Below are 69,585 nucleotides of genomic sequence, written 5' to 3'. Positions count from 1 at the left end.
GAATCCTCTGCCTCCTGGGTTCAAGCGATTCTCCTACCTCAGCCTCCTGAATAGCTGGGATTACAGGCACCCGCCACCATGCTTGGCTAATTTTTGTATTTTTAGTATAGAGGGGGTTTCACCATGTTGGTCAGGCTGGTCTGGAACTTTACCTTGTGATCTGCCCGTCTCAGCCTCCCGAAGTGTTGGGATTACAGGTGTGAGCCACTGCCTCCGGCCTAATTTTTATATTTTTATTACAGACGGGGTTTCACCATATTGGCCAAGCTGGTCTCGAACTCCTGACCTCAGGTGATCCACCTGTCTTGGCCTCCCGAAGTGCTAGGATTACAAGCATGAGCCACTGCATCCAGCCCAGATAAATACTATTATCCTCATTTTACAGATAGGCAAAAAAAAAAAAAAAAAAAAAAAGTGCAGAGAGATTCAGTAACTTGCCCTTGTTGATAGAGGCAGGATTAAAATCTGGGCAGCCTAGCTCTGACACCATGCTCATATCCAGTGAGCTACACAATCTCCCAGAACACTGGCACGTGACTGACACATGTGCCTGATGCTTTCCAGGTACTGGGATGCAGACCAGGACACAGATTTTACAGTTGTGACCTCACTGCCTGTGGGGAGAGACACATAAATAGCAATGTCCCAACAATGAGCTATCACTGTTATTTTAAGTGTTGCAAGCTTCATATCCTAATAGTATCTAGAAAGGGACCATTCTACTCTGGAGGGGTCAGGGAGAGCTTGAAATGATACCAATACTGAGGTCTAAAGAGTGACAAGGAAGGCCAGGCACAGTGTCTCACACCTGTAATCCCAGCACTTTGGGAGGCTGAGGCAGATGGATCACCTGTGGTCAGGAGTTCAAGACAGCCTGGCCAACATGGCTAAAACTGGTCTCTACTAAAAATACAAAAATTAGCTGGGCGTAGTGGCGTACACCTGTAGTCCCAGCTACTCAGGTGGCTGAGCCAGGAGAATCACTGGAACCTGGAAGGCAGAGATTGCAGTAAGCCGAGATTGTGCCATTGCACTCCAGCCTGGGCATTAGAGTGAGACTTCGTCTCAAAAAAAAAGAGTGGCGCCGGGCGCGGTGGCTCAAGCCTGTAATCCCAGCACTTTGGGAGGCTGAGGCGGGTCGATCACGAGGTCGAGAGATCGAGACCATCCTGGTCAACATGGTGAAACCCCATCTCTACTAAAAGTGCAAAAAATTAGCTGGGCATGGTGGCACGTGCCTGTAATCCCAGCTACTCAGGAGGCTGAGGCAGGAGAATTGCCTGAACCCAGGAGGCGGAGGTTGCGGTGAGCCGAGATCGCGCCATTGCACTCCAGCCTGGGTAACAAGGGCGAAACTCCGTCTCAAAAAAAAAAAAAAAAAAAAAAGAGTGGCAAGAAGTAGGCCAGGCAAAGCAGTGGGGGCGGGGTGTGCAGCAGAAAGGGGTGCAGGTGAGAGGGAGCAAGGCCCCAGATTAGGTAAGTGCTCTGCCCAGTCACCAGGGCAACAGTGACAGGGCATGATAAGGACCCTGCCCTGGCCTCCAAGGATTTGGTCACTCTCTCTGTGACCCTGCACCACCTCCTTACCAGCGATCATTGAGGAATACTCAAAGCTCTCTCTCTTTTTTTTATTTTGAGACGGAGTCTTGCTGTGTTGCCCTGGCTGGAGATGGCATGATCTCGGCTCACTGCAACCTCTGCCTCCTGGGTTCAAGCAATTCTCCTGCCTTAGCCTCGTGAGTAGCTGGGATTACAGGCACCCGGCATCATGCCTGGCTAAATTTTGTATTTTTGTGGAGATGGGGTTTCACCATGTTGGCCAGGCTGGTCTTGAACTCCTAACCTCAGGTGATCTGCCCGCCCTTTGCCTCCCAAATTGCTGGGATTACAGGGGTAGGACATCACGCCTGGCCTCACAGCTCTCTTTGAGGTGGCAGCAGGACAAATCTGTGGATGTGTCCAGGAGATGTTTGCTACCAGGTGGCCCAGAAGGAAGTTAATCACTATACTGCCTGATTTGCAGGAGTCATGATGATTCAGGGGAAAAGGCAGTTGGCTGCATTCTGGAAGGGAATTCAGCCGGCTGGGCTATCCAGGGGTAGAGATGCTAATCAGAGACCGGCTGGGGCAGTGCTGTTTTTGAAAGTAAGGCCCTGGCAGTTTTTGCAGAAAGAACAGCTCTGGCTGAGGGCTTGTTTTGGACATTCCTGGCTTTCCTGAATGAGTTAAAAGGCGAATGTGGGGTTTTTTGAAATGTTCTTCAGCCTTAGACACCTGATGAAACTTCCTGACAAGATGGGCAATTTCTGGACCCTGCTGGCAGCAGCAGGACTATCGCTATGAATGGCTGGGCAGCTCTCATGCGTCAGGCACTGCTCAGAACAAATGGGGCTCATACTGACTAGCTGAGCAAAGACAGCAGCACCAATAGCAGGGCAGGGGAAGCAGCGGTCTTCTACCTTCCTGGCAAAGCTGGCTTTTCCTTCCTGTGGGCAACGTTAAAAAGTTCTTGTCGGCCAGGTGAGGTGGCTCAAGCCTGTAATCCCAGCACTTTGGGAGGCCGAGGAGGGTGGATCATGAGGTCAAGAGATCGAGACCATCCTGGTCAACATGGTGAAACCCCGTCTCTACTAAAAATAAAGAAAATTAGCTGGGCATGGTGGTGGGTGCCTGTAATCCCAGCTACTCAGGAGGCCGAGGCAGGAGAACTGCCTGAACCCAGGAGGCGGAGGTTGCGGTGAGCCGAGATCGCACCATTGCACTCCAGCCTGGGTAACAAGAGTGAACCTCTGTCTCAAAAAAAAGTTCTTGTCCTGTGGCCCAGATGCTCTGCCACTGGCAATTACCCAAGGCCTCCCACCAGTGCATAGGAAGCCCTTGTTGATAGAGGCAGGATTAAAACCTGGGCAGCCTGGTTTTACAAGGGTACTTACTGCAATGTGGCTTGAAATGGTTAAAAAAAACAAAAACAAAAACAAAAAAAAAACTGCAAACACGGCCAGGTGTGGTGGCTCACACCTGTAATCCCACTATTTTGGGAGGCTGAGGCAGACAGATCACTTAAAGTCAGGAGTTCGAGACCAGCCTGGCCAACATGGTGAAACCCCGTCTCTACTAAAAATACAAAAATTAGCTGAGCATGGTGGTGGGTGCCTGTAATCCCAGCTACTCAGGAGGCTGAGGCAGGAGAATAGGTTGAACCTGGGAGGCGAAGGTTGCAGGTAGCCGAGATTGTGCCACTGCACTCCAGCCTGGGCGACAAGAGTAAAACTCTATCTCAAAACAAAACAAAACAAAACCAAAAACCTGCTAACATCCCAAACATATCCTGATGGAACTGGCTAAATCCAGGGTGGATGTCTTTACCACAGACCGCTGTGCAGTCATGAAGACATGTCCCATAAGCAGCGGCCTGTGAGAGTCCCCAGCAGGTAAAATAACACAAAATGTTTATCATATTATTCCATTAAAAAAAAAAAGACAAAAATCAGCTACATTTCCACACACTAACAATGAACAATCTGAAAAGGAAATTTAAAAAACATGTTTATAATGGCATCGAAAAGAATAAAATAGACGCTGGGTGGTGGCTCACACCTGTAATTCCAGCACTTTGGGAGGCCAACAGTGGGCGGATTAGGTCAGGAGTTTGAAACCAGCCCAGCCAACATGGTGAAACCCCATCTCTACTAAAAATACAAAAAATTAGCCCGATGTGGTTGCAGGCGCCTGTAATTCCAGCTACTCCTGAGGCTGAGACAGGAGAATTGCTTGAAGCCAGGAGGTGGAGGTTGCAGTGAGCCAAGATCGTGCCATTGCACTCCCAGCCTGGGTGACAAGAGTAAAACTCCATCTCAAAAAAGTAAAATAAAATACTTAGGAATTAACCAAGGTGGTGAGACTGTCCAGTGAAAATTACAAAGCATTGCTAAAAGAAATTAAAGAAGACATAAATAAATGGAAACCTATGTCATGATCACAGATTGAAAGACTTTAATTTTTTTTTTTTTTTTTTTTTTTTTTTTTTTTTTTTTGTAGAGATGGGAGTCTCCCTATGTTGCCCAGGCTGGTCTTGGATATCTGGGCTCAGGCAATCCTTCACTTTGGCCTTACAAAGTGGTACGATTACAAGCATGAACCACTGTGCCTGTCCTGGAAGACCTAATATTGTTAAAAGGTTTATGTGTCCCAAAGTGATTGACAGATTCAGTGCAATCCCTGTCAAAATCTCAATGCCACTTTTGCAAAAATAGAAAATTCTGTTCTAAAATTCATATGGAATCTCAAGGGACCCTGAATAGCCGAAACAATCTAGAAAAAGAGGAACTAAGCTGGAGGCCTCATACTTCCTTATTTCATTTCTTTTTTTTTTTTTTATTTTTCGAGATGTAGTCTCACTCTGTTACCCAGGCTGGAGTGCAATGGCTCGATCTCAGCTCACTGCAACCTCCAACTCCCAGGTTAAAGCGATTCTCAGGCCGGGCGCGGTGGCTCACGCCTGTAATCCCAGCACTTTGGGAGGCCGAGGCGGGTGGATCACGAGGTCGAGAGATCGAGACCATCCTGGTCAACATGGTGAAACCCCGTCTCTACTAAAAATACAAAAAATTAGCTGGGCATGGTGGCACGTGCCTGTAATCCCAGCTACTCAGGAGGCGGAGGCAGGAGAATTGCCTGAACCCAGGAGGCGGAAGTTGCGGTGAGCCGAGATCGCGCCATTGCACTCCAGCCTGGGTAACAAGAGCGAAACTCCGTCTTAAAAAAAAAAAAAAAAAAAAAGCGATTCTCCTGCCTCAGCCTCTCGAGCTGGGATTACAGACACCTGCCACCGCGCCTGGCTAATTTTTGTATTTTTAATAGAGACAGGGCTTCACCATGTTGGCCTGGCTGGTCTCAAACTCCTGACTTCATGGGATCTACCCGCCTCAGCCTCCCAAAGTGCTGGGATTACAGGCATGAGCCACTGCGCCCACCAAGAATGGTCTTAATATTTATTATTATTATTATTATTTTAGAGATGGGGTTTCACTATGCTGGCCAGGCTGGTTTTGAACTCTTGACCTCAGGTCATCTACCGGCCTCGGCCTCCCAAAGTGCTAGGATTATAGGCGTGAGCCACCACGCCCGGTAAGAACAGTCTTTTCAACAAACGGTGGTGCAAAAGAATGAAGTTGGAGCCTTACTTAATACCGTATATTGTATAAAAATTAACTCAAAATGGGTCAAAGACCCAAATGTAAAACCTAAAACTACAGGGCAATAGCTTGACGCCACTGGATTTGGCAATAGTTTCTTTACTATGACACCAAAGGCACAGGCAACAACAACAAAAATAGACAAATTGGACTTCATGAGCATTAAAAAACTCCGTGCATCCGAAGACAGTGTCGGTAGCGTAAAAAGGCAATTCACAGATGGTAGAAAATATTTACAAATCATATACCTGAAAAGGGATTAAGATCCATTTTAAGATCACGCCTATAATTCCAGCACTTTGGGAGGTGGGCTTGGTGGTAGGCACCCATAATCCCAGTTACTCAGGAGGCTGAGGCAGGAGAATCACTCGAGTCCAGGAGGTAGAGGTTGCAGTGAGCCAAGATCTCGCTACTGCACTTCAGCCTAGGCAACAGAGTGAGACTCTGTCTCAAATTTAAAAAAAAAATTAAAAAAAGATAGATACTGTATGATTCCACTGATATAAACTACTTAGAGCTGTCAAAATCCAAGAGACAGAAAGTAGAGTGGTGTTTACTAGGGCCTGGGGGAAAGGGAAATAGGGAGTGTTTAATGGGTTCAAAGTTTCGGTTTTGCATAATGAAAAAAGTTACAGGGATGGTTGCACACCATTAGCAATGTATTTAATACCCCTGACCTATATACTTAAAAATGGTTAAGATGTAATTTCATGTTATGTATATTTTGCCATAATAAAATAATTGAAGGAAAAAAAGAAAATATCACTGCAAGCTTTGAAAAAACCATCTGAGTCCACACAGGACATTGTTAACAAAGGTTATCTCTGGGAAGGAGCATACAGAGGACTTTCACTTTTTAAACTTTTTAGAGTATAAAGTTTTGCAATGCTTGAATTTTATAATGATGAGCATGTACTGCTTTTGATTTGAGATCTTTCTTCATCTTGGGCAGCTGTTGCCCAGGCAAGAATGCAGTGGTGGTATCACAGCTCACTGCGGCCTCGACCTCCTGGGCTTAGGTGATCCTCCTGTCTCAGCCTCTCCACTAGCTGGAACCACAGGGGTGTGAGTGCCACCATGCCCAGGTAATTTATTTTCTTTCCTCTTTCTTTCTTTTCTTCCTTCCTCTCTCTCTTCTTCCCTCCCACCTTCCCTCCCTCCCTCCCTCCCTCCCTCCCTCCTTCCTTCCTTTCTTCCCTCCCTCCCTCTCTCCCTTCCTCCTTCCTTTCTTCTTTTTTTTTTTGAGGCAGTTTTGCTCTCTCCCCAGGCTGGAGTGCAATGGCGAATCTCGGCTCAATGCAACTTCTGCCTCCTGGGTTCAAGACATTCTCCTGCCTCGGCCTCCCCAGTAGCTGGGATTATAGCTGCCTGCCACCAAGCCTAGCTAATTTTTGTGCTTTTAGTAGAGATGGGGTTTCACCAAGTTGGCCAAGCTGGTCTGGAACTCCTGATCTCAAGAGATCCTCCCACTTCAGCATCCCAAATTTGCTGGGATTACAGGCATGAGTCACCGTGCCTAACCACAGCTTATTTTTTCTTAAAGATTTTTTGTAGAGATAGGATCTCCCTGTTTCCCAAGCTGGTCTCAAACTCCTAGGCTCAAGTGATGCTCCTCTGCTCCCCAAAGTGTTGGGATTACAGGCATGAGCCACTGCTTATAGTGTTTTCTTCTTTTTAATGTAAATGTTTATTACTGTAATCTTCCCTCTTATTACTGTGTTAGCTGTACCCCATATGTTGGGGTATGGTGTGTTATCATTGTCATTTGTCTCAAGATATTTCTGAGTTTCCCCCCTGCCCTTTTTTTTTTTTTTGAGACAGGGTCTTGCTCTGTCACCCAAGTTAGAGTGCAATGGCACAATCTCAGCACATTGCAACCTCTGCCTCCTGGTTCACGAGATTCTCCTGCCTCAGCCTCCCGAGTAGCTGGGATTACAGGCACCCACCACCATGCCCAGTTAACTTTTTATTTTTAATAGAGATGGGATTTCACCATGTTGGGCAGGCTGGTCTTGAACTCCTGACCTCAGGTGATCTACCCACACTGGCCTCCCAAAATGCTTGGATTACAGGCATGAGCCACCGCACCCGGCCAATTTTTAAAACCAGAGAAGTGGTGATTAAAAAGGGAAGAATGTCTTGGCTAGGTGTAGTGACTCACACCTGTAATCCCAGCACTCTGAGAGGCTGAGGCAGGTAGATCACCTGAGGTTGAGAGTTCAAGACCAGCCTGGCCAACATGGTGAAACCCCGTCTATTTAAAATACAAAAAATTAGGCCAGGCATGCTGGTTTATCCCTGTAATTGCAGCATTTTGGAAGGCCAATGTGGGAGGATCATCTGAGGTTGAGAGTTCAAGACCAGCTTGCCCAACATGATGAAACCTTATCTCTACTAAAAATACAAAATTAGCCAGGCATGGTGGTGCATGCCTGTAATCTCAGCTCTTTGGGAGGCTGAGACAGGAGAATTGCTTGAACCTGAGAAGTGGAGGTTGTGGTGAGCTGAGATCATGCCATTGCACTCTAGCCTGGACAACAAGAACAAAACTCCAACTAAAAAAAAAAAAAAAAAAATTAGCGGAGCACTGTGGCATGCACCTGTAGTCCCAGCTATTCGGGAGGCTGAGGCAGGAGAATTGCTTGAACTCAGGAGTCGGAGGTTTCACTGAGCCGAGATTGCACCACTGCACTCCAGCCTGGGTGACCAAGGGAGACTCCATCTCAAAATACATAAATACATACTTTTTAAAAAATACAAAAATTAGCTGGGTGTGGCGGCACACACCTGTAATCCCAGCTACTTGGGAGGCTGAGACAGTAGAACTTCTTGAACCCGGGAGGCGGAGGTTGCAGTGAGCTGAGATTGTGCCACTGCACTCTAGCCTGGGAGACAGAGCAAGACTACATCTCAAAAAAAAAAAAAATAAACAAATAAAAAGAGAAGAATGTTTTGATGACATGGTGGTTAAGAGTTTAGGCTCAGGATCCAAATTGTCTGGATTTGAAATCAGCTCCGTCGTTTACTACCCATGTAACTCTGAGCATGATGTTGTCTCTTTATGCCTCAGTCTCCTCACCTGTGAAATGGGACATAACTCATGAGATTGTTGTGATGATTTTTTTTTTTTTTTTGAGACAGAGTTTCGCTCTTGTTACCCAGGCTGGAGTGCAATGGCGCGATCTCGGCTCACCGCAACCTCCGCCTCCTGGGCTCAGGCAATTCTCCTGTCTCAGCCTCCTAAGTAGCTGGGATTACAGGCATGCGCCACCACGCCCAGCTAGTTTTTTTGTATTTTTAGTAGAGACGGGGTTTCACCATGTTGACCAGGATGGCCTCGATCTTTCGACCTCGTGATCCACCCGCCTTGGCCTCCCAAAGTGCTGGGATTATAGGCTTGAGCCACCGCGCCCGGCTGTTGTGATGATTTTAAAAGTTCATATGCAGAAAACCTTAAATCGATGGCAGGGTGTGTATCAGGTAGGTGTTCAGTAACATGTTAGCTGTGATGATGGCGAGAAGGAGGAAGGGGGGTAACAGTGGCAACAGTACAGTCTGGGGGTGAAGCCACAAGCACATATGGTCGAGCTCCCTGTCCTCAAGGAGCCCAGGGACTCCTGATCCCTGCTTTAAGACTTACTCCCTGGAAGGGTAAGTGCCAGTAGGATTCGGTTGTCCATTTGTTTGCTCATTTATTTAACAGTTGCTCTCTGGTCCCTGTAATGTGCCAGGCCCTCGGTTGGGGGCACCTATAACCTCACTGTGACTTTATATCTTCATCTGTGAAGTGAGGATGGTGATGGTACCATGGGGAGGATGTAATTGGCATCTGATGAGATCTTAGAAGCACAGTTGGCCTGGGGCGTGGCTCCCATAGGGAGGTCAACACAGAAGCTGTTGTAATTGTTTAGATAAAAAGAATTGGGGCTGGATGCAGTGGCTCACACCTTGTAATCTTAGGACTTTTGGAGGCCAAGGCAAGTGGATTACCTCAGGTCAGGAATTCGAGATCAGCCTGGCCAACATAGTGAAACCCTGTCTCTATTAAATACAAAAATCAGCCAGGCGTGGTGGCACACACCTATAATCCCAGCTACTTAGGAGGCTGAGGCTGGAGAATGGCTTGAACCTAGGAGGTAGAGGTTGCAGTGAGCTAAGATGGTGCCACTGCACTACAGCCTGGGTGACAGAGTCAGACCCTGCCTCAAAAAAAAAAAAAAAAAAAAAAAAAAAAAAAAAAAAAAAAAAAATCAGGAGCATTGATCCCTGGGCAGAATAGTCAACACTACTCTGCTTTGGGGCTGCATCACTGGAGTGCTAAAGCGTAGTTTTATTTCTCCCCTGCTTCGAACAAAACCTCAGGACTGTTGTTCACGCTTGTATTCCCAGTGTCTGCAAGAGTGACTGGCACAGAGTGGGCACTCAGTTTTTGTTAAAGCAAACAAGTACTATTCTAAGTACTTTACAAATATCCATTCGTGACTCATAAGAACTCTGTGAGGCCAGGCGCCATGGCCCACACCTGTAATCCCAGCACGTTAGGAGGCTGAGGTGGGTGGATCATGAGGTCAGAAGTTCAGGACCAGCCTGGCCATGATGGTGAAACCCTGTCTCACCAAAAAATACAAAAATTAGCCAGGCACGGTGGTAGGTGCCTGTAATCCCAGCTACTCGGGAGGCTGAGGTAGGAGAATGGCTTGAATCCTGGTGGTGAAGGTTGCAGCGAGCCGAGATCATGCCACTGCATTCCAACCTAGGTGATACAGTGAGACTCTGTCTCAAAACAAAAACAAAAACTAAAACTAAAACTAAAACTAAAAACAAATCCAAACCCCTGTGAAATAGGTAATACAAGCATTCCCAGTTTAGAGATCAGAAAACAGAGGCATGAAACAGTTAAGTACTCAATTTTCAAGGTCACACAGCCAAGAAGTGGCAGAGCTAGAATTTGAATCCTGGGTGGTTTGTTGAAAGAAAAAAGGAAAGGAAAGGTGAGGTACAAGGTCTCAGGTTTCTAGGTCTGAATGGCAGAATCAGAGATCAGGACCCTGAGTAAGCATCAACCCCAGTCCCACTCCTCCATGGTTCCACAAGTAGAACTGAGGTCTGGGAGGGTAGGACCCCAAGGCCAAACAGAAAAATAAAATCGAGGGGTTTCAGTTCCTAGCCCTGTGATCCCAGGCAGTTAGGAGTTTGGCATGTCTGGGAACCCCTTGACAGTGTTAAATTCCCTACTGTGGCTGGAAAGAGTTGTAATGGGTAGACAAGGCAGGTCACAAAACACGATGTGATATTCTGAGCCAACATTTGGGCTGGGCACGGTGGCTCGCGCCTGTAATCCTAGCACTTTGGGAGGCCAAGGTGAGCGGATCGCCTGAAGTTAGGAGTTTGAGACCAGCCTGGCCAACATGGTGAAACCCTGTCTCTACTGAAAATACAAAAATTAGGCAGGTACGGTGGCACGTGACTTCAATCCCAGCTACTCGGGAGGCTGAGGCAGGAGAATCGCTTGAACCCGGGAGGCAGAGGTTGCAGTGAGCCTCACATCATTGCACTCCAGCCTGGGCGACAGAGCAAGACTCCGTCTCAAAAAGAAAAAAAGTCAACATTTGATTAGCATGGCCAGCTGCCAAGTAATCCACGAGCCTTTTATATACATTACTCCTTGTGACAGTATGGCCACTAAACCCACTTTTGGGCTGTAAAAACGGAGGCTCAGAGATTCCAAGCAACTGGCTCCAGGTCCCAGAGTTAAGAGCTGGAGGAGGCTGGGACGCACAGTCTGTTCAGATCTGCAGTCCCCCCTGTTCCCCCTGTCTCCCACTACCCCCACTGCCTCACCACTAAATGCTCCCACTGATACTTTCGCATTGAAAAAAATTGTTGTTGTGGGGTGTGTTGGTGGAGGGGGGGGGAATGAAGAGAAGGAAGTTGGTTAATGGGTACAGAAATACAGTTAGATAGAAGAAATAAATTCACCAGGCGTGGTGGCTCATGCCTGTAATCCCAACACTTTGGGAGGCTGAGGCAGGTAGATCACTTGAGCTCGGGAGTTCAAGAACCGCCTGGGCAACGTGGCGAAACCCTGTCTCTACCCAAAATACAAAAAATGAGCCAGGTGTGGTGGCATGTGCTTGTAGTCCCAGCTACTTGGGAGCCTAAGGCAGGAGAATCACTTGAGCCTGGGAGGTAGAGGCTGCAGTGAGTTGAGATCATGCCATTGCACTCCAGCCTGGGTGATGGAAGTGAAACCCTGTCACAAAAAAAAAAAAAAAAAAGCAAAAGAAATAAGTTCTAGTATTCAATAGTAGAGTAGAGCAATATAGTCAACAATTATTTATTGTACGTCTCAAAATAGCTAAAAGAATTGTAATATTCTCAATGCGAAGAAATGATAAATGTTTGAGGTGATGGATTTCTTAATTATCCCGATTTGATAAGTACACAGTGTATACGTGTATCAAAACATACCTGCTGTGATATATCAATAAAAAACAAAACAAAACAATAGCCGTTGCCAGCAGTAACGCCAGGGACTATGACTAAGAACTCAGAAAACAAGCAGAGCTCAGCAAAGGCTAAAGGGCTGTGTTGTGTGCAGGTACCTAAGAGGACAGGGAGGTTAGTCGGCAACACCTTTTCCGGGTAAACACAGCCCTGATCACTGGGTGAAAGGTGTGGGACTCCTGCCAGATTGTGTAAGCCCCACGCCAGCCTGCTGACTCCTGGCCTGCTGGGTGGGGGCTCTGAGAAGGTGCAGAAGACCAAGTCCAGGTTTGGGGGGGGTCTGCTTTGAGGTACCTACACACAGTCAGGCTGCCCAAGAAAGGCTTCAGAAATGCTTCCCTCCACTCCCATCAGGACCAGCTGGCCCAAGGGACACTTCCCAGGAATGGGACTTCTGCTTGCCCTTTGGGAAGCTCTTCAGTCCCCCTTTGTGGCTTTGGTTGACCCTGCACAGAAAGAATTCAACTGTACTCCATTTCCTGGGTGGCTCTGTGCCATGCAATGTTCCCTCATGAGATATGGAACTGTGCAGAGGTGTCATTATCTCCATTTTACAGGTGAGGACGCTGAAGGTGAAAGGGTGAAAGAGGTTCATGACTTGCTTGAAGGATAGGGCCAAGGTGTGGCAGGGCTGTGATTTGAACCCAGGTCACTATAGGTGGGAGAAAGTTCCCGGGAACTGTGTGCACATAAAGTATTTTGAAACCTAGGTGGCAGGTGGAGAAGGGAATGGTGAGGGGGGCTAAATTCCTGAATTCTAGGGGGCGACAAAGGCCACGTGGGAGCTGATCCCTGGAGTAATCACATCATTCTCCAACACCTTCCATGGCTCCCCATTACTTTCAGGATAAAGGACAACATTCTTTTTTTTTTTTTTTTTTTTGAGATGGAGTTTCACTCTTGTTGCCCAGGCTGGAGTGCAATGACACAATCTCAGCTCACTGCAACCTCTGCCTCCCAGGTTCAAGTGATTCTCCTGCCTCAGCCTCCCCAGGTGCCTGCCACCAAGCCTGGCTATTGGTTTTTTTTTTTTTTTTTTTTTCCTTTTCCCAGTAGAGACAGGGTTTTACCATGTTGGACAGGCTGATCTCAAACTCCTGACCCAGGTGATCTGCCCGGCTTGGCCTCCCAAAGTGCTGGGATTACAGACATGAGCCACCGCATCCAGCGTTTTTTTGTTTGTTTGTTTGTTTTTGTTTTTGTTTTTAAAGAGATGGGGATCTCACTCACTTTGTTGCCCAGGTTGGAATATAGCCTCAAACTCCTGGGCTCAAGCGATCCTCCTGCCTCAGCCTCCTAGAGTGTTGGGATTATAGGCTCGAGCCCCCTCACCTGGCCTTACCACCTTCATATGGACTATAAGCCCCTCTAGTGGGATTGGGCCTGTTTTCATTTCCAGCTTTGCTTATGCCTCTGCGGATCATGGGATCCTCTGTCTTCTGCTGCAGGCTGACTCGGACTGTCCCACCCTCTGCTCCCCTCTCTCCTCGCTGCTTCTATCCACTTGTCAGCCTTGGGCTTACAAGTCACTTCCTCAGGGAAGCCTGCCCTGACCACCTACCCCAGGCAGATCTTCTCTGTGTTCCCACTGCTCCCTGAACCCCAGCTCCCACAACCCTAACTAGGTGTATCACAATAGTCATCATTTGGGCCACATCTGTGTGCCCCTCATTGTAGCCCCAGTCCCAGAGCAGATGGTCAGATAAACACCTGTGAATAAAAAATGAATGAATGAAGTAAGTGAATGAAGTGGCTCAGCAGACCTTGGAAGGCTGGGGCAGGAGGCAGACAAAGGGCGAGACTGGGGAGGTTGATGGGCTGACCTGCCGGTTGTGGGAACAATAACACCAGGCTAGGGCCAGTTCTCAGAGGCCAGGAACACAGGCTGGAGAGTTTGGACCTTGCCCTGGCAGCAATATGGAGTCCCAGGCTGAAGGCCCACTGGAACTGGATTCAAAAGGGAAGGCTAGCCTCCAAGCTGAAAGGGGGTGGCTCTGGAGAAAGCCACCAAGGGGGTCTCTGTACACAATATAAACGGAGCCAAGATACTATCTTGCTTCGATCTGGGAATCTGGCCTGATGTTGCAGTGTTGGCTCAAGTACAGGGCCTGGACCGTCACACACAACCCACACACCAAATCTGACCAAGAATATCAGGAAGCAGGGGCTGTTCCGAGCCTCACTGAACAAATGGGGAAACTGAGGCCCAGGGAGATGGAGTGCCTGACCCAGGCCACACAGGGACTCTTCAGCCCCTAACGACAACTAGGTATTGCAGCTTGCTCAGAAATGTAGGCCATCTACATCTGCACTGCCCAATAGTCACTGGCCATGTATGGCTACTTGAATTTAAAATTCGAATTAAATGAAATTTAGCATTCAGTTTCTCAGTCACACCAGGCACATTTCAAGTGCTCAGCAGCCACAGGCAACTACTGGTTATCAAATTGGAGAGTGCAGATATGCTATATTTCTCTCACTGCAGAAAGTTCTTTGGACAGTGCTGGTTTAGCTCATGGAGGTGGATAGGTCCTCCGTCTGATTCTCAATCTAGAATTCTTTCCACTGAAGTAGATTGACTCCTCTCTCTTAGCTGGGGCTTCATAAGAGGCTTCTATGGGGCAAAAAGATACCATAAACAAAGTCTAGAGTCTGGGCAAGGTGGCTTACACCTGTAATCCCAGCACTTTGGGAGGCTGAGGTGGGAGGATCATTGGAGGCCAGGAGTTCGAGACCAGCCTGGGCAACATAATGAGACACTATCTCTACAAAAAATAAAAAATTAGCTAAGTGTGGTAGCATACACTGTGGTCACAGCTACTCAGGAGGCTGAGGCAGGTAGATTGCTTGAGCACAGAAGTTCAAGGTTACAGTGAGCTATGATTGCACTACTGGACTCCAGCCTGGGTGACAGAGTAAGACCCTGTCTCTAAAAAATAAAATAATAAGGCCGGGCGCGGGGGCTCAAGCCTGTAATCCCAGCACTTTGGGAGGCTGAGGCGGGTGGATCACGAGGTCGAGATCGAGACCATCCTGGTCAACATGGTGAAACCCCATCTCTACTAAAGATACAAAAAAATTAGCTGGGCATGGTGGCACGTGCCTGTAATCCCAGCTACTCAGGAGGCTGAGGCAGGAGAATTGCTTGAACCCAGGAGGCGGAGGTTGCGGTGAGCCGAGATCGCGCCATTGCACTCCAGCCAGGGTAACAAGAGCGAAACTCTGTCTCAAAATAATAATAATAATAATAATAATAATAATAAAATAAACAAAGACTAAAGATAATTAAGTGGTAGCAACCAGGCATGGTGGCTTATGTCTGTAATCCTAGCACTTCAGGAGGCCGAAGCGGGTGGATCACTTAAGGCCAGGAGTTAGAGACCAGCCTGGCCAACATGATGAAACCCCATCTCTACTAAAATTACAAAAACTAGCCAGGAGTGGTGACGGGTGCTACTCGGGAGGCTGAAGCAGGAGAATTGCTTGAACCTAGGAGGCAGAGGCTGCAGTGAGATCATAGCACTGCACTCCAGCCTGGGTAAGAGAAAAACTCTATCTAAAAAAAAAAAAAAGATAATTAAGTGGAAGCAATACTTTAACATATATGAGGTTGATGTCTACACTATGTAACAAGCCACTACAAATAAATAACAAAAAGATTATTCCCTCAATTTAAAAATAGGCAAAAGATGTGGACAGGCAATTTATAGAAGAAATTCAAATCACCAAAAAATATGAAAACACGATCATGAAAGAAATGCAAGCATTGTAGGATAGATTTTTTTCCCCTCATTTGGTCAAACAGATTGGTGAAGATGGAGAAAGTGTGGGAATGGCTGCTTTCTTATACTGTTGGTGGGAATGTAAATGTGTGTAATCTTTTTGGAGGGCAGTTTGTCCACATCTCTCAACAGTAAATATGCAAATACTCTTGACTCAGTAATCCTTGGACCGGAACCTAGGGCCACCTGACTCCAGATCTCGTGTTCTGAACCATGACTTCCCTGTGAGTGATGGTCAGGCTTGGGTTGAAAAGGGCAGAGTCGGCTGATCAATGGGGAGACTTGTGGATTTGACCGTGGGAGGCTTAATCAGGACAGACTGCTGTGGGCGAGTTCTCTGTGGCCTTTATCTTCTCGTGTGACTGGCTCAGATATTAGCAAGGAGCCCAGCACAAATCAATATGCCCTTGGTCAGCCGCTTCAGTGGCTTGCCTGCCATTCCAGTTCTGTAAATAATTGGAGGCCAGTCACCGGTGAATCAGCACTGACCGCCCTTGGCAAGCAGGACTGAGGAGACGGCTTGACATGGCATGGCTGTGAAGCAGCGTGAAGCAGGCCCTATGTTGGGTGTCAGGTGCCCAGGAGAGCAGGCCAGCTGGTGGCTGCCCTAGAGGTGACTTGGGCAAGTGGTATTCCCTCTCCTACCTCAGTTTCTCCTTTCTTTCTCCCTTCTTTCCCTTTTTCCCTCCTGCCCTCCCTCCCTTTCTTCCAATGAGAACTAAATATGCCCCAGCTATGGTGCATACAGAAGACAGAAGGCTAAGCCCTCATTTTCTCTGCATACAGATTTGTGGTAATATGAGCACACAGAGCAGGGAGTGGGCAGTGTACCTGATGGAGGGATACGGTGGGAGGGGACGCTGGAGCTAAAGATAGACATTGAGTAGGTGTCACTAGGTGGGCAGTGGGGTAAGCCCAGGACCTTTGGGCATCAGGGCTGCAGGAGCCCAAAAGAGGCAGGCAGGGAGGGGCTGAGCAGTTGCTTCCAGACAGTCCTGAATGTCAGGCTAAAAACCTTGGATTTTATCCAGAGAATGACAAAGAAAGGCTTTTGTTTACAATATAACTGTTATAATTATATATTGTTAAATTACAAAACTAATTCACTTTATAAAAACCAAACAATACCCAAGAATATCCTTTTTTTTTTTTCTTTTTTTTGAGACAGAGTCTTGTTCTACAGCCCAGGCTGGAGTGCAGTGGCATGATCTTGGCTCACTGCAACCTCTGCCTCCTGGGTTCAAGCCATTCTGCCTCAGCCTCCCAGGTACCTGGGATTACGATTGTTCACCACCACGCCCTGCTAATTTTTGTATTTTTAGTAGAGATGTGGTTTCACCATGTTGGCCAAGCTGGTTTTGAACTGATGACCTCAAGTGATCCGCCCACTTTGGCCTCCCAAAGTGCTGGGATTATAGGCGGGAGCCACCAAGCCTAGCTTGTATGTATTTATTTATTTTTTAGTAGTGGTTTCACTATGTTGGCCAGGCTGTTCAAACTCCTGACCTCAAGTGATCCCCCTGCCTTGGCCTCCCAAAGTGCTGGGATTACAGGTGTGAGCTACCATGCATTCCTTTGACCACCAATTTTGGGGCATCAATTACCTGGCAGGCCCAGAACTGGACATGGGGACTCTACAGGAGAGGCATCTGACCCTGTGAAGCTCACAATCTAAAGGGAGACAGAGCTAAGTAAACAGTAAGTATCACAAGCTTTGTCCAGGGCCAGATAAGGATAAGGATTCTCTAGGGCCCTCCCTTCTTCTCCAGGTGTGATTGTATTCTGGAGGCTGCAGTCACACGAAATTCTTTTATTTCTCTCTACTTCCCCACACCTAAGCTGGTGCTTAGACTCCCTTACCTCCAGACTCCAAGAACCATGGGACATTCAATCAAAATCAAAATAATCAAAATCAAAATAACTAGGGATATTCAAAAGGCTGTACCTCCTTCCTGGGCTCTTTGGCCTTGACCATGACTTTGCATAATTATTACCATTGTTCAGCAAGTGCTGTTAGTGCTTCCCTTTCTCTTGCTATCACTCTGTCTCCACCCTGGTTACCCTGGTCAGTCTCCCACTGGGATAGCTGCAGTTGCCTCCTCACTGTCTGCCTGCTCCTGTTCTTGACCCCTTCCAATCAATCCATTCTCAGCACCCAGAAGGAGGGTTTAAAAATGTTAATTTGGGCCAGGCTAGGTGGCTTATGCCTGTAATCCTAGCACTTTGGGAGGCTACGGCGGGCGGATCATGAGGTCAGGAGTTCAAGACCAGCCTGGCCAACATGGTGAAACCCCATCTCTACTACAAATACAAAAATGAGCTGGGCATGGTGGCAGGTTCCTGTAATCCCAGCTACTCGGGAGGCAGAGGCAGGAGAACTGCTTGACCCATGACCCATGACCCTGAAGGCAGAGGTTGCGGTGAGCTGAGATTGCACCACTGCACTCCAGCCTGAGCAAGACTCCATCTCAAAAAAAAAAAGTTAATTTGGCCAGGCGTTTGGTGGTGGCTCATGCATGTAATCCCAACACTTTGAGAGGCTGAGGTGAGTGGATCATCTGAGGTCAGGAGTTTGAGAATGGTGAAACCCTGTCTCTACTAAATACAAAAAATTAGCCAGGCATGGTGGTGCATGCCTGTAATCTCAGCTTCTTGGGAGGCTGAGGTAGGAGAATGGCTTGAACCCGGGAGGCGGAGGTTGCAGTGAGCCAAAATGGCGTAACTGCACTCTAGCCTGGGCAACAAGATGGAAACTGTCTCAAAAAAAAAAAAAAAAAAAAAAAAACCATTAATTTGCATCTTGTCATTCTTCTGCCTGTTCACATGCTCCAATGGTGTCCCCTGGGGCTTATAATAAACTCTAAATACCTGCTACAGGTTGCAATAAGCTGAGATTGCACCACTGCACTCCAGCCTGGGCAATAGAGACTTGGTCTCAAAACAAAACAAAGCAAAACAAAACATACCTCCTAGGCCCCATGTGTGCAGGCCCCTGTCTGCCCCACCACTCTCTGTCTCCTCTACTGACTTTATTCCAGTCACACAGAGTCCTCTAAACACACCAGCTCATGCCTCTGTCACCAGAGATTCCTGTACCTGGGTTTGCCTTATTACTTAGGTCTTGGCTAAGATAACACCTCATAGGAGTCTTCCTTGACCATCCCACCTGAATCGGGACTCCTAACCCAATCATTCTCTGATCTTTCCCTGGGTTTCCTTCTCCAGACCACGTGTCTAAAATTACCTTATTTGGTACTGGGTTCCTTATGCATCTGGTCAGGGCCTTGGGGAGGTAGGACAGGCCATGCTTGGGAATTTAGGGGGCTGGGGAAGTGTGGAGCTCCCTGCTCCTTTCATGGACACAGCTTCTTGAAGTCCTCACAACATTCTGGAAACGTGGAAATTCTGATTCCCATTTTACAGGTGAAGAAACTGGCAGAGATGGGAGTTTACAGTATTCTTCAAGATTCCTTCCTATGCATACAAAAGTACACCCAAAGTTTGTGTAGCACCGGTGGTCAATGGGAAAGCAGCTGGATTTTGAACTCAGATCTGTTCCAAGTGGTCCTAGCCATACCATACCGAACCGCTTTCCAATTTAGCGACCTGAACCAAGGCCACCACGTAGCAGAGCCAGAATTTTAACTTAGGCTTGTCCCACCTGAATCTAGCATGCTGTCCTGGCACCATACTTTCTCCCTTCCCCAGGCACCATCAGGGAAATGAGGGAAGGGAAATTCCTGGGTTCCCAAGCCACACGCTAGAGAGAGATAAATACCCCACCCCAGCTAAGCCTGGCAGTCAGGCCCACCCTGCTTCCCGTTGGGTAACCCAGGGTTACTGAGGGTCATAGCTGAGGAGTTAGCCAGGCACTAGGATGTCCTTGGCTGGCTCTCCACTCCGAAGTCCCCTCCTGGGGTCAGGTGCCATAGGCTCTGCCCTTTCAGAACAGGCCCAGCCAGGATTAGTGAGGGAAGCACACCTCGCTGTGTGCACTCTCAGCGTGTGCTTCAGGGGCAAGACCCCAGGTGAGTATTTTAAATCCTCTAGGCGTCAACTTCCCTATTTGCCAAAGGGAAGACATAGTCACACTGGAAGCTGCTCTTAACCCTTTTCTTTAATCTGGTTCATTCTGTGATCTAAATTATGGGACAAGCTGGAGAGAAGAATGGATCGCCACTCATCTTACAGTTAGGAAGCAGGAAGAAATCAGAGTCCTCGGTCACCATATGTCCAGACCTAACTCATCCCTAAGTCCAGTCAAACCTGTCTCTCAAATGCCTCAGACTTATCCTCCTGCTGAGGTTACACTGTCATCATCTCCTGCCTGCATCACCAAAACAGATTCTTCATCCACCCATTTCCCTGTGTGTCCCCTTCACACTGCCTGCAGCCAGAGCAAGCTTCTTAGGACAAAAAGCAAATCTGGCTTTGCCTGGTGGCTCATGCCTTCAGGAAGCCAAGGTGGGTGGATCACCTGAGGTCAGGAGTTTGAGACCAGCCTGGCCAACATGGTGAAAACCTGTCTCTACAAAAATTAGCCAGGTATGGTGGGGGGCACCTGTAATCCCAGCTACTTGGGAGGCTGAGGCAGGAGAACTGGTTGTCTTAGGACAAAAAGCAAATCTGGGCTTTGCCTGGTGGCTCATGCCTTCAAGAAGCCGAGGTGGGTGGATCACCTGAGGTCAGGAGTTTGAGACCAGCCTGGCCAGCATGGTGAAACCCCACTTCTACTAAAAATACAAAATTAGCCAGCTGGGTGTGGTGGTGAGCATCTGTAATCCCAGCTACTCAGGAGGCTGAGGCAAGAGAATTGCTTGAACCCAGGAGGCAGAAGTTGCAATGAGCTGACATTGCACCATTGCACTCCAGCCTGGGCAAAAAGAGTGAAAATTCGGCTTAAAAAAAAAACAAAAACGCAAATCTGACCAGGTCATTCTCTATCTCGACGCATGTCCGCGGTTTCCTCCTTTCAGTCTACAAGACTCTGGGAGATCTGGCCTTTCCAGCCCTATCTCTTGCCCCTCTCTCAAACTGCCACAGTACAGCCAAGCATAGCTGCCGGAAACTTTCTGCGAGCACCAGGCTCTCCAGCCACAAGGCCTCTGGCAGCTCCCTCTGCCTGGACTCTGGCGACTCAGGGCATGCATCCTGTGGATGGCTTGGGTCCCTTTATTCGAGAAGCCTTCTGAGTCTGCGCCCCAACCCGTGTCAGGTGCCTCCGCTGAGCTCCCCTGGTTCCCTGTATGTCCTCTGTTACAACTCTTACCCATAGATTTGTCGCTGCCTGTGTCCCTGTCTGCCCACCTGGTCTTGAGCTTGGAGCATTTGGAAAGGGCAAACCCACCAGGTTCCTTACTAAGTCCCAGCCTGGCTCAGCGGAGACTGCCCTTCAATATCTGCGGACTCGATGAATGAACCACAATATGACGAGGGGCCTGGGAGGTACGAGGCTTTGGAGGTGGGCTCTGCGCTCAGAACAGCTAACGTAGTCAGTGAGACCAGCCACGCCGGGCAAGGAATTAAAGGACAACAGAAGGCTTAGATAACAGCTTGGAACGTTACAAGCTGGGTCACAAGGCTGCGTGATGGACTGCGCCAGAGCCACCTCCTCGGCGAAGCCTTCCAGACGCTTCTCTGCTCAGTGCTGAGGGACACTAGAGATTCCGGGAGAGCTAGCGGACCCGCCAGGGGCTCTCTCTGGGCGCCAGCTTTCTGAGAAAGGAGACTCGCTACCTTCCGGGCCTGCTTTAGGGTTCTACGAGCTCAAGTCTGGCGGGACCCTGGAAGGCCGTTACAGCCACAAATTGTTTCCCCTCGTCATTGTTTCTTCTTTTCTTCTGCTCGCGCTCTCCCGGCCCCGCCAACCCCGCGACCTCCCACTGCCTTCCCAGGGCCCCTCTCCCTTCCCTCAGCTCCGCCCTGCCCAAGGAGGCGGGCCCGGCCGCGCGGCGCGCCAATCCGAGAGCCCCAAGCCGCTCTGCCTCCCGCGAGTCCCGCCCCACGCCACCACCCGCCAATCGTGCCGCGCGCCCGCTTCGCCGCGCAGCCCAATCGCGGGCGGGCTGAGCTGCCGGCGCCCCGCCTCTGCCGCGCTCGGCGGCGGCTCGGCTGGCTGCCGCTCCGGGCCCAGGCATTCTCCGGGCTCAGGCTGCAGCGTTGGGGGCGCAGGGGGCGGCGCTGCTGCTCGCGGGGTACTGGGTGAGGCGGGCGCCAACGGCCGGGCCGAAGGGCGCCTCAGCTTCGCCGGGGCCCGCAGCGCGGGTCCTAGGACCAAGGAGGAGGCGGCGCCCCCTCTGCCGGGGGCCGACCCGGTGCCTGCCCGGAGGAGGCCCGCGTCCGGACGTTCCAGGCCCGCAGCGACCCAGACGCGCCTCCCAGAGAGGCCCCAAGCTCCCGGCCACCCCCTGGGGGTGCCCCGCCTTCCCGGGCCTCACCTGCCCTGGCCTCCCAGCACCCAGGTGCGGGGGCGTGAGCGGCGAGGGCGCCTCCCCCGGCAGCCAGCGGGGCGGGGGCGGGGCCGCCCTCCGCCCTCCGCCCTCTGCCTTACCGGCCCGCCCGGCAGCCGCTCTCAGTCTCACCGGTCCGCCCGTCGCGCCCAGCCGCGCGGCGTGAGCTCCCCGGGGATCGCGGCTCGGGATGCTGCCCGCCAGCGCGGACGCTCGCCCGCAGCCCGGCACCCCCGCCTCTGCCTCTGCCTCCTGGGCCATGCCCCGCTGTTTACATGCCGGTGAGGTCCCCGGCCGCTCCGAACCCCTCCGAGCCCCGGCTCCCCGAGGGTGAAGTCCGCCGGCCCGCGAACTGGACTGGGGCCCGGGACTCCGATCTCCGCCGCCTCCGCCACCATCTGGGCGGGATCCGGCTCTGGTGTTTTGAGGAGGGGGTGTGGTGTACGGAAAGAAATCCCATCCCTCCTCACCTTTTTTGGCCCTTGGGGCTTCAGACTCAGGGAACTCGCTCATGGCTTTCTTGATGAAGAAGAAGAAATTCAAATTCCAAACCACTTTCACCCTGGAGGAGCTGACTGCGGTCCCCTTCGTGAACGGGGTCCTTTTCTGCAAGGTCCGGCTGCTGGATGGAGGAGATTTTGTCAGCTTGTCGTCACGGTAGGAGCTGGGGCGGTCGCGCCTGCAAGGGGGGTTGCGGCGGGGGTGATGAGCGAGATCTAGCAAGTGTGGAAGGGCCCTTTGTGGCCGGGGTGGGGAGGGTCCGGGAGATTATGTGTGCCTGGGGCAAGTTGCACAAGACAGGACTGGGCCTGAGGAAGTTGGCAGGGTGCCAGGCAGCCGCCAGCCCCAGATACCTGGGGGTCTAGTCTTTCAGCTCCCTCTTGGGGCCCTTCGTGCCGCTTGCCATAGGCCCATTCTGCAGATTTGCAGGTAGAGCCTGTCAGGGATTCGCACCCTATGTGGGTGTGCACGGGAGGGGTGTTCCAGGCCACCTTGCACCCGAACTGGCCTGTCATATGATTTAGAGTCCAGGCCAGCCACGGGTTCCTCGGCACCCCCAGGCGCCTGGGTAGGCCCGATGGCTGGCATTCCCTGGTCTGGCTGGAGGGAGGTGGCTGGATTTTGGCCTACCCAGCCCCCTCCGAGTGACTGTCCTCCTGTGGCTGGAGCTGCGCTGCTTTGCATTGCAAATGACCTTGTCTAGGAGGCCGCTGCCTTCTCTGAAAGAGGCTCCGTTGAGTTTGGTTTTGTGTTGTTCGTCCCCATCCTGGCAGTTCCAGCTGCCCAGCTTATTGCTGAATGCAACTGAGTTCCCAGGCTGTCCTTTGCTGACTGGGCCCACCTGGGGTCACATCGTCCTGGCTCATCTCAGAAGAGCCTTGGAGTCCTACAGATGGGGGTGTGATTCTTGACTATTACTTTCTGGGCCTTCTCTTCTGGAAAGTGGGCCTAATACAGGTGGAGAAGCTTCAGCAGCTAGAACTTTGGGCAGGCCGGACGCCATGGCTTATGCCTATAATCCCAGCACTTTGGGAGGCCGACGTGGAAGACTCACTTGAGGCCAGGAGTTCAAGACCAGCCTGGACAACATAGGGAGATTCCCGTCTCTTTTTTTTTTTTCTTTTTTGGGAGGACACAGTTTTACTCTGTTGTCCAGGTTGTACTGCAGTGACGCCATCTTGGCTCACTGCAACCTCCACCTCCCAGGTTCAAGCACTTCTCATGTCTCAGCCTTTGGAGTAGCTGGGACGACAGACAGCCACCACCATACCCAGCTAATTTTTGTGTTTTTATTTTTGTTTTATTTTATTTTATTTTTTGAGATGGAGTCTCACGTTGTTGTCCAGGCTGGAGTACAGTGGCACGATCTTAGCTCACTGCAACCTCCACTTCCTGGGTTCAAGCGATCCTCCTGCCTCAGCCTCCCAAGGAGCTGAGATTACAGGTGCATGCCACCACAACTGGCTAATTTGTTTGTGTTTTTAATAGAGATGGTGTTTCAGCATGTTGGCCAAGCTGGCCTTGAACTTCTGACCTCAAATGATCCACCCACCTCAGCCTTCCAAAGTGCTGGGTTGACAAGTGTGAGCCACTGTGCCCAGCCTGTGTCTCTATTTTTTCAAAATTAAAATAAAATAAAATACAATACAGGCAGGGCCTGGCCCAGTGCCTGGGAAATGCTGCTTCCCTACCTGGTCTGCTCTTTGCTCCTTGGGCCTCCTTGTGGGCCCTGTTAGCCAGAGCTGCCTCACTGTTCTGAGCCCATTGTGTGTGTTATAGGTGGAGAAACTGAGGCCCAGAAAGAGGAAGTCAGTGGCTTGCCAGGGACCTCGAAGGCGTCCGTTGTTAACTGAACTTGGCCAGTTTGGGGACCTATTGGATGAATCCAGAGGTCAGATGCTTTGCTGGGAGGAAGGGAAGGGAGGGGAACTGCGCAGCCTAAGTCAGGTTTAGGAATCTCCGTTGTGGACCGGGTGGGGTGCCTTTTCTGAGCATTGGCTCCCTGTTCTGCTGGGAGCTGCTTATCTGAGGAATTTGGACAAGGGCTGCCCCTTGTGGTGGAGGTGGCTGCCCTCCTTGGTTGCCTGGGTAGCCTGTGATCCTGAGGCCACCCACACAGCGGCCTGAGGTTTCAGAGAGAAGGCTGTGCTCAGAGCTAGGCCCTGGGATTGGCTATTTACTCACTGGCTGAGAGACATCGGGCAAGTTACCTAACCTCTCTGATTGCAAGAACCAGCAATGACTGGTGCTGTACTCCCTGTTTTACTAGCACCTGTCACTTTACCCCTGGACTGTGTCATGGAGCAGGAGTAGAAGAGGGGGCCGAATAGGATTATTATCCCCATTTTACAGAGGTGGAAACAGGCTCCGAGGGAATGATTTGCCTGAGTTGATTCAGTGGAGCCTGAATTCAAACTTGGATTGTGCTTTTAACCACTACCCTTTTGTGCCTCTGAACTTTTCTCTTCTGTAAAATGGGGGACGTCATGCGCACCTCTAGAGTAGAGATAATCTGTGTGTTATGTCTGGCCCAGGCCAACTGTTGCAGCAGTTATGGTTTCTGTGGGTAGAGGGGCCCAGGCCTGGCCCCAGCCCTTTCCAGGTCTTGAGGGCACCAGATCCAGTTGGCAGGGGACCTATATGTGAGCTGGGAGTGGGGACAGGGTCTTGGATCCCATTGAGGAATATAAATCTTGAGCTCCAGGCTGAGGCTTTGCATGGTCTCCAGGCCCTGGAGCCACTGTCACCCTATCTGTTGGCCTTTCCATTGCCCTAAACCTGCTTCCCCGTCAGGGAAAGTCTGGAAAGTTCCAGGTCTTAGTCCACAGGGTCTGGAACTCTGTTTTTCCTTCGTTCCTCCTGGCAAGGGCCTTCAAATTTCCTGAATTCAGCTGAGCCCAAAGCCTTTCCCAGCACTGTGTGCCTGCAACCTGAGTGGGGCTGAGGAGGGAGGAACTGACATTGGGCCCCTGCAAAGCTGGGCAGGTATAGCCACCTATTTGCTGTTGGGCAGTTAGTGGCCGCCAGGCACCTGTTTGCTGCTGGGCAAGTGTGGTTGGAGACAGGAGACAGTGACATTGGAACCTGAGGCCACTTTCGAGCTGCTTTGGCTTTTGCGGTGTTTTTACCCAGTAGATGGGGGTTCCTGGGTTCCTACTCCCTCACGCCTACCCCACCCACCCTGCCTCTGCAGCCTGGGAACCCTGCTTCACAGTCTGCCCCTCTAGATAACAAAGGCCCCATTGTTTCCAAGTTGGGGTAGGGTCTGGGGGAACTGGACCTGGTTAGATCCTGGCCCCAGACCCAGTAGCATATTTCCCCTGCCTCCAGGAACCTCGGAGATGGCCCAGAGACCTGGTGGTGGCAGCATGGGCAGTGTCAGTGAAGCAAGCCCAAGGCCCCACCCCTGCAGCACCAGCCCTCCTGGCTGGAATGGTTCCCTGTGTGCTGGGTGCCTTGGCACCAGCTGGGTACACAGCTCTCCTGACCCAATTTGAGCAGGTAGAGCAGGTGGTGCATCGGGCTGTTGCTCAGCCTCATCCTGAGGCCTCCTTGAGAGCAGCGATCATCCTGCTGCTGTGCTCTGAGTGTGTGCACTCTGTGCCAGCCACGGTGCCAAGTCTTTTGCAAATGGTATTTCCATGAATCTTCTCAGCCACATGGAGAGGCACCGAAGCCAGAGAGGTGAAGCCACATGCCAGGGTAGTAAATGGTGGTAAATTTACCCAGGTGGTAAATGACAATTGGGAAATTAATGTTTTGTCCTTCTATAAACAGCCCTTGATTGTACACATTCTGTATGCTCGGGGCTTGTCTAGCCCTTCAAATACATGATCATTTGAGGCCCTGCAGCCACCTACCCCATGGGCCAATGGCATTACCCCACTTACAGTTGAGGAAGCTGGGGTCAGGACAGCTGAAGTGACTGAGTCTGTGCTGCTTAGCTAGGAGATGGGATTTGAATTTGCGCAGGTTCAGCTCTAAGGCCCTGTCTTGCCTTGATGGGAGCAGCTGCAGACCAATATGGCAGCCCCAGACCTCTGAGAAAGATTTCTTTCCATGGATTGGGTAGTGCAGGAAAGTCCAGAGCTGGGTAGTTAGGAGGCACCATGCTAGGTTTCGTGAGCCCTGAGGAAAAGGGTCTCCAGGATCATAAGGTTGGAGTGGGGCTGAAGTCACTGCTGTAGATTTGGGGCCAGGCCTGGACTGGCACTGGGGCATGGTGAGCATCTGCCAAGGTCCTTGCCTGGAGGCCTTCCAGGCTTACGTATCCACATGGCATCTGGGAGGCTTTCCCAGGGGTCCCAGGAGGGAGGCAGAGGTCCCAGCCAAGTCTGGTGAGTTGGGGAGCTACCACCCTGTCCAAGGCAACCCTTGGGCAGGAAGAATCCCAAACACCCAAGAGGTCTGTGCTCGCAGTTGCCACCAGTCCTGTGGCCTGCCCCTTGCACGTGGCTGGTGTCGCCAGGGAAGGGGAGTACAGGAGGTGCTGACTTAACCTCATAGCAAGTCTTTTCTGGAGGAGATGAGGGCAGAGAGCATTTTCTCAGCCAATAAATGGGGAAACTGAGGTCTGGGGCAGATAAGTGACTTGCTAGGGCCACTTCACAGGAGGAGCTGATGGCATAGCTGAGTGGATTTGGGTCTGGCCCTGACCTCTGTCCCTTGTGTCTTTGTAACTCTCTTTGTATGAAGGAGGCAGGCTGGGCCAGAAGTGGGAAGGGGTCTTTCTGGGGTCCCCTTGTGCTCTATACTTGGGTGCCAGACTATCCAAGAAGCAGACAGCTGTGACTTGGAGGCCCTTCCTCTGGCCTTTCTTCTTTGGTAGGCTTGAATCCTCAGTGGGCTTTTGATTTGGGCAGCCTTTGGTGGGCTGTGGCTGCTCACCACAAAGGTGTTGCCTGCTTTTCATGGCACGGCTGGGTTGGTGGCCTGGAGGCACAAGTGGGGTTCTTTGAGTGTGAAGAAGGCCTTGGCCAGGTTGGTGCTGCAGCTGGAGGCCCCACGCCAGGCCCAGTCCCTGAGGAGGCCTGCCTGGCCAGGTCTTTGCTCACACTCCACACACATGTGGCCAGAGCCTCCACACTCTCCCCCCACCCCAGTCCCTCGCCCGCCCTTCTGGGAAAAGGCTGTGGAATGCTGCTTGAATCTACCGCTGGGGGAGGCCTGCTTGTAGGCACAGTGCGAAGCTCTAGGAGGGCAGGGTGGAGGTGGACATAGAATTCTGTCCCTCGGGGCTGAGTGGAGCAGGGCCATGGAGGCTTGGTGGGATTCTTAGATTGGCAGAGCACCCGCTTTCATTCACAGAGCAAGCACTCTGGAGGCAGAGCACACTGGGGAGGGACAGGAGGCTGGTGGCACGTGCGCCTGTTCCACTTTCCCCGAACACCTGCTTTGTCCTGGGCTTCTGGAGGTGATTATGATTAGATAACCCCGTTTCCGTGGAGCTCCCAGCTAGGTGGGGGCAGTGAGCCTGGTGGGCATTGTGGAAGCTTCAGAGCTAGGCAAATCTAGGGTGCGCCCTTCTGCGTCCCATTGGACACCAGTAGGCCAGCTGGGGAGGCATTTCTGTCCAGATGTCTGTCCATTTATTTGACAGATGTGGATCGAGCACTTACCTCAGGCTGGGCATGGTCTTTGTCCTCTTGGGGCACATCACTGAGATAGGGAGAGCTTCATGGAAGAAGTGACTCTTCCTGGGAGCCTTGAAGGCTGAGAGGAATTAGATAGGGAGGAGGTTGGGACAAGCCTTTGGCATAGAGGCTCCTGTCCAGCATTTACTTGTTCCTGGGGTCAGGCAAGGAGCTGGGGTACAGGGAGGGTGGAGGAGGGGATGGAGTAAGTTAAGGTAATGGGTGGCCGTGCTGGTGTGTTCCTGGCCTCAGGAGTCCTGCCCAGGGGCAGCAGAGCCGTGTGGCATGGTTGCCAGGTAGAAAAGGTAGAGGGGCCTGACCTGCACCCAGAGAGGGACAATGGGAGCTGGCTGGCCAGTATTGCTGGCCTGGTGGTATCAGTCAGAGGAGTAGGCAGATTGGAGAGAGGGCTGGCAGGCAGAGTGGGCAGGTGGGCTTCCTCAACTGCAGGGCTGGCATCATGCCCAGTACTTAGTAAGTGCCAGGAGATGGATGGGGGCACAGTGGCCAAACGTAGCCAGGGTTTGTCGACCCCTGCAGTGCACCAGTGGTTTGTGATTGCATGGAAATCTAGACTTCCTATTTGTTTTAAGTTGGAAGAACTGGCGACAGTGGTGCATGGCAGCTCAAGGGCTTTGCAGCTGCCTTTTGGTGTGGGCTGTCCACTCGAGTTCGCCTGACCCCTTGGCTTGCCTTGGACTCCTGAAGTGTGCTGCCTTAGGCCAGCTTGGGCCCGTGGGTGCTGGCAGAAGGCCTTCCATGTACAGGCTGGGGCACAAGGAGGCAGAGTGGCCTGTGGAGAGAAGGCCTGCTGGCAGAAGTGGGCAGGGCTGGGTGGCCTCAGACGCCAGCCCAGGCAGCGAGGTTGTGGCACCAGGCCATCTGCTGGTTCCCGTGAGGTCAGACTATGCTGCTGGTGGCTGTGGGGAAGCCTGAAGCTGCCCTGCCTGTGCCTGGCCTTGATGTCTGCTCCTTGAATCTAGCCTTTGCTGCCAGCTGGCCACACTGTTGGCAGGTGCCACTTTGGCAGCCCCTGCTGCCTACCCGCCAGACTGGCAGCAGCCCTGACCCGAGATGATCTGGCTCCGTGAAGCCAGGCTATTCCCTGAGGCCTGTTCTTCGCTTCTTGCTCCGTTCTGGGAGTTGCTCTGGCCAGGGGCTCTTAGCAGCAACTACATCATGTGCCTGAGGGCCCTGCTTGTCCAGGCATGGCTGGGGGGCCCTGAGTGCCTTTGAACCCTGCATGTTCAGTACTGTATCTGGGAGTCCTGACTTGCGTTTGAGACGCCCTGCTTGTGCCCTGGGATGGCTGCTGGCATGTCTGCTAAGGTGTCAGGAGCCGAGGTACTCCACGTGTGGCATCTGGTGACTGGTATGCAGTGACCCTGCCATCACTCGCTTGCTGCTGGGGACAGGCAGTAATATTTGCAGCACAACCAGTTTAGATGTTACCAGGGAGCCCCAGGAAAGTTTAAGCAGGGTAGAGACACCAGATTTGATTAGAAAGAGACCCGGAACTAATGTAGGGTGGGGAGAGGGTGTTGCTCTTTATTATCCACCTCCTCGGCAAGTGCTTTGGATTGTGGGGACACCATACCTGCCCCAGGCCTCCAGATATGACCTGGGACCTGTTAGCCATCCGCTATGAGATCAGACTGCTCTCTGTGGCTCAGTAAGGCCTGAAGTCGCCCAACCTGTGGCTGGCTTCTGTGTCTGCATAGGGCTGTGGTTGCAAACCCTGGATCTTTGCTCTGAGCCTCTTTTGGCACCCAGGGCTTGGAAGAACTCTCACATGCAGGCCTAAAGCTGCCTGCACCCCACTGCCTGGCCCTCTCTCCCTCTAGCCAGCTGGTTTCAGTGGCTGGGAGAAAGCGGTCTAACAGAGGCCTTTCTGCCTGCTTGTTCTGCCTTGCTGCCTCCCTGCCTCCAGGCCTGCGGGAGACGTTCTCATCCTGCTTCTGTGACCTTGGGCAAGGGACTTGGCCTCCAAGCCTCAGTGACCGTCCCTAAGAAGCAGGGCTGCCAGTGCCTGGCTCCTGGTGCTCTTGGAGTATGCGGCGAGATAATGTCTGTCAAACATCCAGCGCCGCTCCTGACATACGGTGCACACACCGCATGTGCCACAGTCTGTCCTCCTGTGCCCAGGCTGAGGTGTGGCAGGGCCAGTGCCCCTGCATGGACTGATGAAGTGCTGCTGGGAGAGGGCACTTTCCACTTGGGGCAGAGGTGGGAGCGGGTGAGGAGCACACCAGGTGTCTGAGTTCAGGGTCCCCAGTGGGGTCTGTGTTCTCTTGTCCCTTATTGGCTTGAACTTGCCCCACAGGGGGATGCTTGGCTGTGAACCAGTACGAGTTGGAGCATTCCTGCTGGGTGGGCCCAGGCTGGGCTGGGGTGCTTTTGCTTGGGCTCTGGGACCCACTCTGGCAGGCAGAAGGCAGCTTGCCACAGAGGCAGAGGGCACTGGCTATCAGGCTGCAGGTGGGCAGGGGTGCGGGTGAGAGAGACAGCAGCCCCTAGGTAAATGGGAAGCCCCTGCCACTCCTGGCCTCAGGCCTTAGGCTGGTCTCCCTTCGGCTGCCACTGCTCCTTGCCCTTCTGGTTTCTGTGCCTTTGTTCCTGCAGTTGCCTCTTCCTCAAGTTCCCTTCCCCCACTTCTCTGCTTGTTGAATTTCTTCTCAGTCTAAGAGCCACCTCCTCCAGGATGCCTTCCTTGGCCTCTTTTGGCCTCGTATGTTCTCTGTAGGCCCTCATTTCAGGGCGCTGCAGTCTCTGTCCACATCTCTAGCTCATTCCCCAGACTGTAGGCCCTTCACGGGCAAGAGTAGTCCTTCTTACATCATTACATCTTGGTCTTGGGGCTTCCTGCTGTGGGTTGGCACTGCCCTGGTGCTGGAGCTTTTCTCTCCTGGCTTTTGTCCCCTGGCTCTGAACCAGTGTGAGTGCTGGTGCGGGACCTCATTGTGGCTGCTGCCAGCTGCTGGACCCGCCCCCCACCCCATTCCCTTTTCAGGCCCGAGGTGTCAGTCTGTGTCAGGAGCAGCCCTCACTCGCATACCGGACAGCTGGGTGCCTCCACGGGCTCAGAGGCTGCAATTGAGAAGCAGCTGGAGGCATCGATGGTGTGGGTGGGGTGGGCCCCTCTGCACGGGGTAGGGATGCTCATAGCAGGCAGAGTGGGAAGGAGGAGGGGTCTGGGGCCTGACTCCAAGCATGGCAATTGGACCTTGTCAGTTGCTTGATTGCCCTGTGACTGTGGCTAAAGGCCTTGTCCTTTCAGCCTCAGCCTCGTCCTCAATCAAGCAGGGCTGCTCACACGGGAGCAGGAGGGCTACCTATACAGCACAGGGCCAGGCACCTGGCAGCTAAGGACAAACCAGCCCTGCCCAGAGAGGAGGTGGCTATCTAGTGCTCAGGGAGGGCGGAAGTCTGGGTGTGAGGCACTCTTACCTCTCACCACTTCCTCTCCAAGCAGACTCTGCAGATGTGGGGCAGCATACCTGTGGCTCCCTGCTCCCCCTAGGATTCCCCCAGACAATTCCCTGGGTACCTTCTGGGTGTGGGGCTCAGGCTGGGCCCTGGAGATATGGCCCCCACCCCTGCAGGGCCCTCCAGTGAGGGGAGGTGCGCAAATCCCATCAGTGCTATGGCCATGGGCCCTGAGGAGGAGATGCTGGGCTCGGTTCTGGGGCATGAGTAGAATTAGCAGGTGGCGGTGGGAGAAGAGCAGCCTGGGATGGAGGCATGGCAAGAGTGAGCTCGCTGAGCAGGAAAGGGGCCGCCGACCTGAGAGGGAGCTTGCAGTTAGTAGGAGTCAAGGGGAGGGGTTTGGACTGTACCTGGAGGGGTGAGAGCCATGGAAGGATGTGAATCAGAGTCACATTTGTAGTTAAGAACCACAAAGGGCAGCCATGGGGTTGATTGCTTGGGGCTGCAGGTTGCAGAAGGGCAGGTGACCGTCAGCTGAGAAGGGCAGCTTTCCACCTCTGCCATCACGGAATTACTCCAAACAAAACCCAAGGCATACCGTCAAGTGCTGAGGATGAACAAGCTGCTGCCACTCACAGCAGGAACCAGTCTCACAAACAACTTTGAGCAAAGAAAGCCGGAGACAAGAGTGTATGATGTGGCCAAGCGCAGTGGTTCATGCCTGTAATCCCAGCACTTTGGGAGGCTGAGGCGGGCAGATCATTTGAGGTCAGGAGTTCAAGACCAGGCTGACCAACATGGTGAAATCCTGTCTCTACTAAAACTACCAAAAAAAAAAAAAAAAAAAAAAAGCTGGCTGTGGTGGCACATGCCTATAATCCCAGCTACTCAGAAAGCTGAGGAGGCCGGAGAATCACTTGAACTCAGGAGGCAGAGATCGCACCACTGCACTCCGGCTTAGAGGGGGAAAAAGAAAGGATATGATGCCATTTATACAAAGTTTAAAAACCTTTCTAATACAAGTCAGGGCAGTGCTGTCTTTGTTGAGGGCAGTCATGTCTGGAAGGAACTTCCGGGGGCTTGTAATCTGCTTCTCGGGAGCTGGTTTCGTGGGTATGTTCTCTCAGAGAATCTGCGAGTTCTGCACATCTCTGTGCCAGAAACAAGCCTCGAGATGCCCTACACTTTTGGGTGGTGCTGGGTGGATGTCTGAGACAAAAACGAGGCACCTTTTTGGGTATCTGGAAGCCTGAAGGAAGTCCTCAGGTGTTTCCTGGGTCTTTCTGGTGACGCAGCATGAACGGTTCTGGCCTGATAAGCATCACTCTTGTTTATAAGGCAGTAACTCATCCTGGCAGCTGCAAACAGACTTCTCTGGCTGGAGATTTTCTTCCTGCCTCTTGCAAACCCCAGCAGGGGCTGCTGGGCTGTGGGGCTTGGCAGTTCAGGGGGAGGGCAGGCTCCCGAGGCTGCCAAAGGACTAGATCTCTATGAATTTTGCTTTCCTCATCTGTGAAATGGGTTAATAAGCTCCTTGATTCTTGGATGAAATGGGCTAATGCCTGTTATGTGTCCATGATAGCCCCTGGCATGGAGTACAGACTCAGCAAAGCCTGGCAGCCCGGTGAGAGCAGAAAGGAAGGGTTCCTATTTCTCCCTCTGTCCCTGTAATTGTTTCTCTTTTCTTTTGTTGTGGTTCACTTATTCAGCAAACATTTGTAATTAGAATCAGGCCACTGCCTTGGCCAAGACAACTGTCCCTGCCTGGGGCCCAGAGCCAGGGAGACTATTAGGCTTGTTCACCTCTCAGAGGAGTGCTGAGCATAGTGGGATGAGGGGAAATTGCCACTCCACCTGCTCTCCCCTGAACCCTGCCTTTGTGAAGGGGTGTTTGACTGACTGTGCTTTCCCCAAATGCCAGGAGAAAGTCTGACGTTGGGGTGTAGCAGCCCCTAAGGGTTTTTTTTTAATGTTGGCCACACCCATCTTGGATACAGGCAAGACTGAGATTAGGCTCTTGGGATGTGTCCCCAGTGTCCAGTGCAGGCCTGATGTTTAGTAAGTGCTCAGTAAATGCATGTGGAGTCTGAATGATAGAGGCAAAGATTGGTCCAGGATTGCTCTGTGAGTCTTCAGGGAATCAGATGTCTGGGGAGGAGGTAGAGACCAGTGAGTCAGGCCCTCACACTCCAGTCTGATGCTTAGCCCGTGGTAGTTGGAATCTTGGGGAACCAATGAAGATGGCTGGAAAAACAGGTCTGAGTCTGTGCAGGGCTGGGAGGAAAAGTGACTTTGGCGGAGCAGTTCATGATTATCTCCTGGTCACCTCAGAAGTCCAGGAAGCCTTAGGGCATACTGTATGGATCAGTAGGAACAGCTGGGTAGCAGAGTCAGCAATGGCAGTGACCCCTGGCCCCTTGGACTCTGCAGAGAATGAGGCCCTTTCCTTCCATGAAGGTGGCATAAGAAGGCTTAGGGGCAGCCCTTACGGGAGCAGGGGTGTGAAGGGCGCTTATTTAGTCATTAGTTACTTACTGACTTACCATGTGCCCAGTGCCATCCTTGGGACAGGGGAAGCAGCAGTGAGGGAAACAGAGGCCCTTCCTCCAGGACCTCCGCATTCTGGGAGGTTCCCACAGGAACCTAAGACCCAGGCCTAGAAGAGGAAGATGCAGTGTGTAGGGGGTACCCTTGGGATGGGCTGGGATGCAGGGTAGGGGTAGAGAGGACAGAGGCAGCCTGTGACTTGAGTCTAGTCATTTGAGGAGTCAATCCCTGGGGATAGGGATCCATTCATCCTCTCGCCTTCCTCCTTGGGTGAATCAACCACCACCCAGGCATGAGTCAGCCAGGACTGGCTCAGGCATGACCAGGCCACCCGCTGGTCCCCTTCCCTGGATGTCCCAACCAGGGTGTCCCAGCCAGGTTTAAGATGTAAGGAAGCCAGGTGTGGTGGCTCACGCCTGTAATCTCAGCTGCTCGGGAGGCTGAGGCAGGAGGATCACAGGAGCCCAGGAAACATAGACCCCCCTACCTCAAAAAAAAAAAAAAAAAAAAAAAGACTTGGGAAATATACTGATCCATGGTCCTAGGGCGGAGAAAAGGATCGGGGACTAGGTCAGGGGCTTTGCATGCCCAGCTTCCTGCTGGACCATCTGCCTCTGAGGGGAACTCAAGGTGCCTCTTAGTGTTACTTCTGGAGGTCTGGTCCCTGCTTCCATTCAGCATGGGTGTCCACTGTGTCAGGTCCTATAGCAACTCTGTAAGACAGGCACAGAGCCACAATTGAGTCCAGAGAGGTCATGTGCAGTGGGTGCCAGAGCCTGGCCTTGAGCCCCAGTCTCTGCTTCTCCATGCCTTGCAGGCAAGCCTGCTGGGAGCCTGGCCAGCCTTGAAGCTCTGTGTTTTCTGTGGGCAAGGGTCCTGGGTTGGTTGGCGGGGAGGCTGCTAGCACAGCCCAGCCTGACACCCACTGTGTGTTCTTGCTTTGAACTGCTGGGGTCTTGGGCCCAACCCTGGCATGGGAGCCCAGCTTGCAGCTCTGGAGTCAGACAGTGGTGGCTTTAGATCACAGCCCTCTCCTGGTCAGGAGACCTTGGGCAGGTGCTTTCCCTCCTCTGGGCCTGTGTTTCCTTGGCTGCGATGGGGTAATGGGCTGATAGCACCTGTCTCCTAAGGCTGGGCTGTGGATTCTTGAGGTCAGGGAGAGTGCTTGGCTCAGTGCCTGACATGCAGAAGTGTTCAGGAAATGGGGGGCTCATTTTAACACCCCCTTGCAGGGCCTGCTGGGGGGCATTTTTCTACTTCTCCCTCCTGGATTGCCCTGACTTGGTCCCCGACACCTGCAGGTCTTGACGGATTTGGCTCAGAGCCACACCCCACTGGCCCCAAACTTTGACCCAGTGACCCTCCCTACCTTGGCATTGGCCTGGTCTCAAAGCCTCTTCCCTGGGATTGAGACTCGAGGTGAAGGGTCAGCCCACATAGCACAGGGTCCAGGGTCGCTAGCTAGCGTGACAGATGCTCATGCCACAGTCTCATGAGAATGGCTGCACTGCCCTGGCAGATTCCCCAGGGATTCTGTAAGATGAGAAGGTGGGGTGGGTTCCTGAAGGGGGGCCTGGGAGTACAGACCACCCCTTACCTCCTGTGTGACCTGCAGCAAGTGCCTGGCCTCCCTGAGTGTCTGTTTCCTGATCTGTGAAGTAGATGCAGGAAGGTGATGCTTGAGAATCACTTGGCACACAGGAGGGTGCCTGGGAAACAGGAACCAGGCTGGGCCATACTGGGTGCCAGGGGCATCTTTGCCCAGGTATGTGGGATTCTTGGTTAAAGCCAGTAGTTTACTTTGGGTTCCTTCAATGGCCTGTTACCTCTTGGGCTGTAAGAGCAAGAGAGAGTGATCATTTGCATCACTTGAGAACGGCATTCACAGGGCATTTGCCTGGGCAGTAGCTCAAGCCATCTGCACAACCTGACTCTGGGTACAGAGGGCAGAGCAGGGTAGCCACTTGCCTGTGCTTGTAAAACAGGGATGCCTGCATGTGCCTGCTTCAGCTGGGTTTTTTTTGAGATGGAGTTTTGCTATGTTGCCTAGGCTGGTCTTGAACTCCCAGGCTCAAGCAGTCCTCCAGCCTCAGCCTCTGGAGTAGCTGAGATTACAGGTGCACACCACCATACCCAGCTTGTGCAGGGTTTTTTGAAGATCAGTCTCAAGATTGCTGCTTGACTGGTGAGTGGCAGGATTCAGACCTAGATGTGTCTGACTCCAGAATCCTTTCACCCAACCCTGACACTTGCCCAGCAAGCCTGAGTGACCTGACTTCCCTCTACCCTGCTCCCGTACCCTGCCCCTTTTCCATCTTGGAGTTTCTGAAGCCCCAGTGGGCTGTCCACTCTGTGCTTGTTTGGATCACTTGTGATGGCAGCCCACCCACCAATCCCCGGGCCATCACTAATAGGGCTGATTTGAGTGCTCCAGTGGCTTGGCTTCTAGAAACTTCTTGCTGCCTCTTTGCAGGAGGAGGCGCTGGCTGTGCTAGGACTGTGAGCTGCTCCCCCTGAATCCCTGGCAGAAGCCAGACGCTGCTGTGCTGCCACGTTGGCTCTTTAGTCCCTGTTCGGATGCCTTGGCTGGTCCCCGGGGCAGGCCCCTCCCAGGCGGCTCTATCCTCTTCTCTTCAGGGAAGCACAAGGCAGATGTTGTCGATTTAAATTGTTTCCTTATTAGACTCTCGTTTTCTGGCCTGGGCTGGGTTTCATCAGCCGGGAACTCTGATTGCATCACTTTGTCGCTCACTCCTCCAGGAACGAGGCCAATGGCTGGGAGAGCGAGAGCGGGCAGGGTGGGAGTGAGTATGGCTGAGGGAAGGGCAGGCGGATGGCAGGGGAGGGACATAAGTGATAGTTTTAAGTGATGGGGCCCTGCTCTGGGGGACCAGCACTCTCAGGAACCCTGAAGCACAGCTGGAACCTGGGGTTGCACATGCCTATCACAGCGCTACTGTCTCTTAGCTGGGTGCCCAGCTCCCTGCATCAGAATCACCTGGGAGCTTGTTGAAAATGTCCTTTTAAGGCCTGCAGCAGTGGCTCTCAACTGGGGTTGATTTGGCGATCTCTGGAGACATTTTTGGTTGTCACACTTGGGGCTGTGCTACTGGCAGGATGCTGCTAAACATCCCACCGTGCACAGGACAGCCCTTCACAAAGAGAAACCGTGTCCCACGGAGTATGTGGTTCTGGCAGGGCTCACTGGGAATCGTCATTTGTCATGAGCCAGTGGATATTTTTATCCAAGAAGCCTGTCCTGCTGGACCTTGCCCCTGTCTCTTTGCTCGTGAGTTTGAGCACCTGCCCCGCCAGAGCTTCGTGTTGGGCACCCAGTGGAGGTAAGACATGTGTCTCTGAGTACTCGAACTGGGAAGGCGAAGTATTGAGAGTGGGGATCACACTGGAGCCCTATCACAGGCAGGACTGCCGCACTGATAACCAGATTCCCTTTTCCTGACTTCTGCTCCTGTGAGGGTTGCCAGCCAGGCATGCACCTTTGCTCCGACTCTGAGGAGAAGCCCTGATGGGCCCATTTGACCCCGGTTTGTAGGGAACCTGTGGGCCTGGCAGCCTGAGGCCAGGAGGTGGCGCCCATGGCACTATGGCACTAACCTCCTGTCACCCTGGTGATGGAGACCTGGGGTTGCCAAGGCTCTCGGATCTTCTTGTTGCACCTACTGGGCAGTGATGCTGGACCAAGCTGGGGCCAGGTGCTGGGGATGTGGCAGTGAACTGATCTCAGGACCACAGTGGCAGGAATTATCTGCATCTTCCCTCTGTTGAGCAGTGGAGAGAGGTGCTGTGGGACCACAGTCACCCCAACAGCCCTGGGTGATGGGCAGGTCATCCTTTTACAGATGAGGAAGTTGAGGCTCGCTGAGATGGGTTCTCTGAGTCACTTGGCAGCTTCTTCTCCTCACCAGCCTCATCCACTCCCTGGCCTCCCAGGCAGTCTCTTCCTGGGAGCTACCTCCCTCCTCTGGGTCTTCCCTGTGCTGTTCCCCCTGCCTGGGACCTCCTTGTCCCCAGATCTTCATCCAGCTGACCTCTGCCTGAGCTCCCAGCTCTTACGTTGCTGTCCAGGGAGGCTTCTCGCCCTCCTGCCTCCAGAATAGGTCAGGGCCTGCTCTGTTCACCACTCTCGTAGCCCCTTCGACTTCCTGGGAGTCTGGTGGTGACTGCAGTCATTTCCTGTGTAATGGCTGTCTCCCCGTCTCAACCAGGAGGTTGCTCACGTTGTGTCCCGCACCCCCAGCCAGCACTGTAGTCAGTCCTCATGGATGCGTTGTGGAGGTCCTGGTCTGATTTGGGACACAGGTCCCTGTGTCTCCCCACACCACCCGGCATGGCTTCCTGGGGTGGGTCAGAGGGTGGTCAGGTCACTGGGCAGCCTTCCCAGGGCCAGGAGAGCTCCTGGGGAGTTCTGCCGGACCAAGGACACCAGCCTACTGGGGTGCTCTGCTGTTTTAGGACAGCCCAGAAATAGCCAAATTCCACTGCTGAGATGGCCACAGTGGCTGTGGTGGGTGCAGGGCTTGTCCCGCCTCACTGAGATTTACACATTTAATTGTATATCTTCGAGCTAAAAATGAAACCCAGTCTCTGTAATTACCTGTTCCTGGCAGCGGGGAGCTGGGGAAGCACGCCCTGCAACCCCAGGCCCAGGAGGGCCAGTCATCACTGTTTCTTCCCAGGCAGGCGGCCAGCCCTGCCAGCAGGTCTCACGTACTGCATGGGGTAATTCCACTTGGTGCCTTGGGGGAGCCCAGGGTTTGAACCACGTAGCTGGGGGTTCACATCGCTTTTGCTTATAAGCAGCCTTCCTAACCCATGCCCTTTTCTCATTTTCAATTTAAATTTCAATTATGGAAAAAATTTTAAAAAATTAAAAAAAGAAACAAAAAAACAAAAATAAAAGGAAACAAAAAAAAAGAAAAAAGAAAAAACAAAACAACAAAATAAAGACACACAGAAAAAGAAACAAAAGGTGAGGGGGAAGAAGAAAAAAGAAAAAAAATTTCGATTATAGAAATAATTCTTGGACAGAAATGAAGGCAGTGGCTCTGATAACCCCTCTATCCCACCTTTGGTCAGACCTGCTCTGAGCTCCCTGCCTGCCTTCTGGCTATTGTCCCCTCACACAAGTGTGAATAAGCTGCTTGGCCAGGGAGCCTGAAGTCCAGGGTTCTGGGTTAAAACAGTCTCCTCCTCTGGGCCTTAGTTCTATCATTTTAAAATTTCAGTTCTCTAGCCTAGACCTGGGCCACATTAGGGTAAGTTGGGGATGGGGGGCACTGAGCAGGGTGCACGGTCCTATGATTTTCTTTCTTTTTTTATAAAAGTAGGGTCTTGTTGTGTTGAGCAGGCTGGTCTCCAACCCCCGTCCTCAAGGGAGTCTCCTGTCTTAGCCTCCCAAACTGCTGGGATTATAGGCATGAGTCACCATGCCTGGCCTGTTTTCTTAATAAACATCTTATTTATAATTTTTCTTCGTAGCTGCTTGTTTTAGTTTTTTTTCACACTTTTTACTTTGTGAGACGGGCGGCTGGTTTTGCCTCTGGTCACTGGAGATTTGTGTTGGGTACTGCTGTGCACAGCACCCAGCAACCCAGGCCTGGCCCTCTCAGCACTTGCAGACCATGGAGGTCACAGCCGGCTCTGGTGGCACTCAGCTCTTGGGAGCCTGGGCCCTCCCTCAGGCATCACAGTGCTTGGGTGGGGTCATTCTACAGTGCGGCATTTCCATCCCAGGCCACATTGCAGTCTCCAGGACTGCCAGGGGAGTGTGTTCCCTTCAGTCAGGTGTCCTTTAAGAAATACGACAGCCGGGCGCGGTGGCTCAAGCCTGTAATCCCAGCACTTTGGGAGGCCGAGGCGAGTGGATCACACGGTCAAGAGATCGAGACCATCCTGGTCAACATGGTGAGACTCCGTCTCTACTAAAAATACAAAAAATTAGCTGGGCATGGCGGCGCGTGCCTGTAATCCCAGCTACTCAGGAGGCTGAGGCAGGAGAATTGCCTGAACCCAGGAGGCGGAGGTTGCGGTGAGCCAAGATCATGCCATCGCACTCCAGCCTGGGGAACAAGAGTGAAACTCCGTCTCAAAAAAAAGAAATACAACAGATAATTCCTGCTCAAAAAGAAGAACAAAGGGGGCACCATGCTCCCCATCCTCATCCTTTCTGTCCTTTTTTACTACCCCAGTCTCCAGACCCTTCAGTGGCCAGAGGTGGCCTTTATTTGCAATTTGATGTGGACACCTCCCATTTTCTCTGTGTTTGTGGGCATTTACATATGTCACTTTAAAAAAGGCCAGGCGTGGTGGCTCACACCTGTAATCCCAGCACTTTGGGAGGCCGAGGCCAGCAGATCAGAGTGTGGTGGTGCATGCCTGTAATCCCAGCTACTCAGGAAGCTGAGGCAGGAGAATCACTTGAACCTAGGAGGCAGAGGTTGCAGTGAAGCCATTGCACTCCAGCCTGGGCAACAATGCAAGAATCTGTCTCCAAAAAATTAGTTAATTAAATTAAAATGGGGTTACATAGATCCCCTTCTGCATGTTACCTTCCTGCGGGTCTGATGGGCCATCTCTCCCTGCCGGGGAGCACAGCTTGCCTGTCCTCCCCTCCTTCCCTTCTGGCGTTGCCCACCGGGTGCCATCAAAGCAGTCCTCAGTTCTCATTTTTGCCCAACTGCTGCTGCTGTGACCAGTGGACGCCGTGGGGACTGCCCTGCCATACAGTTCCTCTGTAGGCTTGGGATCAAGGCTGACTCTCCAGTCTCCCTGTCCCATGCCTGCCCCCCCATCTCGGCCCTAGCCATACTGGCCCCCGGCTCCTCCTTACACACGGCAGGCGCATTCCCACCTCAGGGGCTTCGCACTTGCTGTTCCTCGTGCCCGGATTGCTCTTCCCCCGGTATCTGTGGCCACTCGCTTCAGTCTTAGCTTAGATGTCACCTTCCCATGAAGACCTTCTCTGGCCCTCATTCCCTGGTGCCTCCATTGCCGGGGCACTGTCTGCCTCCTTCTCGGTTCCTTTTCTCTGATGCACTCCAGGCTAGCCAGCACACATTTGCCTGGTTTTGTCTGTCTCCTACCCACTGCCCGAGTATAAGCCCCTTGAAGGCAGGGATTTCTGTCTTCTCTGTTTATTGCTTGTGTCCCCAGAGCCTTTGGCAGTGCCTAGCACCTGGTGGGGGCTTAATAAAAGGTTTCTGAGTGAATCAAGGCTCCGAGATGTCCTCAATCCTGACCTGGCCAGCTCCCAACCTGGGGCTCATAGCTGCCTGCCTGACATCTTCATTCCCGCCTCTCGTCATGAGCACCCCTCACCCAACCCCTGGTCTGAGCCTGCGTTCATCTCCTGCCATGATCCCTGCCCCATGCATGGGACTTCGTGACACCTCTCTGGGGGTGCCCAGCTGCTTCCCGCTAGAGGTGCTCCAGGGCTGAGACGAAGGTAGTGTGGGCCCTGAGGCAGCTGTAGAGCTGTGTCCCAGCTGTGACACAGGCTGGGGGTCGAGACCAGTTCTGCTGTGACTTTGAGTGAGTTACGCAGCATTTCTGAGCCTCACTTCCTTAATCTGTAAAGTGGGCTGTGGTAGCAGTCACCTTTCAGTGTTGAAGAGTTCCGGGCTGCACACAGTAGGCCCAGGAGGTGGCCACTTCAGCTGTGTTTTTTTTTTAACCCTTGCTGTGACCTCTGGCCATGGGCCAGGGCAAGGCTGCTCTCCTCTTCCCATGGGAGTGGTGGCTGCTAATAAGTGATTGTTCAGAGCTCTGTAGAAACCAGAGGGAGACCCAGTGCTGATCCTTTGAGCCCTTCCTGTGGAGAGAGGGAACCTGCCTGTTACCTGAGCCTAGGAGGGCTCCACGTGACTTTCTCTGGCTTGGCCCTGGAACCACAATGGGCTTTAGGCTTCCTGGCTGGCGTTCCCACAGCACTCTCAGAAGGGAAGGGAGAAAGCCCACAATTCATTATCAGCTTTTGTTCCCAGACACTAATCCCAATTCCATTGGGTGTTTCAACATGCCCAGGGTACCGAGCTGCCTCCCCAGGCCTCCAGCAGCTGCTTCCAACTGTAGGTGAAGTGCAGGGACCCATGGCTGCTCCCCAGAAAGCTTGGGCCTCCTCTGGCTGTCTGGGAAGTGTCTCTGCTCTCTTTGCCCTTCCGCTCCCCTCTGTGGCTCTTTTCAGCCTCTGCCTAAGCCACAGTCCACGGTGGCAAGACAGAGCTCTTGTCAGAATCAAATGCAGAGTCGTCTCACACCCTTGAGGACTGGCGGGACCTGCCCTTCTCCTTCACCCATCTCATCCCCTCTGACCTCCCCCCAGCTTCTCTTCAGCCACCGGCCTCTGCACTGATTTTCCACATGCCAAGTGTGTTTCTGCCTCAGCATCTGCACTTGCTGCTCTCTCACCTGGAGGGCCCTTCCCCCATCTTTGCTTGGTTGCAGTCCCCACTTCCCTCTGAGCCTTGCTCAGATGTCACTGCCCTAAGGGCCATCCCTAACCCCACACCTGAATTAGCCCCAGCTCATCTCTACCTACATTCCCCACTCTCCTTCCCTTCCCTGTGGTGTTCTCCATTTTTCTTTCTTTCTTTCTTTCTTTCTTTTTTTTGTGAGACAGAGTCTCACTCTGTCGCCAGGCGCCAGGCTGGAATGCAGTGGCACAATCTTGGCTCACTGCAACCTCCACCTTCCCGGTTCAAGCAGTTCTCCTGCCTCAGCCTCCTGAGTAGCTGGGACTACAGCTGAGGCAGCTGTAGAGCCATGTCCCAGCTGTGACACAGGCTGTGGACACAGATGGGGCTGGGGTGTGGCAGCCCAGCTAATTTTTATATTTTTAGTAGAGATGGGGTTTCACTATGTTGGCCAGGATGGTCTTGATCTCTTGACCTCGTGATCTGCCCGCCTCGGCCTCCCAAAGTGCTGGGATTACAGGCGTGAGCCACTGAACCCAGCCCTTCTCCATTTTTCTATTTATCTGACCTACCTCAAGTTTTTTTTTTTTTTTTTTTTTTTTGAGATATAATTAAAAATAACATTTCAAATTATATACTTGAGATATATCTCAATTTGAGATATTTTTTATTGAGATATTCACATACCACACAACACACCCATTTGAAGTGAACAATTAAGCGGTTTTTAGTATATTTGCAGTTGCACAACCATCACCACAACCAAATTTAGAACATTTTCTTCACCCAGAAGGAAATCCCATACCCATTAGCAGTTACTCCTTTTTCCTCCAAGTCCCTATGTTCGTCTGTTCTCATACTGCTATAAAGAAATACCCAAGACTGGGTAATTTCCAAAGGAAAGAGGTTTAGTTGACTCACAGTTCCACATGGCTGCGGAGGCCTCAGGAAACTTACAATCATGGTGGAAGGCGAAGGGGGAGCAAGGACCTTCTTCACATGGTGGCAGGAGACAGAAGCAGCAGCAAAGGGGGAAGAGTCCCTTATAAAACCATCAGATCTCATGAGAACTCACTCACTATCATGAGAACAGCATGGGGGAACCACCCCCATGATCCAGTCATCTCCCACCAGGTCCCTCCCTTGACACGTGGGGATTACAATTTGAGATGAGATTTGGGAGAGGACACAGAGCCAGACCGTATCATCCCCCATCCCCTGACAACCACCAGTCTAGTTCCTGTCACTATGGATTTGCCTTTTCTGGACATTTCATATAAATGAAATCATAAACTCTATAGTTTTTTTCTGGCTAGCTGCTTTGATTTAGCTTCATGTTTTCAAGGTTAATCCCTGGTTAGCATGTGTAAGTGTATCATTTCTCTTTGTTGCTGAATGATACGCCATTGTATGCATAAAACACATTTTATTTGTCCATTTACCAGTTGATGGACATTTGGGTTGCTTTCGTTTTCTGGTTATGAATAATTCTGTGATGTACATTTGTGTAAAGGTTTTTGTGTGGACACATTTCATTTCTCCAGGGTGTATACCTCGTAGTGGAATTGCTGAATCATATCATAACTCTGTGTTTCACCTTTTTAGGAATTGCCATACTGTTTTCCAAAGGGGCTGCATCATTTTACATTCCTACCCCAGTGTATGAGGGTTCCAGGGGTTCCAGTTTCTCTACGTCTTCGCCTTTGATTCTAGCCATCCTAGTGGGTGTAAAGTAGTATCTCATTTTAGTTTTGATTTTTCACTCCCTGATAGATAATCATGGAGCATCTTCTTGTGTGCTTGTTGATCATTTATGTATCTTCTTTGGTTAAATGTCTATTTAGATATTTTGCCCATTTTTAATTGGATTATTTGTCTTTTTATTGAGTTGTAGGTGCTTGTTGTATATTATAAATACAAGCCCCTCATCACATATATGATTTCCAAGTATTTTTTCTTATTTTATGGTTTGCATTTTCACTTTTTTGATGATGTCCTTTGGAGTACAAAAGGTTTTTTTTCTGCTGGGCATGGTGGCTCAAGCCTGTAATCCCAGCACTTTGGGAGGCCAAGGCGGGTGGATCACGAGGTCAATAGATCGAGACCATCCTGGTCAACATGGTGAAACCCCGTCTCTACTAAAAATACAAAAAAATTAGCTGGGCATGGTGGCGCATGCCTGTAATCCCAGCTACTCAGGAGGCTGAGGCAGGAGAATCGCCTGAACCCGGGAGGCGGAGGTTGCGGTGAGCCGAGATCGCGCCATTGCACTCCAGCCTGGGTAACAAGAGTGAAACTCCGTCTCAAAAAAAAAAAAAGTTTTTTTTCTTTTCTTTTCTTTTTTTAGACAGAATCTTGCTCTGTCACCAGGCTGGAGTGCAGTGGCACGATCTGGCTCACTGCAACCTCCACCTCCCAGGTTCAAGCAATTCATTCCCTTGCCTCAGCCTCCCGAGTAGCTAGAACTACAGGTGTGCACCGCCATGCCTGGCTAACTTTTTGTATTTTAGTAGAGACAGGGTTTACCAATGTTGGCCAGGATGGTCTTGATCTTCTGACCTCATGATCCAACTGCCTTGGCCTCCCAGAGTGCTGGGATTTGCAGGTGTGAGCCACCTCGCCCAGCTTGTTTCTTTTTCTTTTCCTTTTTTTTTTTTTTTTTTAAAGATAGGGTTTCATTCTGTCACCCAGGCTGGGGTGCAATGGCGCAATCACAGCTTGCTGCAACCTGGAACTCCTAGGTTCAGGCCATCCTCTTGCCTTAACTTTCCAAGTTGCTGGGACTACAGGCATGCACCACTATGCCTGGCTAATTTGAAAATTTTCTGTAGAGATGGGGTCTTGTTGTATTGCCCAGGCTGGTCTCAAACTCTTGGCCTCAAGTGATCCTCTCACCTTGGCCTCCAAAAGTGCTGGGATTACAAGTCACTGTGCCCAATTAAAAGTTTTAAATTTTGATGACATTCAGCATATTTATATTTTTCTTATATCACATGTACTTTTGGTATTATATCTAGGAAATAGTTGCCTAATCAAAGGCATGAAGATTCACTCATATGCTTTTTTTTTTTTTCACATTTTATAGTTTAGGTCTTATATTTAGCTCTTTGATCCTTTTTCAAGTCATTTTTACATGTAGCATGAGATAGCCCCCCCCAAACACACACCTTTCATTCTCTTGCATGTTGATATCCTGTATCCCAGCAGCATTTGTTGAGAAGACTATTCTTTTTCCCACTGAATTATTTTGGCACTATTGTTGAAAATCAATTGACCATAAAAGTGAAGGTTTCCTTTTTTTTTTTTTTTTTTTTTTTTGAGACAGTCTTCATTTGTTGCTCAGGGTGGAGTGCAGTGGCGCCGTCTTGTGCCTCAGCCTCCCGAGTAGCTGGGATTACAGGTACACACCACCATGCCTAGCTTTTTTTTTTTTTTTACTTTTAGTAGAGATGAGGTTTTACCATGTTGGCCAGGCTGGTCTCTCTTGAAGGTTTATTTCTAAAGTTTTTTTTTTTTTTTTTTTTTTGAGACGGAGTTTCGCTCTTGTTACCCAGGCTGGAGTGCAATGGCGCGATCTCGGCTCACCGCAACCTCCGCCTCCTGGGTTCAGGCAATTCTCCTGCCTCCGCCTCCTGAGTAGCTGGGATTACAGGCACGCGCCACCATGCCCAGCTAATTTTTTTTGTATTTTTTTTAGTAGAGACGGGGTTTCACCATGTTGATCAGGATGGTCTCGATCTCTCGACCTCGTGATCCACCCACCTCGGCCTCCCAAAGTGCTGGGATTACAGGCTTGAGCCACCGCGCCTGGCCTTTTTTTTTTTTTTTTTTTAATTGAGACAGAGTTTCGCTCTTGTTACCCAGGCTGGAATGCAATGGCACGATCTCGGCTCACCGCAACCTCCGCCTCCTGGGTTCAGGCAATTCTCCTGCCTCAGCCTCCTGAGTAGCTGGGATTACAGGCACGTGCCACCATGCCCGGCTAATTTTTTGTATTTTTAGTAGAGACGGGGTTTCACCGTGTTGACCAGGATGGTCTCGATCTCTTGACCTCGTGATCCACCCGTCTCGGCCTCCCAAAGTTCTGGGATTATAGGCGTGAGCCACCACGCCCGGCCATTTTCTAAACCTTTTTAGACAGAATAATCTCAGTTGTATTCCATTTGTGTCTGTCCTCATCCCAGGATCACGCTTTCTTGATTGTTGTAACTTCGTAGATCTTTTGAAATAGAGAAATATGAATCCTTTAATTATATTTTACTTTTAAAGATTGTGTTGACTATTCTGGTCCCTTGGATTTCCATGTAAAGTTTAGGATCATCTTGTCAAAGTTCTGTCAAGAAGCCAGCTTGAGGCTTTGATAGGGATTGTGATGAATTTTAGAACTATTTGGTAGTATCATCATCTTAACAACATTGTCTTCCAGTCTGTGACGATGAGAATGTCTTTCCATTTATATAAATCTTTTTTTTTTATTTTTTTTTTTTGAGACGGAGTTTTGCTCTTGTTACCCAGGCTGGAGTGCAATGGCACGATCTCAGCTCACCGCAACCTCCGCCTCCTGGGTTCAGGCAATTCTCCTGCCTCAGCCTCCTGAGTAGCTGGGATTACAGGCACGCGCCACCATGCCCAGCTAATTTTTGTATTTTTAGTAGAGACGGGGTTTCACCATGTTGACCGGGATGGTCTCGATCTCTTGACCTCGTGATCCACCCGCCTCGGCCTCCCAAAGTGCTGGGATTACAGGCTTGAGCCACCGCGCCTGGCCCCATTTATGTAAATCTTTAACTTCTTTCAGCAGTGTTTTGTAGTGTTCTATAGTGTGTATTTTGTACTTTATTAAATTTATTCTTACGTATTTTTTTCTTTTTGATGCTATTGTACATGGAACTGCTTTTTTCGTTTCATTGTAAATGTTTGCCAACATGTATAAAGAATTCATTTTTGTGTATTGATCTTGCATCCTGCAACTTTTCTGAACTCATGCATTTTTTAATTTTTATATATTTATTTTTATTCTTTTGTTTGTTTATTTTGAGACAGGGTCTCACTCTGTTGCCCAGGCTGGAGTACAGTGGTTTGATCTCAGCTCACTGCAACTTCTGCCTCCTGAGTTCAAGAGATTCTCCTACCTCAGCCTCCCAAGTAGCTTGGACTACAACCTCAAGTGATTCGTGCCCACCTCGGCCTCCCAAGGTTCTAGGATTACAGGCATGAGCCACCACACCTGTAATCATGTATTAAGCTAGGCATGATGGCTCATGCCCGTAATCCATCACCTTGGGAGGCCATGACAGATGGATCACTTGACGCCAGGAGTTCGAGACCAGCCTGGCCAACATGGCAGAAACTCATCTTTACTAAAAACACAAAAATTAGCCGAGTGTGATAGTGCATGCCTGTAATCCCAGCTACTGAGGAGGCTGAGGCATGAGAATCACTTGAACTCAGCAGGCAGAGGTTGCAGTGAGCCAAGATTGTGCCACTGCACTCCAGCCTGGGTGACAGAGTGAGACTCTGTCTCAGAAAATAATAATAATAATAATAATAATAGTAATAATAATAATAATAATAATGGCTGGGTATGGTGGCTCATGCCTCTAATCTCAGCACTTTGGGAGGCCAAGGCAGGTGGATCACCTTAGGTCAGAAGTTCGAGACCAGCCTGACCAACGTGGTGAAACCCCATCTCTACTAAAAATACCAAAATTCATCGGGCATGGTGGTGGGCTCTTGTAATCCCAGCTACTCGGGAGGCTGAGGAAGGAGAATCACTTGAACCAGGGCGGTGGAGGTTGTAGTGAGCCAAGATTGTGCCATTGCACTACAGCCTGGGCAACAAGAGTGAAACTCCATCTCAAAAAATAAATAAATAAAATAAAATAGTTTTTTAGTGGATTCCTTAAGGATTTTCAGTGTACAAGATCAAGTCATCTGTTAATATAGTTTTAGTTCTTCCTTTCCACTACTATGTATTTTTCTTGTTTATTTGGTCATCTTCTTTCTCCTCCCACCAGAATGTAAGCTGGTCACTGCTGTGGTCCCAGTCCCTAGAACAGGACCTGGCACACACTGGTGCTCAGTCGTTTGAACAGATGAATGAATAAGTGGAGCCAGCATGACTGGGCTCAGGGATGCCCCCAGCCCAGGGCCCCCACTCCTGTGGCACCTGCTTACAGAGATTAGATCTGTCCCTTCTTCCCCTATCTTCATCTCTGACCTTTTCTGCTTGTCTCCAGGCTTGGTTGCAGAGGATTGTTGGAGCTCACCCTCCTAACAAGCTCTGTGCATTCTGGTGGCCGAGTTCCCTTGGTCTCTGGTGTCATCACAGCCTTCACCAGGCCAGGCACTTTGCAGGATTCATTTTACTAAGCGCTCCCACAACAGTGGCCACGACAGGGGTGATGTGCCCCAGTGAGTGTGTGGCTGTGGCCCAGGTTTAGCTGCCCTGTTGCCCCTTGTCACAGCCTTGGCAGGAGCACAGAGTAAACCTTGGTCACATCCTTAAAGCCTTGTGGAGCCTGGAGGGGCCTCCTCTAGAAAGTGAGGCTTAGGGGCTTTCATTGGGCTGAGGAAACAGGACTCCCTTCTCGTTCATGCTGTTCCCTCTTCCTGGAACTGTTTCCTCCACCTGGCTACTCCCCAAGCTCATTCTGTCCTGAGCTTGAATGTCACCTTTCCTGACTCACCCCTTCCCCGCCCTCTCCTGGTGACACTGAGTCATCACTGAGTGAATGCAGTCTGCAGCACCTGCTTGGCACTCAGAGACCTGGGTGGTGCCCCAGGGGTAGAGCAGGGTACTGCAGGCCCCACAATGCCACAGGTTCTCCTTGCCACGCTTTCCTGTGCTCCATGGCCCCTGAGCCAATGTGGCAACTGAGAGCCCTGACTCTGAAGTCAGATAGTCCTGGGTTTAAATCCTGTGCTGCCAGTCCCTGGGGATGTGAGCTTGCGTGGCAGGTAGAGTCGCTTTCTCTTGGAGCCTCAGTGCTCTCAGCTGTAGAATGGGTGGCGTAGAGCCCATCTTACCAGGCTGCCGTGCAAAGCAAACCTGCCAATGCTCAGGAGAGGCTTGGCTGCGGCCCTCTCCGACCATCTGCCCTGAGGCCTCGATCTGGCAGTTAACCCACTCTCCTCAGCTCACTTCCTTACTGTCCCCTAGGTGGTTAGGTGGGATGAGCTGGAGATAACATCTCTCACACTGTCCCCTCCCTTTCTGGCCACCCCTTCCTGAGCATGGGCTCTGCCAGGCAGGCTGTGAGGATGGGGAGCTGCTCAGGGATGCAGAGCTTGGCTCCGCCACGTGCTGCTGCCACCCCCAGATCCTGCCAAGGCCCCCGCAGCAGTTGGGAGGGGCTTGGATGAGCCCTAACACCGGCTCCCACTCACTCCCAGAGCACAAAACACCTCTCCAGTTAAGGGTTGCTCAATTTTTCAGCACGGTCATTCTCTCCAACTCAGGAGGCTCTGGAAGGCTGGAAGACCAGAGCCTTCTGCTTAGTGTTGGTGAGGCTGAGGCCCCCAAGTCGCTGTCTCCGCACCTGGAGCCCAGCTGCTTGGGTTAATCCCCGTTCTGCTCTTACCTGTGGTGGGCCTCAGGCAAGGGTCTTAGCCTTGGAGCTCCCAGTTTCTTCAGGTGGGGATTGGGCTGATGATGTGACTGCTGCAGACAGAGGTTGGAAGGGTTTGGCACGAGTACCTTTCTCTGGCACTTGGAGCAAGCTCCAGGGCCTGCTGGCTCTTATGAAGTTCTTTGAACAGTGCCTGGCACATGGGAAGTGCTGTGTGGGCATCGGCTGTTGTTATTATTGCAGTCGTTATTAATGGTGAAGAAGGGGGCTCTGGAGTCAGGAGGAACCAGCCTTCAGGTCTAGCTCCATTATCTACTGGCTGGGAGGTGCAGGGCAGTTTGCCTAGCCTCAGTCTCTTCATTGGTGAAATGGTCTGAGTAGTCCAGCCTAAGACGGTTGTGAGGATCACGAGGCAGTTGGCAGAGCCTGGCTTTAGAGGAGGTAATGACAGTGGAGGGAACTGCCCAAGATCTCAGAGCAAGGTGGCGGGGGCAGCACTGGGTACAGAGGGAGGCTCTGCAGGTTGCCAGGCTTCCTGGGGAGGGATAACTGCCCCAGCTCCCCTCACCCCTGCCTTGTGTTTGTCTCATTTTTATTACGTTTTTGTTGGTGTTTATTATTTTTTTTAACAACAGTTACACAAGTACATTCTTGTGAAAACACAGCTACTTTGTGACACAGAGTGAAAGTGAAGCTCCCCACTACCTCTCTCCCAATGGGCAGGGCTCTTTCCCTGTCCCTGGTACCATATGGGGTGCCCTGGCGTGGATGTGCATGCCTGTGCTCACCTGTCACCTCTGGCCTGCAGGGAGGAGGTGCAGGAGAACTGCGTGCGGTGGCGAAAGAGGTTCACGTTCGTGTGTAAGATGAGTGCTAACCCGGCCACCGGCCTGCTGGACCCCTGCGTCTTCCGCGTGTCTGTGCGCAAGGTGAGGCTGGGGGCGCTGGTGGGGCTGCTAGGCTGGGCTGTTGGGCTGGGTTGTAGGCCCCTCCCCTTATGAGTCCACACTCCCAGGGGAAAATGGGGAGAGTTGCTCTGCTCCTTGCCCTCTTCCCCTCAGATCTGGGGGGATTGAGGGAGATGCATGAGGTCCTGGGATTCCCCAGTCAACTTGCTGCTTGTCTCCCTCCCTGTTTCAGGAGCTGAAAGGCGGGAAGGCTTATTCCAAGGTAAGAGGGGCTGTGTGAAGGGGTGGTGGGATGGAATGGGGCGGCACGGGACAGGCAGGAGGGAAGCCTTCAGCCCCCTCTCTGCCACAAACAAGAGATACTTAGCACTACCTGAGATATGTTCTTTTTTAGAAATATCTTTACTGATGGCCTTTGCACTCAATATAAAGGCAGCGTATGCTTGTTGCAGTACAAACAAATGGTAAAGAAGTTCACAGAGCAAAAGGGCCAGTTTATGTCCCTTCTCCTCACTCCAGACCTCTTGCACAGTCTCGGCTCATTGCAACCTCCACCTGCCGGGTTCAAGTGAGTCTCCTGCCTCAGCCTCCCAAGTATGTCTGGGCATGGTGGCTCACGCCTGTAATCCTGCCACTTTGGGAGGCTGAGGCAGGCGAATTGCCTGAGCTCAGGAGTTTGAGATCAGCCTTGGCAATATGACAAAACCCCATCTCTACTACAAATACAAAAATAATTAACCAAGGGTGGTGGTGCCCTCCTGTAATCCCAGCTACTAGGGAGGCTGGGGCACAAGAATCACTTGCCACCTGGGGTTTGGTGGAGGTTGCAGTGAGCCGAGATCACGCCACTGTACTCCAGCCTGGGTGACAGAGTGAGATTCTGTCTCCTAAATATATAAATAAATAAATAAATACACAAATAAATACACAAGTACACGGATTTGTGGCTTTTGGTTTTTTACTTAATATATCCTGGGCATCTTTTTGTGTTATCACAGATTTCCATGTGCTTTCTAATGGCAGCAGTGTCCCTTGGCATGGCTGATGACAGTTGACTCAGCCAGCCTTGCTGCTGGACCTGTGTGTTGTTATCAGAGTTTCACTGTACCCACAGACAGCTCAGCCCTACACAGTATTAATGAAAGCTTTTCTACTGGGCAAAGAGGGAGAAGACAGCTCTTCTGGCTTTGAATAAGCCCGCTCTGCCTTCCGTCTCTCTTCTCCGTGGTGGACTTTGCCCTCCCTTCCTCAGCTCCTCCAGCCCAGCGGCAGGAGGGTGGACTCCATCAGCCAGGAGGGGAAATGCCTTTGCCTCACCTCTCACCCGAGGGAGGTGCTATACAGGGTGCGGCCCTTCCCACTGACCCGAAGCTCAGGAACTCAGCCAGCTGGGCCATGCGCTCTGGGGCGCTGACATCCCTCTCCAGAAGCAGAGGACAGGGTGGCTAGAACCAGGCTGTGGAGGGTGCTGTCAGAATGGAAATTTCTCTAATTCACAGGGGTGAGGACAGCTGCCCAACCAGGGAAGAAATCACCAGCAAACAGCTGGGAGCATCTCGCCTCCATTGGCAGACAGTTACCAGGCACCCAGCATGTGTCGGGCACTGCCAGGCCCCTCCCTTCTGTTGTGTAACTGAACTTCTACTTCAGGCTTTACTCCCATTATACAGAGGAGGAAACTGAGGCCCTGAGAAGTGGCTGGACATAGTGCTGATCAGGCCTAGTTTCAGTCCTGTTTCTGTTGGGTTAGCTGTTTGGCCCTGAGCAAGCTTCTTTCCCTCCCTGAACTTAGTTTTCTCATCTGTAAAATGGGGGTCAGTCTGAGTCCATGGCAGGGCTAGGATCTGAATCCAGTTCCCCGATTCTGGAGTGTGTGCCCTGAACACTGCAGTAGAGACTTGCAGGCAGCAGGTACTTGACACCCATCCCTGATTGGTTTCTTTGGGTTCAAACATTGGTTCGAACATTTCGTTATCTGTCTCGTTGGAGCCTATTGTATCTGGAGCAGAGCTGGGCAGGAGGTGGTGAGCAGAGGATCTGGAGCCTCCTGGACCCTTTGCAGAGGGAACCGTAGATGTCCTCCAAATCCCCACGCCTGGCACCACCTTGTCTCAACCTCAGTTTCCCCTCCAGGTCTAGCAGACTTGGCCTCCATCCACAGGGCCTTCCTAGTGCATGCCTTCTTTGCACCTTCTCCCACTTCCCTTCCCATCCCTCGCTCCCCGGCCCAGAGTTCCTGAGGGCCTATTCAGACCCCGAGCTCTGCCCAGCAGCCCCTCACTCTGGCCTCTACCATGGCGCCTTCCCTGGGGCTCCTGCTCATTCTGCAGTGCCCCTCCCCTCCCAACCTCTGTGGGGGTGTCCCATCACTCCCCCCAGCACCCACTTCCCACAGGCCTTCCCTCCTCCCCTGCCTGCTGGCCCGGCAGCTCCCGACAGCACGGCCTTGTTTCCCAGGGAACAATGCATCTGTGTCACAGACAACAGTGTCCTTTCATGTCAGGCGCACTGGCCCTGGTGCACGCCGGGATGTGGCACAAAGGGTGCTTTGTGCAGCTCAGGGATGTGAGCTCCTGGCTTTGCCGTGTTGGTGCCGCAGACCCAGGGCCTCTGTCCTTGGGTCCCCGTTATGCAGCAGTCAGTTGGGGCTGTGGGGCAGGCCCAGGGGCTTTATCTGTCTCCCTCCCCATCTTTGCCAAGTTACCCCTTCTGGGCTTCTGCCAGCCAGGAGTCCACACTCCCTTCGGCCTCCCACACATTCCTCTTACCTTCTAGCTGGGCTTCGCTGACTTGAACCTGGCTGAGTTTGCGGGGTCAGGCTCCACGGGGCGCTGCTGCCTACTGGAGGGATATGACACGAAGAATACCCGCCAGGACAACTCCATCCTCAAGGTACCAGGGATCCTGCCACCTCTTCCACCCTGACTAAGGGGTGGGGACAAACCGGGCTGCTCATCAGAACCCTGTGGAGGGTTGTTAAAGATACAGGCCTAGCCGGGCGCGGTGGCTCACGCCTGTAATCCCAGCACTTTGGGAGGCCGAGACGGGTGGATCACGAGGTCAAGAGATTGAGACCATCCTGGTCAACATGGTGAAACCCCGTCTCTACTAAAAATACAAAAATTAGCTGGGCATGGTGGCGCACGCCTGTAGTCCCAGCTACTCAGGAGGCTGAGGGAGGAGAATTGCTTGAACCCTGGAGGCGGAGGTTGCGGTGAGCCGAGATCGCGCCATTGCACTCCAGCCTGGGTAACAAGAGTGAAACTCCATCTCAAAAAAAAAAAAAGATACAGGCCTTACTTGACCTGGTAGACGTCGGGAAGATGCAGGCCCTGGAATCAGATCTACGATCAGAGGGAGACCTGGCTCAGCTGCTGGCCTCAGTTTCCCCAAGGAAAAGGTCAGGGAGGGGCCCTGACAGTCTCTTTTAAAGGTTTGGCAAGCACTTGGCAATGGGTCCACGTCATGCTGACTGCATGCCTTGTCTTCTCTCATGGTCCCCTGACAGCAGCCCCACAGGATGTGGTATCTTTGGTTAGTCCCAGCTTCAAATGGGAGGGAGTTGAGGCACAGACGTTAAGTCATTTGCCTGGAATCACAGACAGCTGGCACCTGACCCCCAGCTAGTTGACTTCTTGGCCCAGCTCCTAACCCTGCCTCAAGTGACATGCTGGTAGCCTGGCCCCCACTGGTCATCAGTGAAAACAGTGGCTGCTGAGGGCCCCAGGGCAGGCATGGGCAGGTTTCCAATGGCCAGGGCAGCCCCACCCCCTAGGCAGATGCGTTGTTGGCCTTTTGGAAATAGCAATGTCCAGGTGTCCACTGCCAGTACACCTCTCTTCCTCTGTTTTCCACACCCTTCCACCTGGCTAGCAAAACAGGCTATTGTAACACCCCCTCTGCAAGAGGACCCGGGGAGACCCTATTGTATCTGGAGCAGAGCTGGGCAGGAGGTGGTGAGCAGGGGCTCTGGGGCCTCCTAAAACCTTTGCAGAGGGAACTGGAGATGCCAGAAAGGGTCTAGACTGATTGTCTTGGGAGTCGGAGCTTTTCGGCCTCAGTCAGGCTGAAAAGCACAGGCACAGTAGCCCTGCACACCTCACGCTGGATCAAGGGAGTCTGGGTGCCAGGTAGCCTTGGGTTTAAGGGCAACACTCCCACATCCTGTCTGCAGGATCTTGGGAGTCACTTCCCCTTTCTGAGTCTTGGTTCCCCTCATCAACAGCCTGGGGCGGTCACCTCCTGTCTAGGCTGCTTTCATGGCCGAGTGGAGAAGCTGTAGAAAGTCTCAACCCAGTGCTCACCTTTTCACTAGTGGTGGCCCCAGGATCTCAGCCCCTCTTTCCCACCCACTCACCTTCTGCCTGTCACTCCATCTCAGCCTAGATTTTAGGGTCCAAATCTTGCCACATTTGGGCTGTTGCCAACATCTTTGCCCAAGTGAGTAAGTTTGCGATGGCTTCATGCTTTATTCATCACACTTTCACCAAACCCTGCCCACCACCTGCCATGCCAGACCCCCTTTCCTTCTCCTGCCTGCTGGGTTGAGCTCTGTGCCCCTTACACAGGGTGAGGGGTGAGTGTGTGGCTCTGTCCTGGAGAAGCTCACTATCTAGGCCTGTAGCTGACTGCAGTCCATTAATTCTGCCAGGTGCAGGGCTGAGCCCAGGCCTCACCTTGCACTGCCCTTCACTCTGCTCCACCAGTCAGGCCTTGGTACAATCTCTGTCCTCCACACAGGAAACTGGGCTCAGAGAAGTTAGGTGGCTTTGCCAGAGCCCCCCGGGCAGGAGAGGGCAGAGAGACAGGATTGGAGCCCAAGCCCTTCTGAGGCCAGAGTTGAAAGGCTGCAGGGGCCCTGTGCCTGGGCAGGCCATGGGTGACCAGAGCATGGCTGATTGCTCCTCTTGCCACAGGTCACCATTGGTATGTTCCTGCTCTCTGGAGACCCCTGCTTCAAGACGTGAGTGCTGGCACAGGCCTGGGGAATGGATGGGAGCCCGGTCCTGGGCACTGGGGGTGGAGGAACAGGGACTCTTGGTGTCCTCTGTTTTCACCTGGTCCTGAAGTGGGGCACCCTAGTCATGCCTGTTTGTCTTTCCAAGGCCGCCGTCCACTGCCAAGTCCATCTCCATCCCAGGCCAGGATTCTTCCCTGCAGCTAACATGTAAGGGTGGCGGGACCAGCAGTGGTGGCAGTAGCACCAACTCCCTGACAGGGTCCCGGCCCCACAAGGCCCGGCCCACCATCCTCAGCTCAGGTATGGTGCCTCATCTGCCCACCCCTCCCCGCTAGTGGCCCAAGGGGCTTACCTCTATGTCATGCCCGGGTTCCCAGGGAGATGCTGGCTGGCTGAAGGGAGGGTGATGGTGGGAGGGTGCGTGCTCCCACTGGGCTGATGGGATCTGAGCATCTCGTGCATGCTGGCTGTGGTGCTGGGCCGTGCAATCACAGAAGTGCCCTGGACTGAGACTAATGTGGCCTCCCTACCCTCATGGCCCTGTAGTCTAGCAGGAGAAACAGGCCTCAATCAAGCTGTAGATAAATGACATGCATGTCTACCTGCAAATGGGATGAGAGCTGGGAGAGACAGGCCCAGAAGGCAGGATCCATCTGGGGCCGGGGAAGGCTTCCCTGAGGAGGCGGTGTCTGGGCTGCATTTGAGGGATCGGGGCACAGTATACCTGGCAGAGGGAGGTGCTGGGAGCTCTTGCTCTCCCACGTGCTCTATGACCTTGACTGGCCAGTTTGCCTCTTGCTGTCTCAGTGTTCTCTGGAAAATGGGATTGGTAGTAGCAGTTACATCCCAGGTTGCTTTGGGATTAACTGTGCACATGTGGGCGCCTGCCTGGCATGTGGTAAGCACTCAGTCTGTTTTTATTAAATTTTCACTGGTACTAATGTTGTTATAAAAAATACAAAAGAGCCCCAACCCCCAGAGGAGGCAGCGTGGCAACTAGGAGGAGGGGGTGCTGCGGAGACCGGAGGCTCTGGACTGCCCCCAGGCAAGGCGTCACGTGGCAACCCTGATTGTCTCACAGAATCACTTAGAGCACAGGCCTTGTGTGGCCCCACAGATGCTTGGTGGGTGATTCTGCCCCTGCAGACTGGGAGTGGTGAGGGACTCTCTGACCTCAAGGGCCCGGCCGTCCTCCACTCCCTTTTCCCTGACAGACCCAGCCAGCTGAGACCCAGAGCAGAAAGCTGGGACTTCCCAGCACCATTACTCTTTCCATCCCCAGGATGGGGGTCCCCAGAAGAGATGTGTCTGGGGACCAGGCAACCCCAGCAAAGGTGGTGCCTTCGTGTGAAGTAGAAGAGGCCCCACTCCCAGGCAGGGTGGGACTTGAGTGCCCACTTGCCTCGAGCTGGGCTCCCCCTGTATTCAGAGAATCTGTTGGGGACTTGAAAAGCCACATGGTTATGGGTGGGCACACAGGCCAGCCTGGGGTGCTGCCTGTGGCCTGGGTGTTCCCTTCTCTGAAGGGATGAGTCCTTCCTTCCTGTGTTGGGTGGGAGGGCGGGTGGTCCTGGGTGGGTCCCGCCTGCTCTCTTGTGCTTCCTGCTGGGGAGTGCCAGGAAAGTCTGTTTTGAAGTTGGGCTTGTGGGTGACTTGTGACAGGACTGTGGGCCTGTCCCTTTGGGCCAGCCTGTTTCCCCAACTCCCTCTTACCCTGTCCCCTCCACTCCAACTCCACTGACCCAGGCCCCTCCAGCCTCAGGGCCTCTGCCGATGCTGTTCTCTGCACCTGGAAAGCCCTTGCCCTGAGGCCTTAGCTGGCTCCCTCCTGCGCTGACCCAGCGCTTTCTGCTCTGGGTCTCAGCTGGCTGGGTCTGTGTGTCCTGGAGGTCTGCTGTTAAGGCCGACTCCTTGGAGAAGCCTTCCCTGTCCCCAGACTGAGCCAGACCCCCAGTAAGCACTGCTCCGTGCTCTGCACCTCTCACTGCAGTCGTGGGTAATGGAGGCCGTTTTGGTTCCACGTTCTTCCTCCTCGCTGGCTTGTGGTGGGCACCCTGCACAAGGAGGCCCTCTGTAGAATGATCGGACCTGGGTTCGGAGGGTGACCTGTGGCTCAGCGGGTTGCTGCTCCTCTGAACCCATTTTTCAGTCTGTTAAGTGATACCCCACCACATAAAGCTCTGTGAGGGCATGGTGGCGAGGGCGAGGGTGAGCAGCACTGGGTGACCCCTGTCCCCTCATCCCCTGCCCCTTCCTGCCTTCCAGGGCTGTTGGAAGAACCCGAGCAGAACCTGTCCAGCCCTGAGGAGGTCTTCCACTCTGGCCACTCCCGCAACTCCAGCTACGCCAGCCAGCAGTCCAGGATCTCCGGTGGGTGGCTGCCTGGCCCTGCCCCCATGGCCTCCTCCTTCCCCGGGATCCCCCATCATGATGCTCCCCCGCCGTGCCCCCCACAGGCTACAGCACAGAGCACTCGCGCTCCTCCAGCCTCTCGGACCTGACGCACCGCCGCAACACGTCCACCAGCAGCAGCGCCTCTGGGGGCCTCGGCATGACTGTGGAGGGCCCTGAGGGCAGTGAGCGGGAGCACCGGCCCCTGGAGAAGCCACCTCGGCCACCCCGGCCCCTGCATCTGTCTGACCGCTCATTCAGGTGAGGCCTGCCGCTTGGTGCTCCCTGGAAAACAGACCGCTCCTGGTGGTGCCTTGAACCTCCGCTTCTTTACCTGTAACACAGGGACTGTAGGGTCCCCACCTCAGAGGGTTGGGTGGTGACAATTCCACCAGCTGATAACCATGAAGCGTGCAGCCGTGCCAGGCATACAGCAGTTTCTGTTCATGGCTGCTGTGGTTTTGCAGATTGGACAGCAGCGTGGTCTGGTCTGTGGGCCCTGACAGCTGGACTGAGCCTTAGAGCCACTCCTTATGCGCTGTTAGAGCCACTCCTTATGCGCTGTTAGAGCCACTCCTTATGCACTGGGTAGCTTTGGGGAGCTGACTTACCTGCTCAGTGCCTGGCATTCTCATCTATAAAAGCGGCTTGTGACAGTACCTGCACCCTATTGTGCATGCGAGGGTTCAGTGAAGTACAGCATGGAGCACATGGGGACATTCTGAGCAACTTGTCCCCCACTCAACCCAGGCGGAAGAAGGACTCGGTGGAGAGCCACCCGACCTGGGTGGATGACACACGGATCGACGCGGATGCCATTGTGGAGAAGATCGTGCAGAGCCAGGACTTCACAGATGGCAGTAACACCGAGGGTGAGCTGGGCCGGGCTGGTGGGGGTGAGGCTGCCTGCTCCAAGGGCTGGCCCTGCCCCGCTCAGCCTCCATCCTCCCCCGTGTCCCCACAGACAGCAACCTCCGACTGTTCGTGAGCCGCGATGGCTCCGCCACGCTGAGCGGCATCCAGCTTGCCAACAGGTAGGGGCAGGCTCAGAGAAGGGTCGCCGGGGCAGCTGGGGCTTGGGGGTGAGAGCAGAGTCCCCACAGTTCACTCACCTGGCTTCGAACGCCAAATCTTGTCATCACAGTGTGACCCTGGGCCTGTCATGTCTCTGAACCTCCCTTTTTCCATCTGTCAGGCAGTGTGGACACCACCACCTCACCTGGGAGCCTGGGGCAGTGAGGGCAGCAGCAGGCCCAGTCATTTCCCACGGTTCACAGGGTGACCTTGGGCACTGCCTGGCTCAGGGCTCAGCACACGGCAGGGGCCTCACGTGTGTTTATTTAGGACCCTCCCTTCCCCTTCCTCCCAGCTCCAGGGACTGGGGATGAATGGTGGTGGTGATCCCTCATGGATTTCCTGAACAAATCTTTCCCCTAGGGAAAAGGCACTAGGCCCTGAGCGAGGTGCCGAGGACACAGCCGGGTACGATGCAGGCTGTTGCCTACAGGGCACCCACAGATGGGGGGGGGCAGATGGGACCAAACTTGCAGGAACTACGGTTTCTAGAGTGCCACGCCACAGGCATTCATTCAGAGCACATTGACTGTGTGCCTGGCTCTCCATGTCCTTTTGGTTCACCGAATGAATGAGTGAGCGAGCGAGTGAGCTTTCCACGTGCGCCAGCTGGGAAGGTGCTGGCCTAACATCCACATCCCCAGGGAGGAGGTGTGGCCAGGCCGCAGTGCAGGGGCTGCCCTCTCATGCTGCTCTGCTGACTCCTGCTGGGCACAGCCTGGAATGGCAGTCATCTCCTCCCAGTATCCTCCTGGGCTGCTCTGGGTTGGTGGTGGGGGTGCAGTGAGCAAGAAGGAAACCGAGGGGCTGGCTTCCTTAGGGGTTTGTAAACACCCCTCCCTGGCCCCCTCTGAAAATGAGGAAACAGCTCAGGGAGAGAAGAAACCAGTCTGGTCGGGAGCGAGATCACAGTAGAGCTACTTGCCGAGGCCCGAGAGTCCCCAGCTCCACGGCTGGGCCTGGGCTTGGCAGGGAAAGGAGCTGATCAGGTTTCCTGACCCCACCACCCTCTTGGCCACCCTCATGTCCCTCTGAGCTTCAGTTTCTTTACCTGTTAAGCGGGACAGGGTGCAGTCACTCCCTGTCGAGGTGACCATGAGGATGGGGTGGCACAGCCAGGTGTGCCCGGAAGGGCTCTGCAGGCCCTACAGACTCTGATGCTTACTATCTGTGTCACCTTGGGCTACCATCGCTGGGCCTTGGTCTTAGCCCCTTTGCCCTAAGGGTCCAGCCCGAGCAGCTGGTTCTCCTGCAGGTTAACAGGACCTGCTTGTGAAGCATCTCCAAAGGCCGGGTCCAGTGGAGCGCTCAGGAAATGGGGCATCGAGGGGGGCATGCTGACCTGTCTCTCACCTGCAGGGTCTCTTCTGGGGTCTATGAGCCAGTTGTGATTGAAAGCCATTGAGGAGCAGGTGTCCGGGCTGGAGAAACGGCCTGCTTTCTCTGGAGTCCAGGCCCGCATCATTCCATGAGGAACGTTCCCCTTCGGATCACCTTTGCGCCACATCTCATCCGTGCCTCCTCCACGAACTCCAGTCCACACTGTTCCCCTAGCATCATTCCATTACCCTCCCATCCACGGTGGGACCCTCCTGGCCCGCCAAAGCCCAGGCACCACTGTGAATATTCTCCTCTGAACCACTAGAGGGCAGGCCAGGTGGGCCCTTGCAGCCCGTGGGCCAGACAGCTGGCCAGGACTGCCTCTGCTAGAGGCTGACCTGTCCCTCTGGCTGAGGACATGCAGTGGCTCCTTAATGCAGGGATGCCTGTGGCTGAGGGGCCTGTCTACCTGTGTCTCCACTCCAGGAGCACTGGCTTTGGTCATGTCTTGGTGGCAGGGCCTTGCTCCATTGTTCCCTTGCCCTGGTGGTTGTCAGGGTGGGGCGCAGACCGCCTCCAGAATCCTGCCACCTGTGACCGTCTGACTGCTTAGTGCTTCAGCTGTCCCTTCCTTGTGTCCTGGGGGACCTGCTGGCAGCCTCTTCCTGGGAGCTATGACCTCAGACCCCACCCACACTCCAGATGGAGACCCCTGCCTCCCCGGTGAATGCCCCCCTGCTGCCTTGCAGCCTGCACTTTGCACATGCTCACCGCCCCCACCCAAGCACAGCCCCGCTGACCCCTCACCTCCCCTTCCCTGGGCCCCCTCCCGAGGACTCCTGGTCACTTCCTGCTGTGCAGTCAGTGGCCTAGGGCCCAGCAGCCCGGCGGGAACGGGTGCTGCCTCTCCTCCCTCCAGTCAGCTCCAGCACAGGTCTGAGACCCGTGCTGAGAAAGGTCTGAGCACCGATGGTGCCCTCTGCCCAGGGCTGGGTCCTGAGCAGCTGGTTCTCCTGCAGGAAGAAGGTTGGAGCAAGCAAAGTCCTTTTCTGCCCCCAGGGTCAGCTGCCCAGACTGGGGCGGATGCCAGAGAGGCAGGTGGACCGTGGCTGGACTGGTCTGGAGCTGGTTTCCTTGCCAGAAAAGCCTCCGCCTTCCTCTGGAAGCATTCCCCATCTGGGCAAGGGGGAAGGGCTCCTTTAAGGGGTGTGCTTTCCCAGCAGGGGGCAGTCTGGCCCTGCCCCCCAACTAAAGCCTCTGCTCTCAGCACTTTCCCCCCAGTCCTTGTAACTTGCTTGAAGGTGGGTTCTGGCTGCCAGCCAGTCCCTGGACAAACTCCCTGCCCCTTTTAAATTTCACTCATTTTGTATAAACCCAGCAGGCTGGTGTTTACTCCACCCTGTAGCTTTTTTCATTTTTTCTTTCCTCCTTTCTTTTCTTGTTGAGTTCACAGTTCAATATTGCCTCCTCCCCCAGGTGAGGGGAGTGCTGCTTTTCTCTGCCCCACCTGCTGGCTGGTTCCAGCAGCGCTGGGGTCCGGGATAGGGCTTCTCTCTCTGGGAGGGATGCAGGTGCCCTCCCCAGGCTGGGAGGTTCCTTCCCTAGTTCCCCATCTGCCCCTGCTGGTGAGAGTTGGGCTTCTTGGTCTTAGAACTCCCCGGCATTGGGACCAGAGCATTTTTAGCATTCATTGTTGTTGTTTTACTCACCTAACTCTTAGAAAATGAATGTTAGAAGGTGCCTGCCAAGGCGGGACAGTGTTTGCTCGGGCTGGAGAAGGCTCTGCTCAGCTCCGAGGGTCCCCTCCTGCCCCACAGATACTGGCACTTTAAAAGGAAGCTGACTGCACTGTGTCCAGACAAATTGGCCCCAGACGATGGGGGAGTTCTGTCCTGCCCTTCTGTGTCTGTGACCTCACCCAGCCTAGGATGGAGGTGCATTCAGGGTAGATTTGCATCTCATTCAAAGTTTGGGGCTTTGGGCAGAACACAGCTGACTTTGGCAACGTTGGGGAGACTCCTCCAGACCAGGAACCCCAGAAGGAGACAGAGCCTGCCACATCCTCTCATGCCAGGCCCTGGGCCAGGGTGATTGGACTGAGAATTCAGTCACAACCAAATTGATGCTGGCTGGAGCCAGAGCCCAGAAGGTGTGGCCTTGTTGCCCCCATGTGGGAGCCCTGTCTTCAGCCTTCGTGTCCCCTTGAGCTCAGTGAATACCCACCAGGTGCCCACAGCTCCTGGACTTCAAATTCTATATATGAAGAGAGATGCAGAGTATATCAGAGATATTTTTGGAAAGGAATTGGTCTATGCAATGTCAGTTTGGAATCTTCTTCAAAGTTTAACGTTTTTATTAGCAGATTTAAAGAAAATAAAGGTCTACAATATCTTTAGGTTTTTTTTTTTTTTCCTGTTTACCTCACAAACTGACCACATGGCATGTCTGCCAGGATCAAGGTGTCCATGTCTTTAGGGAGGTGATCAAGGAGATGGAGGGAGGGGTCTTTCTTTTCTTTAATTCCCCTCCTTTCTAACAGAATGTTGCCACCACTCCTTCAGTGGCTGTGTTTGTTTCTCTGTCCCAGCTTCTGTTGTAGAAAATAACATTGTTAGGGGAAATCGGCCTAGTGTCCGTGTCTTGGTTTAGGGGAAGAAATTAAATGTTTCGGCTTTTGTTTATTTTGCTGTTTTGTTTTTACCTTGTTACTTTATCATGTTGACTTTAGGGTCAAAGACAACATCAGAAGGAAGTCAAATATGTTTAGTGACATTCCAGGGTGGGGAAGCTGTAGGGGGCCAGGGTTTTCCTTGGCTATGGTCACAATTGTGTCGCCACCTTCATCGCTCCAGATTCCTAGGGAGGAAACTGAGACGACCATTACCTCCCAGCCTCCTACCACGTGAAAGCCCTGTCCTCAGGGCCAAGCTCTAACCACTGCCCTGTGGACCTTCCCTGCAATCAGGTGGCCTCTCAGGAGCATGCCTGAGGACAAATAACTGTCACTCAGTTTCCTTACCTGCAAATGGGGTTATCAAATAACACAGGTGTGCAGCCTGCCCTGTAGGAGGTATGAGTGTGTTCCCAAACCACAGCCCCGGGCTGCTGTCCTTTACAGGCTTGGCTTGCCCTGGGCCCCTTACCCGTTTCCGTCACAAGTTGCTCTGGGACAGGCAAGTCACTCTGGGTCTTTAACAAGCTTGGAGGTGGCAGGAAGCCTCAGTGGTTTTGGCCAGGCCAGAAGGAACCAGGGCTCCAGCTCTACACCAAGATAGCATTCACACCACTCCTCAGTGCTGACCCCCACTCATGGCCCCTTTAAACCCCTCCTCTGTTCTGTGCACAACTGGGGTGGTAGGTAAAAGTGGGCTCCTAGCTGAGCCCAGAGTCTCCTGAGAGAAGGGAAAACCCCTCCCTACTCAAAATACAAAAATTAGCTAGGCGTGGTGGTGAATGCCTGTAATCCCAGCTACTCAGGAGGCTAAGGCAGGAGAATCGCTGGAACCCGGGTGGTAGAGGTTGCAGTGAGCCACGACTGTGCCATTGCACTCCAGCCTGGGCAACAAAGCAAGACTCAACGGCTAAAAAAAAAAAAAAAAAAAAAGCAGTTGCTCTTGTCAGCTTTACTCCATAGTCAGAGGATGGGCTTCCAACAATCCAAGGAAATAAATGCCAGGGGGAGCAAACCATGCCAGGCTCACAGCACATCTCTCCCCAAATCCCCCAGGTGGGGACAGCAGGCCAAGGGCCTCCACATAACCCCTCAGGGAGGCCTGGAGTCCCCAGATGCTGTACTCTGTAGCACTCCAGGAACTAAACAATCACTGAATCTTAAAGCTGGCTGATTGGTTCAAAGCTCTTTCGGCCGAGCGCGGTGGCTCACGCCTGTGATCCCAGCACATTGGGAGGCTGAGGCAGGAGAATCACTTGAACCCAGGAGACGGAGGTTGCAGGCCATGAGACGGGATCATGCCACTGCACTCCAGCCTGGATGGCAGAGTGAGACTCCGTCTCAGGAAAAAAAAAAAAAAGCTCTGTGCCAAGCCTCCTGCCAGGGATACAGGAGCAACCACAGACCCTATCCTCAGGGAGCTGATAGGGCCAAATTAAAAAAATGCATCAGTGAATTAAAAGGCACGGGGCTGGGCACAGTGGCTCATGCCTGTAATTCTAACACTTTGGGGGGCCGAGTTGGGAGGATCGTTTGAGTCCAGGAGTTTGACACCAGCCTGGGCAACACAGAACTTAAAAAAAGCCAAGCGTGATGGCTCATGCCTGTAATCCCAGCACTTTGGGAGGCCAAGGCGGGCGGATCACGAGGTCAGAAGTTCGAGACCACCCTGGCCAACATGGCGAAACACTGTCTCTACTAAAAATACAAAATTTAGCTGGGCGTGGTGGTGGGCTCCTGTAATCCCAGCTACTCGGGAGGCCGAGGCAGGAGAATCACTTGAATCCGGGAGGCGGAGGTTGCGGTGAGCTGAGATTGTGCCATTGTACTCCAGCCTGGGTGACAAAAACAAGCGGCTGGCTTCACGGCTGGCTTCCCTGAGGGACGTGGCGTCACGGTGAGACCCGGAGGAGCAGCCGCCCCATGAGTGACGAGGGAGCGCGTTCCTGTCTCTGTAGCTGGAGAAGCGTGGAAGATGATCTGGCCCAACATCGCTTTGTTCTCAGAGGAAGGGCCCTCCAAGTCTCGGTCCAAAACGTGTTTGGGCTGCTCCAAGAGGCACCCAGTGAAGGGAGAGAGGGGACATCTGAAGGGTGGCCAGGGAAACCGGGCGATGGTGAGGGGGCCCCCCCTCTCCACCAATCCAAATCCTCCCCATCCATGCGGGCTCCGGACAGACCCTCCCCCACGCAGCCCAGGCCGGAAAGTGAACATTCTCTTCACCTCTCCCACCCGTGTCGGTTTCACCACTGACTAGGATTGGGATCTACCCCTCTGAACCTCGCTTTTCCCATCTGGAAAATGAAACTTCGGATCCCTCACTCCCATCCCCCTCTGGCTCCAGGACTCTGGGATGTTTAGAGATTAGCTTTTGGTGGGGCGGCTACGGGACTATGGCCAAGAAGGCCAGGGAGTCTGGGTTCCCGACTCGGTCCCATTCCCTAGGGAGATTCGGGCAGCAACTGGCCAGGCAATGTCCTTGAGAACTACATTTCCCGAAATGCAAAGGGGAGAAGGCGGTTCCTGCTAGTCTCGGACGACGTGGGGCCTGAAACCCGAGCCGGCCTGGGAACTACAACTCCCGGCGTGCTCCGCGGTCCAAAAAACCGGAAAAGCGTGACCCGGAACCGGATGTGGCTTGCGGCTCCGGTGACTGAGCGCCGGGGGAAATGGTGAGATTGGGACCGAGGGCCGGAGATACGGGCGTCTGGGGGTTGGGGTCCCGGGTCTGCTCAGGAGCTGGGACTTGGGCACTTGGAACGGGGATTGCTCTCCCACCTACCCATTGTACGGACGACAACACCGAGGCCTGGCACTCTCTCCCAGCCTAGAAACTGATCCCTAGTCAGCCCTCTAGCATCTATTGAATGAATGGGAAGCTTAGACGGTGATACGGCCGTGACGCCCGGCTTCCATTTGTGCGCGGAAACGGAGAGTCACTTTGTCAGCTGAGACCTCCCTTTTCTCCAGGCCACGGGGACAGACCAGGTGGTGGGACTCGGCCTCGTCGCCGTTAGCCTGATCATCTTCACCTACTACACCGCCTGGGTGATTCTCTTGGTATGTCATTCTCCCCGCCCGCTGCTCACCTTCCCCGAGCTCTGGCACCGCCAAAGCAGCTACAATATAGGCGCCAGGCACGGCGCTGATGTCATTGCCTGCCTCGTCTCATGAAATCTCCAGCACAATTCTATGAGGAAGATACCAATGGTGCCGCATTTTATAGATGAGATAGCTGAGACTCGGGGAGAAGGATGTAGCTCAAGATTGCATCCCTAGCCGCTACACCTAAAACTCTGTTTCCAGTTTGCCTTGACTTTTGGAGGAGTTCTATTCCTTCTGTGTTATCCTGCTGACTCTTGGCCATGGCGAGCGCCAGTGATATTTGTGAAGGCCTTTAGGATATTTTTTTTCTTGTGGGAAAACTTGTTGGTCTTTACTTAAGAAGTGCAGTGTGTTTGGAAGTGCAGAACGTGGTATCTTCTAGAGAAAAAAATATTAGTGAAAAGGCCTGGAGGCCCAGGTTGGGAATCAGTAGAGGATTCCTCATGTACCGTTTGCTAGGCTGTGAGTGCCTTGGGGCAGATCTCTTGTCCCCTGTTCTCTTGTTCCCACCACCAACCTGTGGCAGGCACCAAGGCAAGTGCCTGGTACATACCAGTAAGAAATTAAGGAAGGATCGGTATTAGCCATCACATTGCTCAAGAGAAAAAAAAAAGGAAGGAAAAAAACATGACACCCAAATCCCATAATCTTAAAGAAAAGCAAATCCAGTCCCAGTGCTCTGAATGGGTCAGCCCCTTAGATGGAGGAGGTGGGATGTTTGGGCTTGTGGGCTGGGCAAGGCGAGCAAGGCTCACCAGAGCTCTGCCCTCGATGCCAGCCATTCATCGACAGCCAGCATGTCATCCACAAGTATTTCCTGCCCCGCGCCTACGCTGTCGCCATCCCGCTGGCCGCAGGCCTCCTGCTACTCCTGTTTGTGGGTAAGTCATCACCTCCTCCCCTTGACCTCGGGCAGGGTTTCGGGAGGACCCACCTCCGAAGGTGCTCCCACACTTTGGCACTGCAGGAAGCTCCTTGCCCTGCACTCACTCCTGGGGTTTTCCTGTTACCCTTCAAGGCTGCCAGTCAGGAGTCTCTGGGCTTCCTGGTGCCTCAGGCTTTTTGGACTCCAGTGACCTGTCCCCCTCTTTTCTTCCCCCAACCCCATCATCACCCTGCTCACCTTAGTCACCCTCTCGTTACCCTGACTTCTAATTCCTGCCCCTCTCTATCTCATGGCTTCCTAGGGATGGGGACTGTGTCTCCATCATTACTGTGCATCTAGAAGGGGCTGTGGCACTGAGGTTGTGCTCGCAAAGTCATTTGGATGAGTCAGTCAACAGCCGGGTGCCTGGATGATGGGTGGATGAATGGGTGGGTGGGTGAGGTGTAGGTGGTGGGCAGGAAGGTAGGTGGACAGGTGGTTGATTGGGTGATCGACAGATGGGTGGATCTTGTTCCCCTTGGAATCTGAAACATGAAATGCAGCATCTTGCCTGAGGCAGGCACTCAGTTGGTGTTTGTTGAATGAATGTGAGTGGATGTATGGCTTGATGACTGGCGAGATGAGCAGGCCCCCTGGAGAGTGGTTGAGTACGTGCACAGCCCTGCAGGTGGGTGGCTCTGCTGGGTCATGCCCTGACCTCCCAGCAGCTCTGAGCCCAGATATTACGTGGCCTTTCTGATCTGTGTATTCCAGGACTGTTCATCACCTACGTGATGCTGAAGAGTGACAGGGTGACCAAGAAGACTCAGTGAAGGTCCTGAGGGGATGAGGCTGCCAGCCCCTTCTCTGCCTCCCCTTCAGGGCAGGGACCAAGCAGGGGAGCCTGCAGAACCTTCCCAGGCACAGTGGCGCCCCAAGCCTGGCGGTCCTGCAGAGTCCCCATGGCATGAAACTTAGCCCTGACTGACTGGAGCCCCCTCCCCTGCTTCCCTTCCAGAAGCTAGGAGGGAGGGATACCTGGAAGACTCCTGTCACCCGCTTCTTGCCCGGGGCCTGAAAGATGCTGGTCCTCCCGACCTCACTCTCAGACTCCCTGCCACCTTTTCCCCTGGGTTCTGCCATCATGCCTCATTTCCCCTCCTGTCACATGCTGACATTGGACTTAGCAGGTTCTAAGGCTGCGTGTGTGACCTCTGACCTCTCCCCACGAGCCCTGTCCTCCACCAAGGGAACTTTCCTTAGCCTGACACAGCCCCACACCCCACAAGCCCTTCTGGACCTGGGAAGCCTGGGGAAGGACTGACAGTCACCAGGACCACCCGTAGGGCTCAGGGCACATTATGGCAGCCACCCCAGACCCACTGACCGACCACTCCTCATGGAGGCCCAACCTCCCAACCCCAGGGCTGGCCTGTTTGGGAGAGCTGACCAATAAACGCTGACTGATTGTGTTTGTGTCTGTGCTGTGTTTCCCAAGGGTTGGGGCTGGAGGGGGCTGGGAACTGGCCCCTTCATCGGTCTTGGGTCAGGAGATCCTGTACAATTGGGGTGCCTCGGGGCCTCTTGCCCTGAACCTGTGTGCTGGGGATAAAGCAGGGACTGGGACAGACGTGCTTCCCATCCAGTGGAGACCACAGCTGGGTGTCAATGGAGACCCTGGCACCCCTCTGCCATGCCTCCCCTGTGCCAGTTTGGTCAGGATGGATTCATTATTTTAGGGACCCTTGGGCCACTCCCCTAAAAGCCCCACAGCCCAACTTAGCATGGCCCTGAGCAGCAGAAGCTGCTCCTGAGCACAGTAGGGCTGCTCTGTGTTCAGACTGGCCAGACTGGCCCACCCTCTAGCCTTCCACCAGTCCTACCTGACCTGGGCAGCTGGCTCTTCGTTTTGCCATGGTACCTAGCGTAAACCCCCATCCCTCAAACCTGGGACCCTCCCTCATCAGAGAAAAAAGGCCAACTGCAGACACCTGCCCTGTCTCCACCTGCTCCACACTCTGTCCTCCAGTCCAGGCGGAGTTGCCCACTTGGACTTTGGATCCTAACCCTCCATCCCTCAACTGCTGTAGTGGGAGCCTGAGGTCATGGGTGGCCCCCCATCATGAGAAAAACCTCTACATCTCCACAGGATCCTCCCATTATTTCCTGGGCGTGATCTGGGATCCCACTTACAGGTCCTCCAACCCAGTAGTTCCCAGCAGGTAGCTCCCTCTTTGTCTATTTCAGC

At 52.8% G+C, this 69,585-nt stretch overlaps 2 protein-coding genes across 2 annotated transcripts; both read left to right on the top strand.

Moving 5' to 3' along the window:
• The first annotated feature begins 21,555 nt into the window (after window positions 1-21,555).
• Window positions 21,556-63,379, top strand: EEIG1 (estrogen-induced osteoclastogenesis regulator 1). The gene is made up of 11 exons (XM_003940590.4): window positions 21,556-22,590; window positions 50,852-50,972; window positions 51,184-51,213; window positions 53,727-53,843; window positions 55,868-55,914; window positions 56,057-56,211; window positions 58,177-58,281; window positions 58,368-58,563; window positions 59,053-59,174; window positions 59,267-59,336; window positions 60,736-63,379. Exons 1-11 carry the CDS (start codon window positions 22,445-22,447, stop codon window positions 60,779-60,781), a joined length of 1,155 nt encoding a protein of 384 aa, XP_003940639.3. The 5' UTR covers window positions 21,556-22,444; the 3' UTR covers window positions 60,782-63,379.
• A 2,591-nt stretch (window positions 63,380-65,970) lies between these two features.
• DPM2 (dolichyl-phosphate mannosyltransferase subunit 2, regulatory) lies at window positions 65,971-68,809 on the top strand. The gene is made up of 4 exons (XM_003940595.4): window positions 65,971-66,039; window positions 66,338-66,427; window positions 67,251-67,353; window positions 68,112-68,809. The coding sequence occupies exons 1-4, from the start codon at window positions 66,037-66,039 to the stop codon at window positions 68,168-68,170; spliced, it is 255 nt and encodes an 84-aa protein (XP_003940644.1). The 5' UTR covers window positions 65,971-66,036; the 3' UTR covers window positions 68,171-68,809.
• The last annotated feature ends 776 nt before the right edge of the window (window positions 68,810-69,585 follow it).

Source organism: Saimiri boliviensis, chromosome 2 (assembly GCF_048565385.1).
Source record: "Saimiri boliviensis isolate mSaiBol1 chromosome 2, mSaiBol1.pri, whole genome shotgun sequence".
In the NCBI taxonomy this organism is placed as follows: Eukaryota; Metazoa; Chordata; class Mammalia; order Primates; family Cebidae; genus Saimiri; species Saimiri boliviensis.
Note: the sequence above shows the minus strand (reverse complement) of the source record. Positions and strands in the feature narration are given on the sequence as shown.

Excerpts from the sequence above, each read along its gene's own strand:
- DPM2 (XM_003940595.4), top strand. Across the intron at positions 66,428-67,250 it reads CCGCCTGGGTGATTCTCTTG|CCATTCATCGACAGCCAGCA; the intron begins GTATGTCATTCT and ends CCTCGATGCCAG. Across the intron at positions 67,354-68,111 it reads CCTGCTACTCCTGTTTGTGG|GACTGTTCATCACCTACGTG; the intron begins GTAAGTCATCAC and ends TGTGTATTCCAG.
- EEIG1 (XM_003940590.4), top strand. The coding sequence starts at position 22,445 with ATGGCTTTCTTGATGAAGAAGAAGAAATTCAAATTCCAAACCACTTTC. Across the intron at positions 51,214-53,726 it reads GCGGGAAGGCTTATTCCAAG|CTGGGCTTCGCTGACTTGAA; the intron begins GTAAGAGGGGCT and ends CTTACCTTCTAG. Across the intron at positions 58,564-59,052 it reads CTGTCTGACCGCTCATTCAG|GCGGAAGAAGGACTCGGTGG; the intron begins GTGAGGCCTGCC and ends CACTCAACCCAG.